At 40.3% G+C, this 60,948-nt stretch overlaps 1 protein-coding gene across 1 annotated transcript; it reads right to left on the bottom strand.

Moving 5' to 3' along the window:
• Positions 1-2,278: 2,278 nt before the first annotated feature.
• LOC108900675 (desmoglein-2) lies at positions 2,279-55,350 on the bottom strand. The gene is given in 15 exon segments (XM_051068457.1): positions 2,279-4,731; positions 6,399-6,710; positions 6,898-7,028; positions 44,575-44,817; positions 45,077-45,298; positions 46,193-46,335; positions 46,441-46,484; positions 46,486-46,770; positions 48,700-48,885; positions 49,344-49,478; positions 49,558-49,718; positions 50,392-50,533; positions 51,012-51,167; positions 51,611-51,739; positions 55,188-55,350. Coding segments are annotated over 15 exon segments (3,420 nt in total). The 5' UTR covers positions 55,239-55,350; the 3' UTR covers positions 2,279-3,651.
• Between the last annotated feature and the right edge of the window lie 5,598 nt (positions 55,351-60,948).

The raw sequence follows: 60,948 nt of genomic DNA, 5'->3' as shown, positions 1-60,948 counted from the left end.
TTTATGCAACACTGCGTTATTAGCCTTAAGACACTGACTTAGATGTAGATCAGATCACATTTTATGACCAATTAATGCAGGTAATTTCAAAGGATTCACTGATTTGTTCTTATGTGTGTACTCCCTGTAATCTTGATAAAATATGGTCCTGTTTACCTACTGTAGTGGGAACTACAATGGAGACAGTTCTGAGTAATTGAAGGCCGGGTTCAAAGATGGGTTTGGTCCAACCATGAGTGCTGAGTGGCCTACTTAATTAATAATATAGTAATAACTACTGAGTACTCTCTGTCAACATGTTGACTGGCCTCATGGCAGGTGTGATCCCATTGCAAGACGGTCTTGGTTTGAGTTTTAGCTTATTTTAGCTTTTAAGTTTGATAAAAGGCTGAGGTTTACCTATCAGCATATTCAATTTTTGCATTAAAAAACAAGTGGAAACAACAGAAACTCAAAAGATGAAGCAATGTAAAAACTGTTTGGTGTTGTTTAATGTGTAAAAGCTGGTGTGTGGATAAAACCAGACTTCATGAATAAATGTTGACGTACGAGGCATGAAGAGAGGAAACAATCAGATCTGTGTAGACCAATGAGGAGGCTGAACTTTCTTCACAGTAACACATGAAACAACAACAACATGATTTTCCATCATCTGAGATTTGGCTGTGGCCCTTTGATTGACCTTATCTTACTGTGTCCTCTTCTTCTGTGGTGGAGAGTCAGTTGATCTCCATCAGCCCGTCAGCTCATGTTCACGCAGCAGGAGAGGAGGGAAACAACAGTTAAATCACATTTCAAAAACTGTGTTTTTTATACTTGGCCCTAAATACCTCAGAAACACATAACCTGCCCAGAGTTACTCTATAGGTGTCACTACCTTGGCCTACAGCTCTAATGGGAGGGAGATTGGAATCACTTTGATCAGGACATGTCCCAGTAACTCTGTGAAAAGTTCCAGTTGATCCAAAACACTGCAGCATTATTACTGACAGGAACTAGTAAAAGAGGTCATATTTCTCCTGTTGTAGCTTCTCTGTGTCTGCATTTTTATCACACTTCTGTATGTCATTAGCTTTTATATTTTGTGCTTCTCCCCTCTGTCCTCTCCCTCCCTTGTCTTCATTATGCCAATAAGTATCTTTTCCCCTCTCTCTCCTCTGTCATTCTCTCTCCCCATTTCTTTCTTCTCATCCCAGCTGGTCAAGGCAGAATTTCTTCCTGTTTTTCAATTCAGTTCAAATTTATTTATATAGCGCTGAGTCACAGCAAAAGTTATCTCAAGGTACTTTTCATATAGAGCAGGTCTAGACCATACGCTTTATATTATGATATTTACAGAGAGACCCAACAAATCCCACCATGAACAAGCACTCTCCACTGTTGCCAAGTGCTGCTCATCTTAAAGCATCATCATGATGTGGTGCTCTACAAATAAAACTGAAGCAAATTTCATTTTCACAATTTTCTGGAAATTCTATATAAATTTGTGGAAGATTGGATGGAAACGTGACTAGTTTGCTTCATCCACATTCTGTGGAATAAATTATGCTCCACTCATTTCTAACTGGGCAACGTCCCTGCAGCTGCAGACCACCAGGTGCAAAAGTTACAAGTCTATGTTTCTTGGTTATTAATGGCGTCTTTTCATCACAAGTGCAACATCAGCTAAGGCTTTTAGGAGTTTGGAGGCAACAGGTTTCTGTGTTTTTAGGGTCTTGTTGAAGCACTGTTCAGCCCACACCAAGCATTAACTTGTCATAACCTGCCCAGGGTCTATGGATGAAAGTTAACATTTTAGCTAATTGTGTCACATTTACAATAAAGTATAAACTGTAGCGTTGAGTAATGTGCACTGTCCCTGGTAAATAAATAATACAAAACACAGTATAGTTACAAAGTTATTACCAAGGAATTAAATGATTGAGAATAAAAGCAAAATTAAAACAAGAAATGGAATCATGAAATAAAGGGAGAATATCCTGCAATTCTAAAGTGGGGAGATAAAACCAGGTGAAACACATTCCACTACTCACAAAGTTTGGATGTTTTGGGAAACTGCCAAATGTTAGCAAAGAAATGTTAATGTGGGACCTAACAAGAGCCAGTCTGAGCGGGCTGAGATAACATGCAAATATTTCTGAACTGAATTGCACTGTGTCCTGATGTGCCTCATTCCTTCAGGGTGTGCTCTCACAGTCAAACACTATAATTATCTGACAGTTAGACTATTCAGTCTGTACTCACGCAGACACATAAAATACCACTCACTGACCTTAAGTTGTCTTACACAAGAGTTTATTAATGGAAGCATATGATAAATTCTCTTCATTAGATTCCCCTGAAATAAACATTCTAACATTATGTCAAATATAAAAACTTCTGTTTCCCCTTTTATGACCATGAACATGTACACACAATGGAAAAAAATGGAAAGTGTATTTCAACACAAGAAAAGATTAAACATTTCAGAAAAAGTTGAAAAATTTTAAAATTTTGACCAAAACACCAAACTCATGACACCATGACGCTGACTGGTAAAAAAAACATTTTGCTCAACATGAGATATTTACAGCAAAACATAATTGCTAACAGACTTAGCTTGGCAGTGTAATTAACAGCACTCCCTATGGAACTGTATAGAACAAAAATGGCAGTGAGTCATGTTTCAGAGAGTCATGTGAAAACAGACTGCAGTGCCTCATTCAGCTGATTGTGCTTGGTCAACTGGTTTTTGGTTTACTGTAGCATGTAGATAATAAGTTACACACCATGGTGTGTTGGATGTTTTCTCCATGGCCATTGGATGAGCATTTAAATTGACACGTGAACTTTAACAGCTGATCAGGTTAATCGTACAAAGTTGTGTTTTCATCAATTGAGGGAGTCTATTTTGCCCTATAGTATTCACAGAACCTGATTACGACCTGTTTCACTGGTCTCTACTGGTCTCTCAGGAGTATTAATAGAACAAGGTGTAAGAAACATGCTATCACTCCTCTGACACATTTAACTATTTCTCATCATATAAAACTTCCCCATAATGTCTTTGTATGTTTCTGTACACAAGATAGACACCAGTCTGCGCAGGATGATTAGTCATTATATTACAGAGACACTGCACCTGGAATAATGTACACAGCTTACACCACCATAAACATATACTATTGATATGGAACAGAATTCAAATACTAGCAACAAAACCACAGCCATCATGTTGACAGTTTTTTTGTAATACCTACATGAATCAAGGCTCACCTTAAGTTGTCATTCAAATGCGTTAGATGTGGATTTACTATATTATAAATAATATGATAAATAAAGAAGATGTCCAGTGGTATTTTTTACTTTGGTCACCATCATAGTTTAGCATGTTGACATGCTAACCTAGCTAGCTACTTAGCAGTAAGGGTATTTGGTTATACTTTACTGTAAATGTATGGCTGCTATGTGTTTAGATCCAAAGACTAGATTTTTCAGCTGAAAACTGTGAATATTATGAATATATGTGCATATGTTGGTGTCAAGCAGAGGCTGTAGCATGAACATGCGGGCACATGTAACTGCATTCCCAGTCAAACTGCTACAGCACACCCTCCACCAATAAACTGACATGCATAAGCAAGTTTGGACTGCATTAACAGATGCCTTTTCTCACATCACACTTCTCTCAATTTCTCTGGTCTCCTGCACTTTGTGGTAGTTGGGGGTTGTGCTCACCATGGTGGTAGAGGAAGCCATCACACTGCTCTGAGGACCAGTAGACATGTTGCCCTTTCTGTAGTGGGCTCTCTGAGCACCAGAGACATCACTATTCTTGGACAGACCTCCTGCCTCCTGCACCAGCTGCCCTCCATTAGTTGTCGACCCTCCAACCACCAGAACTCTCTGAGATCCAGACAACCCTCCTGCCTGTAGAGTACCTGCTTGCACAAGGCAGGTCTGACTTCCTTTCAGAACTTCCATTGACCCTGCAGGAACCTTACCCTCCACAATCATCATGGTCTGGGGGCTAGAAAGGTTTCCAGTGTTGATCAGGTTGGTACCGCCCCCCTGGATCCTGCTCCTCTCCACCAGGACCATGCTGGGGCCCTGGGATTGTCCACTAGACAACACTGTCTGTCCGTGAACAACCATGCCTTGGGCAGGTACAGTCTGGGTGCCATTAACCAGTACCATGCCCTGCAGGTTGGTGGCTGGTGCCTCAGCCAGCAGCATGGTGTTCTGAACCTGTGGCTGGACTACATAGTGCATTGGCTGCATCACAGGGGCAGTGGTGTAGTACACAGGGTGCTGCTGCTGTAGCATGAGCATCTGACCTTGATTTGCCATCTCTCCCCTCACCATGGCCATGCTTTCCTTCACTGTCTGAGAACGCTCAGATTTCTCCCTGACCACAGTAGTCTGCTCCGTTTTGGGGACAGTCGGCTGTGGCTGGGGTGCAAGGGGCAGCTGTGGGCCAGTCATCAAATTTGATTCTGAGATCTGAGTGTTGATGGAGGCACTGGGCAGAGGAGTGAACACTTGTTTGACTTCAGTTGGGATCATCTTGCCGCCACACACCTCAGCCAGGGTCTTAAACTTTGGTCCGAGGTCATCGAGGAACTGCAGGTCATTGTCAGACTCCAGGAGGCTGCAGCAGCCCACTGAGCCAGCAGAGGAACCCTGTCCCTCATAGTCATAAACCAACAGAGCGTCCTTCACTCCAGGGTTCTCATTTCCATTGTTCACCTTCTGTTGAAAAAACATTTTAAAAACAAATCATTACCAAGATTACTTTTTTGTTGAGTGAGTTTTTTGCATTATTGATACAAATTGTATTTTAGTTTGACTTTTAATAAAAGGAATATTGTCCAATTTAAAAAAAAAAAGTAATTAAAAAAAACTGATGCTTAAGGTTGTGTTCATAAGCTGTTGGTATGCCCATTAACACACAATACATTAGTAGGTTTAAAGGGCTCCTTAAAATAGGTTCTTAAAAGTCAAAGTCAAATTTTAAAAACCTCTTGTTTTAAGTCACAGCAGCAGCACTGTCAGGGTGTCAGTTCTGAGCCAGGGCTTTTCTTTTGTAGTTCTGTTATGTTTGTTCTATTTCCTGTTTTATTTTGTAATCACTGACCTCCCTCTTGTTTCAGGTGTCTTGTCTTCCACTTCCTTCTGTCTCCCTCCTCCTGGTGATACCCTGCCCTAATGTGGTTCACCTGTGTCTCATTGTCTGCCCTGCCCCTGTGTATTTAGTGTCTGTGTCTCCCTGCACTCCCTGCCAGTTCGTCTTGTGCCTCTACCAGACCTACCAGCCTTTGTGAAGAAACCTGTTCTCTAGCAGCCATAGATTTTGACCCTCGCCTGTGTTTTTTGACCTTGCCTCAGCTCTAGTCCTTTTTGTACCGTTGCTTTCTCTTTTTGCCCTCCTGTGTACCGACCTCGTTTGATTAAAGGACCTTGATTTTGGTAACTCTGCCTCTGCCACCTGTTTGCGCCTGTGTCCACATTGCTACACCCTGACAAGCACACAGAATGATTTTTTGCAAAGAAATTTGCAGTTGAGCCTTTCCATCTGTACCTCATTTATATAGTTTTGTTTATTTTCCACATTTAAAAGCCATTATGTGCAGGACAACAGAAGCTTACTATGGGTTGCAGAAATATTTACTCCTTTCATGCATGAGTTATGATTAAAAAAATGATCCTTATTGTTCAATGATTGTTTTCATAATTCAGAATTCAGAATTATGCTAGAATTTAAATCAATTTTATTTTCTATTTTACACAATTAAGTTTTATTTGAAAGTTTGTAACTGTCCACACAGGGTAAAAGGCATTAAAAAAAGTCTGATATAAGGTCTATATATAATATAATATAATATAATATATGTATTTCTGTATGATTATTGCTGTTAACATGTTTGTTTATTGTCTGTTTAATAATAATAATTTAAAAATAATCTTATTCATCTTTGAACAAACACAATAGATATAATGGCAGGTTACAAAAGCATAATCTGAGTTGACTGTTGCATGACATCCACATACATGCCCAGTTTTTTTGAGCTTTTTGAGATGGACTACATTTTTACAATTTAGGTTTACAAAACACTAACATGGTCATCAGTTTCCTGTGCATACATTTTTTCTGTTAAACCAGGGTTGACCTCTTTGAATATAAGATTTTCACAGATACAGTATACCTGAAGTATTTTGTGCATGGCTACCACCATCAGTCATCTTGGATTTAGAGTGTTGGCGATCAGATAATTTTTGGAATACAAGGTAGTAACTACTGTTACCATATTACTATGAATCTACTGATACTGCCTCAAGTGGTTTGAAGAACTCTATCATGATGAACTAACCCAGAATGAAGTTAAATTAACTGTCCATGCAAAGCATGAAACAATTACCTGAGTGTAGTACTGTGCCAGGAAGTGGTCTGGTAGAGCCATTACATCATAAATTCCTCCACCACCTCCTGATTCTCTGCCTTCAAACTCAGAGTAGAAGCCACTGCCGCTCAGTTGGTTCATCCCCCATGTGCCTTCTCTGTGGTCACTTACAAAACCTTCTCCATAGGTGGCCCCGTTCATCCCATCCATGGAAGTGACTGATTTCTGGAGACCCAAACCTGCCATGGAGTTCATTGCCAAAGTTTTGCTGGCCATGCCCATATCCACATTCATATCTCCATCCATTTGTGTTGGCAGGAGTGGCACCTCCTATAATAGGCCAAGGATCCAAATATTACAACAGGTTCAACAGCTGATGCATAGTGACCAAAAACTCACTCAAAATCACTTAATGCATCTTTCAAGCAGATGTCATTTGATTAGCAAGAGACCAGTGTATTTGCCAATATTCGTGTCCTCACCAGTGAAGGTCATGTGTTAAATATGTTGGTCTTACCGTGTTCTCTCCCTGGCCCTCGGTGCGGTAGTTAATGAGGTGTGATTTGGTGTCGAAAGGCATCTCAGTAAAGCCCCCTGGCAGACCCCCAGCCCCCCCACACTGGCAGAAGAGCAGCAACAGAGGAATGACTGTAAGAGCAACAACAACAAAGTTTTAGTCTGAATTCATGATATTCATGGCTGCCAAAGAGTGGTGTGGGCACTGCAGTGGCAGAGACAGCCTGAATCCACAGAGAAACTGAGGCAACTTCTCCAAGATGCTGGAACAAACTACCTAAGTACAGGTGTACTGAGGAGAAATACTGATCTGATTTAGGTTTTTTCTGTTGACTGCACTTCACATCAGGTTAATTGATGAATAAAAATTAATCACAGAATTGTTTTTCACAGGAGCCTCACTTTACCTTTTGCACAGTACTGCAGTTGCTTGCAAAGTTGAGTGTTTTTGAAGAGAGTTGAGCTGAGCTCCCATAGGATCCCATTCATTTTTTAATTGAAAAAAAAAAAATGTGCTGCAGCATTCACACTAATTACCACTCCTGGCTGCAGAGGGCGCAGTTGCACAGTTTTACATTGTTTTGCTTTAATGTAGAGTCCTTTATTTACACCACTCTTGTGACATCCTTGGCTTAATCTTAATTTTCTGTCAATTTAAAGTCAGATCTTACGTGGTCATGGCTACAATTTCATGTTATTCCAGATTGTAACCTATATATCTTAAGTTCATCTGATACACCTCTGTAGGATTGTGTGTAGTATGTAGTAGTCTTCAAATCATTTAAAATTATTTAAATAACATCCTTTGTGTTAAAAAAATATGGAAGTATTCTGTCCCATTTGAAAAGACAGGTACACTGTGTATAACCTAGGTCAAGCCTTGATTTTTAATTATTAGTTACCTTTGGCCTAAATTAGACTTAAACTCAACCTAGCATGTCTTCAGATTGTCTTGAGCACAGTGGAGGTGCTGAGTGTTTTATCACACGACCTATCATCAGGATGAGCATCACATCATACTCACGCGCTAATAGCAGCAGGCCCAGGAATAGCAGTCCAATCCCAGCAGGTCCTAACTCCGCTCCTTTTTTGGGCTGACCTTTGCTGCCTCGTTTTCCACACACCACTCCATCCTCACATGTACAGACTTGGACCTTCACTTTCTGTGGTTCTGGACAGGCCTCTCCCTGCTCATCCTTCACCTCAAATTCCACCTCATAGGAACCAGGCCACAGGGTCTCCTCGGCCCTCAGGATAGCTGCAGTGTCTGTTGGCAACAAGACAAACATATGAAATGTGCAGAAACAAGTAAAAGAGAGCACACATCTGACCTCACCCAAACATCCATCAGTGATGCTGGTCATGGTCAGAGGTAGAAACAGACAATTGCTTTACATCCACAAGAAAAGTGCAAACACTGTTCTCTGCTGGTGGAGTTTAAAGTCGTGTAGCGCTGGCTGCTGTTGAAGAGCTGTACAGCGGCATCAGCGATCAACAAACAGCACATCTGTTAAGATCAGTATCAGGTCAGTGTTAATTTAAGGTTTATTTTGCTAAACTCCACAAACATGTCAAGTTTGCAACAAAAGGAGAAAACTGAAGCTGAAGCAGTGCTCACTCTTACCGCCAAGACTGTGTAGTACTGTGTTATGTTTGGTTTTTTGTACTCAGCCTTAATGTCTGTTCTATGTTGCACTGGCTTCCATGAGGAACCACATTTCATTAAATGGTATGCATATATGTGGAAATGACAATGAACTGGAACCTGATTTTTCATTTATGATGATAATAACTATTTCTAATTTATTTAATCATTTAAATTATTACAGTTAATAAACAAAATACAAACACTTGCAATCACATTAAATACTATCAGTACAGCCGTCACCTCAGGGTGTCTCTTTTAAACAGACATTTTTTTTCACTCATCTGTGCTTTCATGCTCTCAAGCTGCTTAATATTTGCTTCATATTTCCCACATGCAGAAGGTAGCAGTATTCTCACCATTGAGATGTTCGACGTGCCACTTGCCCTCAGTGCCTTCTGGGACAATGCTAAAGTGAAAAGGAGGTCCGTTAGGGAATGCATCCTCATCTTTAGCATTCACAATAACAGCATTATCCGTGGTACACATAGTCTGAATGTCGCTGGTCAGTTCGGGGCAGTGGTCATTAAAATCTTCCACCTGGATGGCTATGGTGCCGGTAGAAGTTTTACCAGGCATGTCTGTGTTAGAAAAACACAAATAAGAACAGATCATTCAGCATTCAGCATTCATTTATTTTTCCTTATTTCAGACATAGGTTGAAAGAGCTGAACTGTAATGCCCAGATCTCACATGGCTAGTACTTTTAGGAACTCCAGTTATTTTTTTTTTCTTAATTCCCTCACTTTCTCTTCATTCTCTTCTTGCCTCTGTATGTTCAGGTGGTGAAGTCACAGCCTCAATGTGAGCACAGATCTTAGTTTGATATATCTTTACCTTAGGCAGTACAAACTCAGGTGAAGTCTACTAATACCCCACAGGGGATTATACTTCCCACCTTGGACACTAGTCTTACATGTACAACATCTGGAGCTAGAACAGATATGTACCGTACCTTCTGAAATGCAGAGCACTTTAGCCATGTATGTCCCATTGACCAGGAATGGAGATTCTCTGTCAGGTATCTTGTTGAGTCTGATGTCAGCTGTCTTTGGGTCAATGGTTAGCCAGTTGTCAGGGTCTGAGCCCTTAGCATACCTACAGAAGAAACACACTGTCAGTAACTGAGTGTTGAAAATGAAGCTTACATTGCAGTTTTAACAGTAACGGCTTTCTTGTGTAAGATTCTGTGTATGCACTGACCTGACATTTTCAGCTGGTTTCCCAGTGTCTCCATCTATTGCGGGGTAGTGACCAATAACATCTTTAATGTTGACTGAGTGGTCTCCTTCTGAGATGGGAATAGCTTTGACTTTGGGGTCAAAACGTGGCCCCTCAGGCTGGTTCTTCACATTGATTTTGATCGGATAGGTTTTAAATGTGGTCCCACTTTGCCATGATGATCCTCCAGATGCACCAGTTGCACCAGATGCACCAGTTGATCCACTTGCTCCCCCTGTCCCTCCTGCACCACCTGCTCCACCTGCCCCTCCTGCTCCACTACCTGCACCTGCCCCACCTGCTCCACCACCTGCACCTGCTCCACTTGCTCCACCTGCCCCCGATCCATCCAGTGGTGGAGCCTTGTTTCTCACAGCTAGTCCTAGTTCAAGGTCCTTTACGTCCTCATAATCCACAGCCTTTGTTATAGCACACACAAACAAAAAGAACACACATAATTATTGACAGTTTTGCTGTTTGTGTATATTTGTCAATACAGGCTCACAAAATATTTAGTATACATCCATGTTGAGGTAATGTTGTATGGATGAGTCACTTTTACTTGTTCTGCACATAAAATGTACTGTTGATTAATAGATTAGGCTTAAGTTTTGTCAATAAATAAATCAATTAATTGCCTTGCCTTGACTAAATCCCCAAGCAACACTACCCCCTTAGAGAATCGCCACCTATATGTGGTGGAAAAGTTCATGTACACTGATGTTCCTAAGGAGCTAGTTTGTCAAGGGCAATAGCTCCTGGTAACGTCTCTCAAGGTAAGCCCCAGGTGAGGGACCAAAAGCATTTCCAAAATCCTGATCCTTGACAAAGCTACCTCACCTGAAATATGGTACCAGGCTCAAGCCTCTGGTGGCTGGTGCTCCATCCATTGTGGCTTGATCAGTGTCATTCAAAATTAATGACACAGAGCCACTGCTCTGTGAGCCCACCAGTTTCAAGGCTGGAGGTAAGGGTCAGTACGTACATACCCATTAGACTGAGAGTGAATCACTACCTCAAGTGAATGAGTTGTACCTTGCTTGCTCTGCCTGCTGCTACCCTGACCCCAGATGGATTGATGGATGGATCATATAGAATGACAAGAAGGGAACCTCCTGGGATATCATACAATTATTTGCTCTTAAATATGGCTAGGTGATGACCTCTTTTTTCATGTCATGCTACAATTACTCCTTTCAGATTCATTTCTTTGATTCTTTGCATATGGAGCATGATCACTGCATGTACCACAATTACCACAACACATATAGTCCTCCAAATTAAAAGTGCAGTACCTTGTCAAGCATTAGGATGCCCTCATTGGTTTTGGGGTCTGTTGTAATGCTGAAGTACCCGGCCTCATTGCCTTTGACAATATCAAATACAGCTTCCCAGTTGTCTGTTCCCTCCAGGTCCAGGTCCTCTGCTTTGATTCTCATCACCTCCACACCCTCTGTATTCTCCTCAATACTGCCTTCATACTGCAAGGAAAATACATGATGAGATCAAAGTAACAGGGATCATTTCAGGAGCATGTGTTAGTTACCATTTCTTTGACTTCAATGTGTCATTTGTGAAATTTCCATATGTAGCATGGTTATTATTATCATTATTATTAATGGTTATTTTATAAAAAAAATGTCCTGTATAACCACTGTTGCTGTCACTTCCTCTTTTCTTCATTGGGATCACCTTCCATATAAGGAAGACGTTTTGTACATTTGAACTGGAGCCACTTCCCGACCTATCCTTTACACCTGTGTTTGTATTCTGAGACTAGTCTGGGATGAACTTAGCTCAAGGGGTAACTGGTTGTATCTTACCTCTCCCGTGCGACAGTCACACATATTATTTTCTTTTCCTCATCAAAAGGAAAAAAGTCCTCCAGGAAACCAGTGTGCACAGTATAACATTTTGATATAAGTGTGAAAAGAAAACTACCTCCTCTTTCTCCAGAGTGGGGAGGTTGTCATTCACATCTCGGACATTAATGGTGACAGTGGTGGTTGCACTGTTTCCTCCTGGTTCACCATTTAGGTCTTGACCTTTTACTGTCAGGATGTATTGATCTACTTTCTGAAATTACAAATAAGTAGAAAATGAAACCACCATGATTCTTTAAAATAAAAGACTGTTGCTGAAGTTCCTACTTTACCTCCCTGTCCAGGAAAGGCTTTTTGACGTAGATGGTCCCATCATTGGTCATGTAGAACATGTCATCAGATGGATTCTGATCCACAATGGAGTAGGCGATCTGAGAGTTCTTATTCCCTGGTTCATCAGCATCAGTTGCAGTGATTTTTATAACTGAAGTCCCTGTAAAACCAGAATTAAACCAGTTATTGCACATTAAGTTATGTTTTCATTCAGTGTTACTCACCAACACAAATGATGTGTGTCTTTCAGGCCTAACAAACAAAATGAACTCATTTGTTTTCTTTTAAAACTTTTACAAGCTGATTTTCTTAATATTTTTGAAACTATGTGTTGTCTACATCCGTACTTAATTGCCATCTGTCAGCCTTTGTTGGCTCAGTGATGATGATATGTGATTTATAACCACTGGCTCATTCACGGGTGTTTAGCTAACCACACCCAGTTAAATTAATCCTATGTAGAGTGCAGACATAATGTGCTTATGTGCTGTGTTCCTTGTATTGTTTAGGTATGTTTTTATTAAAGAGGATTAGCTCTCTCTCTAAACAGCAAAGCCTTTTTCGCCAAATTTGCTATAAATGTTCAATTCCTTGATGTGTCTGGGACTGAATAGTGTGAAACCAGTGGCATTGAATTGCACTTCCTGTATACATGCACTTCCCTGTGTGTGTGGGTTCCACACATGAGCATGAAGACAAACAAGTTTGTGGGTGCCACACTACATATTCTTGCTGGTAGTTGCATGGCATCCCACAGATCAACAGGTAGAAGTGATACACAAAGAAACACAGCAATGTTCCAACAAAGGTAGAGAAAAAGAAAACCACAAGCAAGTTATCAGATTTAAATGTGAGAACAGTACACTGAAAAATAAACACTGACCTGCAGGACTGAGCTCATCCACCCTCCCAGGTTTCATGACTCCAAACACTGGAGAGTTGTCATTCTCATCTACAACTCTAAATCTTATGTAAATCTTTCTCTCAGCTTCCCTGCCATCAGAGAATGTAGCAACACCAGACAGCTGAAACAGTACAAGATAAACAGATCAACTCTTCCATATTCTCTGACAGTATGGTATATTCACAAACATAAATAGTCTGTGACACTGATGAGTCGCAAATGGTTGCTAATTATCTCAACGGTAAATATGAAAAGCAGCAATTACTGAATCTAAAATAGGAAATGTGACATCAAAGTCATAAAGTGCAGCAAAGCAGAATATTTGATCACTCACATTGTATGTATCAATGAACTCCCTGTCAAGGACTTTGGTCACACGAATTTGTCCAGTTTTAGGGTCCACTACAAACACATGGAAGGGATACTGGTTGGCACCAACACCTTCCAGGGAGTACTGAATGTTCCCTGTGCCATCATCAAAATCTGAATGAATCTGAAACACAGAGAAGAAATGATTCAGCTAAGCACAGTCTCATTCATTTCAGTGCACCAGAAGGAAAGAAGGAAAGTTTGAAAACAATTTATGCTCCGAAAAGTGAAAGACCAAAAACAAACTGCAAACTATCACTTGTACTTGTACAGTGCTGTCCCTCAAATATTTTACTGTCTGATCCACTTTGAAGGTCTCCACCCTGCAGATCATGCTTATCTGTCCCCTCTTTGTTGCAGAAACTGAAAATGTTCCAGTGGCCCCATCTGGTGGCTGGTAATGGTCATGATTTATTAAAGACTTGAGCTGTTAGTAACATACATGTTGTGCTGTGTTAAGAGGAGAACGTTGTGCTGCACATTTTCTAAAACTCGAAAACAGAATAAATAATCAGAGTCAGAATCCATTATTAATCCTTGCGGGTAATTGTTGATTCGGCGTGGAGTAGTTGCGCTGTAAATGCAGAAAAGAGCAGTCCCACGGCGAAGAAAGGGCTATAACTCCAAACAAGTATATTTAAATAGGAAAATAAAATACAAAAGTAGAAAAATTTTGATAGAAGGTTAAGAAAGTGAAGGGCCGACTGCAAAAGGCTACACGCGACTTGATGCATGCACACTAACTAGATAGTAGTGCTAGTCGTTGGATAACACTGATAACAGTTGGCCAGTGCATGCACATACGAGTATTTTATCTTTTTTTAAATTTATTTTTAAAACAGCTTTTAGGCCTATAAGCTCAACCCAGAACAACAGTGATGTGATCAGTGGGTGAAGATGTGGCATCCTTGAAATTCAAACATGTACTTGAGAGCAAATTTAAGCATGAATATGAGGAGTTTCAATAAAGAGTTTTTAATCGGTTATATATATTGTTCATGAAAATAAAAGCTGAAAATTCCAAAAAACAATAATGTTTGTTAACATAGTAATTGACACAAATAAAAAAACACACTACATTTTTTCTGCACTGAAATAAATATGTCACAAAAAAGGTATGATATATGCTCTAGATGCTTTAACCCATTTTAAACCTTTGAACCTTTTCATTTTTATTGCATATTTGTGTTGAGACTTGATACTTCAGGCATCATTTTGTGTAACCTATCCGATAATAGTTTTGCAAATAAGATGATATACCACAAAGGTGGTACAATTGATAACATTTCTTTGAATGTATGCCTAACCTGAAATATTCTACTTTGACTGACAGTGGAGCACCTGAGGGGAACCACATATTTTCTCCCTGTGAGCTGGAAGGTAATAATAATAATAATAATAATAATAATAATAATAACTATATTAACTTTACAGTGCATCCATAAAGTATTCAGACCTCTTCACTTTTTCACATTTTATATTGCAGCCTTATGCTAAAATATTTTTTTCCTTCATCAATCTGCATTCAGTACCCCATAGCAGCAAAGCCAAAACAGAATGGCAGGATTTTTTGCAAATTTATTTAAAACAGGAAAAACAGAAACATCACACTGACATAAGTTTTCAGACCCTTTACTATGGCACATGAAATGTAGCTCATATTCCTCCTATTTCTCTGCATAATCTTTGAGATGTTTCACCTGTGGCAAGATCAACTAATTGGACATGATTTGGAATGACACACACCTGTCTATATAAGGTCTCACAGCTAACAGTGTATATCAGAACAAAAACCAAGTCATGAGGAAGAAGGAACTGTCTGCAGAAGGTTACAAAATCTGCTGCATTGAAGGTTCCCAAGGGCACAGTGACTTCCATAATTCTTATATAGACTGAGTTTGGGACAACCAGGACTGTTCCTAGGGCTGGCTGTCTGGCCAAATTTAGTAATCCTGGGTGAAGGGCTTGATATAAGAGGGGACCAAGAACCTGATGGTAACTCTGGCTGCGCTCCCAGACATCCTGTGATTTCACTGAGGAGAGGCTTTTGTCTGGACACTGCTGATGGCTCTTAGTCTCTCTCTCTCTCTCTCTCTCTTTCTCTCTCTCTCTCTTTTCAGTGCAGCAGAAAGTTTTGTGTACCCTTTTCCAGATCTGTACCTCGACGCAATCCTGTCTCTGAGCTCTGCAGACAGTTCCTCCTTCTTCATGGCTTGATTTTTCCTACGACATCATTGTCAGCTGTGAGAGCTTAGACAGACAGGTGTATGCCTTTCCAAGTCATGTCAGCTGAATTTACCACAGGTGGACTCCAGTCAAGGTGTAGAAACATCGCAAAAATGATCCAGAGAAATGTGAGGAACCTGAGCTGGATTTCATGTGCCATAGTAAAGGGTCCGAAAACCTATGTCAATATGATATTTGAGTTCTTCCTTTTTAGTAAATTTGCTAAAAAAAAAACAAAAAAACAAAAAATCTTTGTGATTATGTGGCATTAAGTGTAGATTGATGAGGATCGATGATTTTCTAAAAATAAACTTTAGGATAAGGTTGCAACATAAAATGTGCAAAAAATTGAAGGGGTCTGAATACTTTTCAAATGCACTGTATACAGTGCCTTTCCAAAACAAAGTTACAAATTGCTTTACTATAAAAACAGATAGTGCAAGTAAATAAGATCCAAACATAAAATATAACAGGATAGAATAAAACAAGGAGTCTTAAAGGATCAGTGTGTAACATTCTATGATCTATTGGCAGAAACGGAATATAATATACAGTACTATGCAAAAGTGGGGAGGGGGGTGATAGGGAATACTGATACTATTTTGACAGCATCCTCACTTTACCTTTAGTGCCTAAAACTTTTGCACAGTACTGGACATGGCTATGTCTTCGTTAGTGTATAACCTCCTAAAACTAATAGTAGTTGTCTTTTTGTTCACTTAGAATGAGCCATTTATATCCACATAGGGATGTGAAGCAATGTTTCTACAGTAGCCCAGAACAGACAAACTGAATGCTGTATTGGGAATTCTCTTATGATTCATGATAATTGTGATTTATTGATAATCTTCATCACCTGTGTTGTACTTCAATTGTGCCTTTTGAAATATCATATGCTCAGTACTTTTCCAGCCTGTTCTACATGTCAGCAAAAGTGGACAGATAGTGGAGACCCCAGATCTGTGACAAAACAATCAGATCATGGGGGCCTCACTCTAAACTGGCAGGGCTCCTAGGCCCATCAAGGACAGGAGCTGATGCGAGGCTGCATAGCTGTGTAATCTCCTGAGGGTGTTAACTCCTTTCTCTCAGGGCTACACTGTTGTGATGTTTTTCTCTTCATCTCCGCACATAACCTTGTCTGAATTGCATTTAATCTCTAATCTATTGTACTCTGCACTCATTGTGCATCTCATGCTTGAGGAGTGCAGTGGGTCCGTTTGCAAACGTATGAATTAAACTTACAGAGAGACAACCGCTGACTCTGTGCTTTATTCAACAGAAGATTCCCATAACAATGCCTTTCACGTTTTTATGTTGATGTGGTAGCGTTTATGCAGAAGATGCACAAGATGAAGAGGAAGACAGGAGAGAGTACATGTCAGCTCTAACATATAGTTTTACAGACTGGTATATATACTGTCTCAATATAGCTATATAGACGAACCTCTTCACTTGACAGGCTAATTGTTTTGGTAGACAACATTTTTTTTTTACCTGACAGCCAGCCTAGATTCCCCAACTCACTTGGAAAGGGAGGACTGAGGGAACAGGTATTCAGTAGGTTGCAGTCTGCGTTCTCACCACTGTCACTAAATCCACAGCTAAGTTTCATTATTACTATCACTTGTCAGTGCCTGGCTTTACCTGGACATACAGTTGGGCGTCATCTCATAGCAATCGACATCATGACTGCCCATGATTTGCTCCAGGGGTAGCATGTATATCATGAACAACAAGGGACCAAAAATTGATTCCTGGGGAACCCCACAAAAGAGATTATAACATACTAACATTTCTTTTATAGTTATCAGCTGTTGGCTTCTGATTCTGCAGTAAGTCAAGGTTAGTGGAGAGAGCTGGAGACAGAGATCAGTAACTCACCTTGGCAACATTTATTTGAGAGTAGTCTTCATTTTCCGTCAGATTTTTTGGTGGGGGAATCCATGTTCTTCTCTTTCTAACCAGATTGTCTCCAGAGTGGGTCCTCACCACAGTGATAGCCTGGAGCTGGAGTACAACACAGGGAATTACTTCACAGCCAACTTTTACATGTGTGGAGCATTGATTGATCTGTCAAGTAAAGTCAGCCTCTTATTGTTATGCATTGGCATACAAATAAATCCCAGCATTGAATACAGTTACCAAAATGTACCAAAATGGAAGTAAAAAATGTACATCTTGGGAGAAACCTTGGAATATTGTCCAGTGTCTTTAAATATTCATATTCAGTCAGCCTTCCAACTCAGTCACTGTTAAATAGATTCACAGTTTACAAAGCCAGGAAATCCAGTGTCCCCAGTGTTTGGGACTATCCATGTCAGCCCCAAAACCTCTAAATCTGACTGGTCAGCATGAGCAGGTTTGGTGGCCAAACTAGTGCACATCTTTGTACATAAGCCCATGTTGTACAAATGTGCTCCTGGTGACTATGTTGTTATTTTAGTCCATTTCTGTGCTAACAGAGTAATAACAGGAGTAGGAGGTTCATTCATTCATTATCTATTAAGTGTTGCGGGGCGGCTGGATCACCAGTCCATCACAGGGCCAACACATATAGACAAAAAACCATTCACACTCACATTCACACCTATGGGCAATTTAGGGTGACCAATTAACTTGTATGTCTTTGGTTTGTGGGAGGAAGCCAGAGCACCCAGGGAGAACCCACGCAGGTGGAGGGAGAACATGCAAACTCCACACAGAAAAGCCCCAGGGGAACCAAGGCTTGAACAATTGACACCTACATGTTCACAACACAACCTGGATACCATGTATCAAGAATAAAATCACAAAATAGAAAACAAATAATTATTCTCACTGCAATTCAGTTATATTCTCACAGCTGTCTTGCAAGTTAGTATGTGATATTTTTCCTTTTCAAAAGAAAATTCTTAATTTTTATGTTGTTCATCCTTCCCCTGCTCATTCTATTTAAAGAGATATCTGTTTAGATATTAGTGCCCCCATAGCCGAATGGTTGGAGCGTGTACTAGATGGGCTTAAGTGCCCTGAGTAGCTGGTCCCTGGATTCGACTCCTCGTCTGGCCGGATCTTTACTGCGTGTCATTCCCCCACTCTCTCTCTCCCTGTTTCCTTTCTCATCTCCACTGTCCTTTCCAATAAAGGCAAAAAAAGAGATATATGTTTAATTTAATTTTTATTTTAATATCAGTGAATGATTTGCCAATTTTACGAAAACAAGTTCTGCATGCTCACTGCCTCAGATGAAATGAATCATATCAAACACTCTGTCAGAGATGGTGCGTAGCATGACACCAAAAGTCATAGTTATAAAAGTCATAGAACTGTTGTAAAAGAGTTGGTGACATATTAAGAGTTGCTGTGCCACTGTGTTCAGAGATGTCAGTTCAGTTAAAGAGCAGTTTAAGGCCTGTTTGCAGGTTGCAGTAAAGATGTTATCAGCTTAGATGCTGTGAAGCCTGTCAGTCATGTCAGCTATCAGGGACAGTGATTTGTGTGAGATAGCTGCAATGGGCAGAAAGTTAGAGGCTGTTTTCATTTTTCTTGTTAATTCGGGGAATGGTACTTATGCTGCAGTTATGCAATGTCGGCAGAATACGGTGAACAGATTGCAGTCACAGCAAACAAACAACCTAAATTAGCCTCTTTTGTTGTGTTGCATACTTAAAGCATTTTGATATCAAGTGAATCCAGATACAAGAACAGTATAGCTCCCATAAAATGAGATGAATGTACTCTCTCACTTGGCTGTTCGTAAATATGAGGTTGACTAACATACTAAACATTTCATTTGAATGTGACTGCCAGTCATTCTAGCAGGAGTATGCTGACATGTATGTAGCTGTTTTCACCAAGTGAGAGTGACTTTCAGAAATTCCTGATCTCTCCAAGTTTGAATTGCAAGTTGGAAGCTTGGGTAAATGTTTTTTCCCACTCAGCAGCTCATATATTTGACGTGAATGTTACAATGTGACATTAGTCAGTTAGTTTAACACTGTGTCTACATAAAAGCACGTCAGCAGAGCAGCAATGGCAGCTTCAATTAACAGCAGAATTCAGGCATTATATTGATCGTCACCAGCTTCTGGTTCTGTTTACACCTATGTGAATAACGCATAAGCCATAACCCTCTTTACTCTGAACTGTACAACAACGGTTACAGCCTGGGCAACTGCTCTGGGAGCTCACTGATGATACTGAAGAACTGGTTTATCACCTCTATACTCACCGTATCCTCCAGACACTGTTAACAGGTGCTCCAGGAGGCTTTGGAGCTAGCAATGGAAAAGGGAAATACTGTGTCTTTGTCCCCTGGAGGGAGAATATGACAAATCACCACTGGTGACAGCTACAGATGAGACTGAACTGAATGTGGATGAACCTGGCTGGGTGGATTAACTATCCCAGACAGTGCAGACTGCTACTAGTGTGATGCCTCATTTTAGTTTTTGTTTTGTCTGTTTGTTTCGTTTTACTTTTCTCCTTAACCTAACCTGCATATCTTTGGACCGTGAGAGGATGCCAGAGTACACGGAGACAACCAACACAGACACAGGGAGAACATGCAAACGCCACTCCACCCTGGGCAAACTGGGGCTCGAACCCAGAACTTTCTTGCTGTGAGAAGACAGTGCTAACCACTGCACCGCCATGCACTCATACGCATATAGTTATGACAGTACCCTCAACACCTCTGAGGCCTCAGTCACCTGTTCTAGTATTACTTATTTTTGTTTCCAAAGGACCTTATCAAGTTATCTCCCTTAAGTCTCAAGTACGACTCCTGTCTTGCTATTTGTCCTCTCTCACCCATTTCTCCTAGTTAATTTTAGGAGAAAAGTATGAGAAACAAACAGACAAACAATAAAGCAAGGCTGAAGTGAGAATCACACTTTTGTTTCCCAAGCTTGTTCTGTCTGAGCTCAGCTTGAAATGAATAATAAATTCAGTTCAGACAGAGAGAGAGAGCTCTCATAACTCGACCTGAGATCAAGAAAAGGCACAAAAGTTGTGGAACTCTGTTAATCATTTTAGAGTGTGATGAGATCACATTTGAAACTTAAAAGGAGGCAAATTTGAGATGTCTCTCTGCTGTGGAGAAAAAACTGAGAGACAGGAGAAATAAGCCATAGTCTCATTTTGGTTTCACACAGACCCCCAATTGTCTAGGAGAAATAAATGAAACACTTTTGTGAGCTCTTCTTTAATTTTCTTTTCCCCTGGGGCTTTTTCTCAGCAGGGAAGCAGCACAGCTGTGTTGCACTCTGCACAGAATATTAGCTGCAACGATTTGTGATGCTGGTCCTGCCTGGACAGAACACAAGTTCTTCAGTAAACCTGGTGATGCCTGATATTGTATTGTGGGTCAGTGTGGCACATGGTGATCCCGATGGCAGACAGTGCTCCAGTGAACAACTTCTAGGTTATCAAGATACTCTGCTGGGAGTTCAACATAGGTGGGATGTAAAGGACTATTGCTGCTGCTGCTACAAGAGTTTCACTGCATAAAAGGGCCCCACAGACAAATCCCATGCCCTCTTGTTCACCAGTGAGCTCTTGAGTGCAGGAGCCAGGCAGAATGACATATGGAGGAGTTATCCCCTACAAAAATACAACCACAAAAGACATAGTGCCATTCTGATCAGAACTCGGAGAGCTACTTATTAAAGACCCTCATTACCTACAATATCAATAAAACAGCAAATATTCTCAACCCACACAGGTGTTTTGAGTTATTCTGGCTGATTAGAGCTCTGCCCAGTTTGAAGTTGGTGGAGCTGTGCTGAAAATGACTTTCTGCAATAAAGTTCCATGTACACCAAAGAATAAAAACTGTGAGGGTCTAACAAAACAAACATGGGATAGTCAGCGAGATACCAGCTAAAAACAGTTTTTATATGTCCTGACAGTCATGGAAATAAAGACGAGCGGAGATGCATTCACCTCCTGCTGCAAATCTCACCTCGAGCTGCTTGTGCAGGGTGGAGTCTGTGACTTGCCAGTCTGGGAGAGGGTGGGACTGACCTGTTGTTCACTACTGACTGCATCTGTTTCTACATGGTGAAAGAATACAAGAATAACCACACCATGATGGCCAGCAAATACTCTGACAAGAGCTGCTGCTAGAGCCAGCTTGGCGAGTCAGTGATAGCATTCTACATGATTGATCGATTGCGTTGATTGTTTATCTGAGTGTCGTGCACTGTTCTTGTGTCTAGCCTATATGGACTTGCAAGACACTTAATAATAACCTTGATGGCTACATAACAAATCAAAATGGGCACTTCCACAAGTTCAACTGTTACACTGAATACAGAATCATTTGTCTCAGCTGCCAAGCATCTTCTATAAACCTCGCCAAAGCAAGCAAAAGTTTTCACATTAAAAATCCAACTCAACATATCAACATCAGACAACCAAAATAAACCAGGTTTCTACATGTTGGAAAAGGCCCTTTTATCAAACAATGAGCTGTCTTTGTCCTCAGTCCTCATTATTGCCATGTAGCAGCCCTCCTATTCTGCTGTTTGTACTGCTCATAAGCAATCAATTATACAATCAAAGAAGAGGAAAAAGTGGTATCATAGCTGTCTGAAACTCATTCTAACTGTAACTCAGAATGACAGCTCGGTCATGCTGATGTGAATGTTTTTCCCACTGGAATGCTCATATTTAGCATGAATTCAGATACTGTTAGGACCTGTGTATTAAAGTGTGTAGCTGCTTGTGTTCACAAGGGAGAGGCTGCCACACCCTAACTATTCACTCAATACAAGATCATGTCAGGATAACAAAGGAGGTATGAAGAGAAGAAGAGAAAGGAGTGGCCATCTTTTACTGAAAATGAAGAACTGAGTATGACTCACCGTCACATGTATGAAAACCTGCTGAGTACAAATAATGTGCTAAATCAACACTAATGACAGGAACTATTTGTTTTCACGTTTGATGTGGGAAAATATCTTTATCTACCTAGCAGAGGGAAGTAGATAGAAAAAAACCAAAACAAAACAAAAAAAACCTATGTGGTTGTGATTAGTCAGTGAAATTAGAGGTGGTTTAGTTCAGAAAGATGTTTAGGCTGGTCTAAGCCCCACGCAAGTCTTAATGCTTGACATGCACCTTGACAATCCATAAACACTAACCACATAATTATTGCTATGATAGCTGCATTATGTCAAACAGTCCTAAGCAAAGATACAAAGTATAGGGTTAATTCATGTCAGAGTGTACAATATCAGACTGATATTATATGGTATGATCATTCTTTAAAAATCATATTCACTAGTCGGTTATAGACCTTGACTTTTAATAAACTGATTAAAAATTATTCCAAGTCTATCCATAGACAACTAACATGGGACATTATAAAAGTGTGGGTATGATAAATGATTCCATGTCTCTGTCGGAGAGTACAGGTAGACAGGTAGCCAGGTATTTGTCAGGATCAACATAACAAGATAATTAGCCTGTTGCGCAAGGGGTAAACACACATAAACTTAGTGTTTTATCAGGAGAGTATTATCTGGACAGGTTTTTTAATCTGTCTGACATTACTACAGAAGAGAAGTAATGATTTACCAACTGGTGTAAGGCAAAGAGTTTCAGAAAAGTCACAGATTCTTGCCTAATATGGCTGAAAAGCCAGTTCACCTACAGGTAACTGGATAAAAAGTCATTAAATACTTAACCTCTGAGCTAATATGTTCATTTAGAAACATCAACATGATTATAAAACAAAATGACTTGTCTATACTTCACAACCCTCTTCAAACTTAATAGACTAGCAGACAACACAATCTAAACATGACTGTAAAAAGACAGTTCAGACTGTAACAGAGGAAGAACACCGCAGGTAGAGGAGACAGGAAACCACATTAGTACTCACCACAAACAGGACACACACGGGAAAAGAAACCCAAGACATGACCGGAGAAAAATCCTAATAAAAAATACCAAGAGATCCAGTAGAGTCCAGATGAGAGATCCTCACTGATTGTAAGCTGATGGAGGTGAGGAGGAGGCTTATGAAGGAGGAGGAGCACAAGGGGGCCGGGCTATTGCTACAAGTACCAACCCCAACAGCAGTGCTGGTATTGTCTGTGTCGTGTGTGTGTGTTTGTGTTTGTGTGTGTGTGTGTGTGTGTGTGTAATCTTGACAAAATGTGGTCCTGTTCACCTACTGTAGTGGAAACTACCATACAGACGGTTGTGAGTAATTTGGCAGGTGTTTATATGTCTGTCTGTCTGTGAACAGATCATCACCATCATGTTAGATACAGTCAGGAAACTTTCCAGGTATGTAGCTGAGATAAAGGCCGAGTTGGTGTGGTCCAACCATGAATACTCATGGGTCTCAAAATCAACATTTACTGGCATTGCAGCTGGTGTGATCCCATCGCAAGATGGTCTCTAGTTTGACTGTGCAGTACACTGAATAGGTACTGAAAAAATGTCTAATAAAGGAAGACGACGGAAAAGAAAAACAGGTTTAGTTTCCTTTTTTTTGTCTTATACCCAGTTAGATGTGAGGATATTTGCTGGGCTACACCTTTAGTTTTTGACTTATTAAAAGTGTAATGTATAATATGGTGATATTACCATTGTATTTAGGTGTTCCATTAATTTATGTATGTTGTGGTGTATATCTAAGGCCTGGTCCACCTAATTTAGGTGGTTGTCATGGATGAGTTCCACCTGTGTTTAATGAATCCAGATGTTACTGGCCTACTAAGCTCATACAGTATTCATTTATAGAGTGACTACATGTTATTTTTGAGTTTTCTTTTCTTTTTTAAAGTTGATGATCAGTGTGGTTTGGCAAAGTCAAGAAAAAAATATTGTGTCTGTCATTCACTTAATTGTCACCAGTCCCTGTATATGGACTCTCAATAGTGTATTGTAATATGGGCCAAGCCACGGTAGTTTAGCCTGTGCAGATACAGAGAGGATATATGGCCTAGTCAAGCCAAGAGTATCTGTATTCAATGTGTCACATATGACAATGTGAGATTGTCTGCAGAAATAGTGTGCATGCCAGCTTTTCATCTGTTCTCATGAGGGTACTTTTGAGGGCACTGTATGGTGAGTCACACTCCAGACACTAGTGTTCTATATAATGAATAGTTAGTCATTACAGACATAGCCAATGACAGGGAGGATAACTTAAACCTGGAGCCCCCCTATAAATCTAGTCACAAAGTGTTAAGGTAAAGTGATAGACCACGTGTCCCTGTGGTACAGGATCAGAGAGGAGAGCAGGAGATTAGAGCTCCACCCCCTTTGTTGGTGGAGTTATATCCTGAAAATCAAAGGCTGTCATAAAACTCCATCTGCTCAAAAGACTGAAATCTGTCAGGTGTTCCAGACTATAGGTGTGGGACCTCTAGTGTGGTTCATTTGGTCTGGATCAAGGAATAACATTAGCTCTGGTCTGGTTTGTGTTCACACTGAGATTTTGAAAGCATAAATTATATATAAGTACCAACAGGTGTTAACTGTAACCCTGCATCATCAGCAATACATCAACCCAGTGTCTCACTTATGTGTCAACAGACCTACACAGGATACAACATGTAAACACAGTTCTGGATTTGTCACAATACCTAACAGGTCATCTAAGGATTTGGCAAATTTGAACATTTCACATCTTGCCTTGTTCATGTCTCTGCAAGCCTCCATTACATCTGATACTCAGTGAATCTTTTTCCCAACATTGTGAGAGTAGAAAGGGCACTGTGCTGTGGATGTTCAAGTTACACCCAGAGAAGACTATGAGTAATTCTAATTTCAGTCTTCATGAACAATGTTCTGTTTGTGTCACTCCCTCTCCAGTTCCAATTTCTCTGCAGACAACAAGAGTTGCCAAAACAAAGTCATTAGCAGTCAGTATTTTTATAGTTTGGGGTGTGTGTGCTCTGCATCATGTTCTATTCCTCTGGTTTGTGTCACCTGTAGCCCTCTCTAAGTCTGGTCCTGTAGCACAAGGACAGGTGGTCTACCACTCTACACAAACATTTTATGACCAGAGAGTAAATCAGGTACCAGCCATCGTTCAGTGTGACTAGGGATGGGGATCAAGACCTGGCTCTGTACAGGCCCAAATTTCTCAAAACACAAAAATCCATAAGTTTCTGAGCTTGAAACTAACAGGTCCTATGGCATAATGTTTTCAGGGGTGAGAAAGTAATGGAATTTAAATCAAGTAACTGGCGCATAAATAGGCCTTTTGAATTCATTTCTTGCAGCTATCACATCCTCGTTCTCACTTCATTTCTCATTTGGTTGCTCATTGCTTGTCTACAATGGCTGAACATACAAAGCGCTCAAATGTTTGGTATGTAAATATCAGTATGGTAAGTAGTAGTAGTAGTAGTCGCTAGTGGTATTGATAAAGAGCCAAATCAATAGGCAGTCTCTAAAATTGTATCAATATCATTAAAAATTAATGATCCCCATCCCTGATTGTGATGACCATCATTCTGATTAAATTGTACAGTGTATTTGTGTAAATGTCCCAGATGAAAGTCTCATTTCTCCTAACCTGCATGGACTTGTTTTTCTGTGATCATATGTCACATGTATTTTGGTTTGGATTCAGATGGATTTCCATTAAATTTAGATTGAAGCTGTTAAGGGAGAGATAATACATTGCCAGTGGGAACCAATAGAAAAAAAGTTCTGTGGAATGGTGTAATTAAAATATGTTTTTGTTTTCTTTGACCTTGGTAATAAAAGAAGTCAGGCAAAACAGACTGGTAGGGTGTGGTGTTTTCTTACAGTTACCTGTGGGTGTGTTTGTCTCTGAGTCATGAGCTGTCTTGTGGTAAAATTAACATTTTGTGCTCTTTCAGTGAGTGTCTGTTGATGCCTTTAGCAATTTGGCACATGCACACCAAAGAAATTCAGCTGGATGGAACAAGCTAGGCACCTGGGTAGTGCAAAAACAAAAACACCTGAAACTTCTGGCTTGGCCAGGTTCAGATAGTGTTTAGTGTTCGATCAACATGTTTGATTGAAAAATGTTTTTAGATTTCCCAAGAACTTTTGTTCCCATCAAATAAAAAAATAATTTAAAAAAGTAAACTGTCTTTATGCCATATGAACAACAGAACACTTATCAGTGGTTTATCACAAGAGTCTAATGTCTGTACTTATATAGTGCTTTTCTAATCTTTTTCAACCACTCAAAGTGCTTCACACTACAGATCACATTCACCCATATACACACACATTCAGACACCGATGACACATCGGGGGCAAATTGGGGTTCAGTATCTTGCCCAACTTACTTCAGCATGCAGACTGGAGGAGCCGGAAATCGAACCACCAACCTTATGATTGGTAAGGGACTGCTCTACCCTCTAAGCCACAGCTGCCCCATGATACATACAGTCAAACTCTCAGAGTGTGAAGAGCAACAAGAACAAGAGCAACAAGAAAATCAAACAATGATGGATTTATCCAGAGGGAAGTGTTTTATGCACTGCGTATGCACTATATTATCGACGCCTTCTTAAAATAATTGCCTAAGTCATTTTTTCAGATTTTTCAGGAAACACGTGGTAACTGAACCATTTGTTGAATATATGATATTTACTAACAATTTTAATCAAAACAGTTATAACAACAGATGCCTATTGACATACAAACAACAAGGTCAGTCAAACATGGAACATGAAAGAATTAAATGACTTAGGCAAATTAAAACTAAAAAAGTCACACTCTTGACATAGGCAGTTATACTAAAGGGGTAGAATGGCACGATCTGTTTAACTGAGGATGTAGACAATTTTACCAGAGGTGGCCAGCATCATGAGGAGATGATTTAGGCAAAAAAAATCATTTTTGTAAAAAAATGACTTTATTATTTTAAGAGGGTGATGTTATATTAAGCTGCCATGTCACACTCAGTTGTAGAAACTATGAACACAAAAATACTGTACACCACCAAAACTACTTCTCTGCAGTCCAAATGGAAAAAAGCCTTGGTGCTTTCCTCCCTTGTGAACTGTCCAGGGAGCACATTAGTAACCTAAAATAGACACCCAACTATACCTGCACTATGCAGAATTTACTGCAAGCACTTATTTGGGGGGTACAACTTTTCACTTTTAACACTGATAATACTAATGCAGTCTGGTATTTGGATTATGACCACCACTCCACCTGGTTAATTTTTCATTCTTATGGCGCTGACAGCATCAAAAAGTCTGAAACGACAGAAAAAGATCTTTGCACACCTAAATTCATGCAGTTTTTTCACTTTATTTGTGAGCTTTTGGTCTGTCAGAACTTTAGCAGACCATACAAAAACTCTACAATCAGCAGGTGAAGTGGAGTCTGGTTATAGAGGGAGCTGGTGCCTTGGCAGGTGGTAGCGGGTCTTCACAATTCAAGGAGGGTCAGATATTGGTTTGTGAAGCATAAGAGTGGGTCAGAGGCAGTCATGCAGTCCCTGGAAGCAGAGGAGAATCCAATTAATTAAAAGGGTTTACACAAGTTCAAAAACATTTAGCTGGACCAAGACTGACTGAGTTCTTTGAGTCTAGGATCTGGCGGCACAGTGAAGCTGAAGTTCGGAATTTGTAATTTAGTATATTGAGGATGGAGGGCAGCTGCAACCTAGCAACTGCACACCTGAACCCCTTATGTTATCAAGCACGCAGAGAGAAAGAGAGAAAGAGAGAGGGAGGTTCCCTACTAGGCAGCCGATAGAGAGGAACTGACAGAAAATGTGACTTCCTGATTCAAGGGATTCTTGTTCTCGTCTTCCAAAACACACAAGCAATGACTAAAATGACAAATAAAGATTTATTAACTATTATCTATCAACATGAAATAAATGCAACAATTAGTAATAAAAATAAAATAAAATAAATAAATAAATCAGATTAAACTTGGTCTTGTTAAGTTTAAAGTCTGGCCCTACTAACTTTGTGTCTTTGTCTTTAGGCTCACCTGCTGCTGTTCCGCTGTTGTTTGCTGTGTTGTGTTACCTTTGGTTTTGATTGAGTTGGCTAGGGTTAATTCTAGTTTATCTTTCTTAGTTTAATTTGTTTTTAGTATTTTTGTTTGATTGCTTTGTTTGTGTATATGTGGGTCAGGATTATTGATTAATTTGTCCATCAATTGGGTTGTGGATTTTGTGTGGGATTTTGTTGGATGCTGTTGGATTTTGTTAATTCTTTTTTTGTGTTGTAGGAAGTCTCTTATTTTCTTTCAGTGTGGCTGGATAAGGTGCTGCAGTAAGGGGGTGCACCGTGGTGAGGGCCCCACAGCTTTTGCATGCAAGTAGGGGCAGTGGGACACATGATTGTGTGTTTTCTGTGATTTTTGCTGTGCTGCACCCAGGTGAGTGAGACAAGACACATATCATCTAGGCTGCCCCCGCTGGAGGCCCCAGCCCACTGCTGTGGCTTTAGCAATTAAGTGAGTGCTGTATTGGATTTTTAGCCCCCTGTATTTAGGTCTGGGCTTAAGTAGTGAAGTGTTTTTTGTTTTTTTTTGTACAATAAAATAAGTTTGCTTTTCACTACTGTCTCTGCCTATTCAGTCACAAACCTGTGTCCTCGTAGTTTACAGTGAAATAGTTGAATCTTCACTATATCCTGGGGTGCAAGGCCTCAGGTGGCGCTGTTGGTTCCTTAGTTAGTTCCTTATGTCCATCCCTCAATATTTTGCAAACCCAAATTCTACTCCGCTCGCCTACACTGGCATCAACCCCTGGGCAAGTCATGAGCTTTGTTGTTGTTGCTGTAGACTCATAAAACTTATGAAATATCCTCAGGCAGTTCTGATTTTCTTGCTCAATTTGTTGTCTTAGCTCTAAAACAGGAAGTTCGCCCCAAAAAAACGAAATGGCTAAAAGATATGGGGTATATCCCTTGGGAATTGTGTCATATTTGAAGGTGGGTAATGGTAGTCTCTGCCAATAAGGGTTCATTCGTCTTCCTTTTGCCATAAGACTCTGAATTGTTTAATTTGTTCTCACACACAAATCACATGTGCTCCATTATGACCAATTAAATAATTAAGACAGTATATGAAACTTAGTGCAACTATTACTGGCATGAGAGAATGTGAACGTAGACTACGTATCAGCATATCAATCACAAATCTTTAGGATACTAAAAGTAATTAATCAGATGAAAGAAGAAAAAAAATTCTAATACTATTACAAGATGAGAGATGTATAAATATTGAATTAAATCTTATACTGAATATCTCAGCCTCCATATCACTGTGTGTAAGAGTTCAGTCTCTGGTGATGAGTAAGTTCCTTTCATGATACTATTCTTGATAGTAGATAGTAGAGATGAAACACCTCAGCCGTATTTGGATGACAATCTGGTCCACAGGAAGTCAATTGAGGAACATCTGCATGATTTGAGAGAGGTGTTTTGTCACTACCAACCTCATGGAGTAAAGCTGACAGCAAAAAAATGTGAGGTGTTTAAAGTGAAGGATTGTAGTCCAAAGGCTACTACATGGATCCTGCAGAGGTAGCACCGGTGCAAGTACTCAAAGACCGCAAACCTGAGACTGTGGAAGACCTGAGAAAAATGCTAGAGTTCCTATCATACTACTATCCATATATCCCAAACTTCTAACACATTGCCAAGCCACTATACAGTCTGTTATTCACGGAAAAGACTTCAGGTGGTAAGATCCAAGGATCAAATGCAAGTAGGAGCATGGGGAAAAGCAAGAGGTCAGACCAGCTACCCTCAAGCCAGTCAATCACCTGGACAGAACAATGCCGCGAAGTGCTCTGCCACCTGATAGAATACCTGCTGTGTCCACCACCTTCTAGGCTAATAGAACTTTGAAAAGCTGTTTGAGTTGCACTGCAATACCTCTCAGGAGGGACTTGGTTCAGTGCTCTACCAAAGACAACAGGATAAGCTGGTGGTTACTGTTTATGGGTCAAGATCACTAACGGCTGCAGAAAAGAATTACCAAAGTGGGCAATCTGTGAAAGATTTAGGCAGTACCTGTATTATGCAACCTTATTCATGGTATATACTGACAATAAACCTTTAACTTATGTTTTGACCACAGCAAAACTAAATTCCACATTGAACATTTCACATGCTTTCACAAGCATACGCATGCACCAACAAATCAGCAAAAACTGCAGCTGAAAAGATCTTTGGAAACTTTGTGCTCAAATTGCATCCCCTGCCAAGTTGCATCATGAACAAGGTAAGGTGTTTGAGAATAAGCTGTTAAGAGCTTATTAATAGATAATATTAAGAGCTTGTTAATAAGCTGGAAGAGTAGTATGGTATCCAAGGCTTGTGCACATCATCAGCTAGAAATGGCCAGGCTGAGAGATTCAATTGAACCCTCCTGTCCATGCTTAGAAACCTGACAGAGGAAGCCAAGTATGACTGGAAGCACTCCTTAGCCAAAGTCGTACGTGCATATAACTGTACACGCAGTAAGGTGACAGGATATGCCCCTTACTACCTACTCTATGGCTATGTCTCTCTATGTTTGGCCTGACACCAGATGACCAGAGCACTTCAGGCAGTCGAGAGAAAAAGAGGCAAAGAGGCAGTATGACCAGTAACTATGAGGAGAACTGCAGCCAGGATGTAGGTATTGGTGCGGACTCAGGACTGGAGAGGACATGGAGTCAGCTTACTGGAGGAACAAGTCCATGTCAACATTGAGAGGAAACACCCGCATAGTCTACATAGTACGACCCAAGAGAGGTCCAGGAAAGGCCAGAGTCCTACTCAGGAACCTTTTATTGCCCTGTGAATTCCTGCCCATGGAAGAAGAGGAGCAGGAGAGAAAGCAAAAAAGAGAAAGCTAAACACAGACAATAAAAGAAAAAGACAGGCAAAACAGTAGGAGAGAAACTCTGGCAGCAGTTCTGATGACAAAAGTAACTGGACATATTTCATCACACAACCAGCAGAACCATCTGACCAGGTCAGAAGCCAGCAGAGGCTGAAGGCCAAGGAATTCTGACCACAAGCAGCTGGCAAAGGTGGAGCAAGGCGGTGAGGAATAGGAGTATCCAGATGAGAGTGACAAAGACACAATGAAACCATACTTTCTTCCCTAAGAAAGTATCCCACCCAAGATACTCACATACAACACACTAGGTCAACCATCAGTCACACATAGACATAAATTATGTCTACAGTTAAAAATGAAAGTAAAGATACAAGTTCATTGTCACATTATGTTTATTGTTGTGATAGTTTAAAAAAGAGAGAACAGCAAAAATGAGAAATTCATGCAGTAGAGTACTTTGATTAACTTTTATAAAAAGGTAGAGTACCAGAATGCAGACCATAATAGAGAGATGCTGGAATATATGCAAGGCATACAGTAATACATGTGGGTCTGTGTAATGGGTTTTGGGGTAGAAAAGGGGCCACCACTTCTACCTTTCAGTCCGAGATACAGTCTGAGATACATAGCCCACTTAAATAGTTGAGTAGTACTTCAGATATCGCCTGGCCAGTGATGTCTGTGCTTACACATGACATGTTCTCATGACCTGGTCTTTAGTCAGCCCAAAAGAACACATCATTCCACTGGTCATGGCTGCAATCAAATTCAAGTCATGAACGCTGCCTACAGAACAACTTCTGGTTCTGCACCCATCTAGTCAGTCATACAGGCTTATGCTTCTTTTCATGCTGAACTAACACTGACTATGCATGTCTTTACCTGATCTCCTCGCACTATGCCTTATTCAACAGATTTAGTACTTATTACTTAGTTCAAGGTCTCCTACTGCACTGAAGCTTTAGTGTTGTACCTCACTTGTAAGTCACTTTTGATAATACATCAAATGAGTAAATATAAGTACTGTGCAAAAGTTGTAGGCACTATAGGTAGAGTGAGGATGCTGTCAGAAATAATTTCATTATTTTATTCATCAATTAACTTCATGCAAAGTTTCAGTGTCTTCTGTGTCTTCATATAATCTCTGATGTTGAGACTGACTCTGATGTTGAGATCAGGGCTCTGTGGGGGTCAGATCATCTACTGCAAACACCTTGTTCTTCTTGTCCGTGAGGATAGTTCTTTATGATGCTGACTGTGTGTTTGGACTAATTTTCCTGCTGCAGAATTAATCTGGGACTGATCAGACATGTCCCTGAGGGTACTGGTGAAGGATAAGAGTAAAAACATCTGAAATGCCTAAAACTTTTGCACTTTTGTACTGTAAATGAAATCCTTGGGCGTTTCCTTATATGTATAACTGCAAAGTCAGCCCACGTGGGACCAAAATGGCATGTGTGGTTCATTATGCAGGATAATTAGGTCAATCGGCAAATTGTTCCAAATGTAGATCCTTGTGCAGGCAGCCGTAATGGTCACTCCAGTTTGTTCTTCTCTGTGTTTATGTCACAGCAACTGCAATGGACCAGGAGGTGGAGACATAGAGTCATATCACAACCGTTTCCATTACGAAGAGGCACTCAACAAATATACCCATTATTCCCACTTCTGTTTGCACTTTTCATTGAACCTCTGGAAGCTTCTATTAGGCAAAGTAAGCACATCACAGGAATCCAATCAAAGTCACATGAATTATTCAAACTTAACTACACAAGACACTACAAGACACATTGGACATTGGGAGTTGTAGTTTTCAATGTAGTTTTTAGCCTATATCAATATTCTGCATTAATATCCACACCATAAATTTTACTCAGTCTGATATCTAAGATCATGATTTCTTGATTCAGGGATCCGGCTCACCATTGCAAAGGAACACAAAAAACTGCTGGGTCTACATGTGTATTTACAAATTATTGATTACTAAAGTGAATATATAGAATGAAAACGTGAAATAAAATAAAACAGAAATGTAAGGATGATCAAACTAGCATGGTGAACTAACAGCAGGTAAAATGAGAAAATAGTTTTAGTCTGTAACTATAATCTATTTGTACTGAATTAGGGTTAGGGTTAGGGTTAGATGTCTATCGATAGCGAAAATTAAAGTTTACTTATTTTACCAGCAACCCTTGTCATGAGCAGAATGTTAAGACTGGTCTACTGTGAGTTGTGGTAGGTTGCGGTGGTAACCATGAAAACGCAGGATCCAGATGGATTCTCCCGGAGACCGTGTCTCCAGTTATAATGGTGACGGATTCTGCCAGTGTCTCAGCGGTTCAGCATTAGTTGAGTTTACTCGTAGAATTTCTGTCTTGCCAAACTTAGTTTCTTGCAGGTTTCTCTGCAGGTGGTCATGTAATCATCGGGCCTCTCTCCCGGGTTGAGGAAGAATAAACTCTTACATAGTTTAACATAATGTTTTCTGGATAACTGGATAACCGTTGGCTGGTGTTGGCCAGATGACTCTAAAACTGTCAAAAATCTTCAGGATAAAAATGCAGGATTATCAAAAATAAGTTATAATTATTCAGATACTTTTGCTCCTGTGGGATAACCTGACGTTGCTTGGCTTAAGAAATAGAGAAAGTCACTTGAGCGTATAGACAAAAGAAGTTGCTTGCGGAGAATGTGGTGGAAAAACAACAAAGGAACACAGAAAATTAAAGGGCAAGTGGCTATGTACCTTGGAGCTGATTTCAACCAAAGTCACTTATCTTTTGTGCAAGTTTTTATTCTCTTTGAGGATAGTGTCAGGTTTAAAGGCAGTGAGTGAGGTGGTGTTAGCCAATCAGGATTTGATGTGCTCACATGCATTATAGTTGAAACCCATTATTTCCTGTCGGGACACCTTTTGCCTTTTTTGTGCCCTGTTAGGCATGCCAGTCTGGAAAATCAGGTTTTCGCTGCGTTTTGATAGTTATTCAGCTCAGAATAGGCAAATATTGTGTACTATGACGAGGAAAAGAGAAACTGGAGTCCCAGCATTAATAAACTCCAGTATTAATAAACATTCTTTATGGTTGAAACCCATTATTTCCAAGAAGCAAAGTCAGCTGGAGTAAAGCAGCTCCATGAAACACTCCGACAAACTTCACATTTTACCTGATGTCAATCAAACATCATGTTTATGTGAGTTTGTCTTAATGTTAAAGGGGAACTCTGCACGTCCAGTTCCTTTTTTGTTGTTTTTGCTAACCCTCCCCCTCCATGGAGCTAGTGGATAACATTATATATCATATACATGTTACAATGTGTGTATTTGTGTAGTCTTATCTGTGATAAACAAGAGATTACGGATTACGGGATACATTTGTGTTGTGGTGCTGCTGAGATGAGAGTGGAAGAATCAGAGATCATTGTTTTGTACTTTGCTGTAATTTCTATACACATGCTGACAGTTTCGTCTAGATTCCTGGTGTGGGATAGTATCACACAAACAGGGTATTGCAAAAGAGGTATTGTAGCTGACTTACGTGTGTGCTGTACGGCCTGCTTTTTCTCCTCCCTCTCTCTCCTGCCACCATCTCTGTCTCCAGCTAGATGGAACCATCTTTGTCTCTATGTCTCCACCTCCTGGTCCATTGCAGTTGCTGTTAAACGATTGTGACTGTTCCTAAAAATGGAGTAAATTGTTAAGGTTTGCATAGATTACACACAATGGTGACAAATGGCCAGCTGCATGGCATGCTATATCCTGCCCATAGTCCCAGCCATGAACAACAGCCAATACTAAAATTATAGGAGGAAAACTCCGTGCTTCAGACTCCCAGATAAACAACAGTTTTAGCAATTTTTATTACGGTGCAGGCCACTGACGTTGCGACACAGAATTTGTCTTCTTCAGAGCCAACAGAGCATTTTGTGAATGGTGCCTTATATCTTGGCTTCCGGTAGCCCTCACCCCAATAGTCATGAAATGCTTTGAGAGACTCGTCACGACCCACATTAAAGACTCCATCAACGTCACTGTGGACCCGCACCAGTATGCTTATAGGAAAAACCGATCCACAGAGGACGCCATCTCCTCTGTGGTCCACACAGCCCTCACCCACTTTGAGAATAAGGACTCCTATGTTCACCTGCTCTTTGTGGACTTCACCTCAGCTTGTGTGTGCAGGTAGGGAAGTGGGAGGGGGAAGGGAAGAATTTGAAAATGATTGTGGGAGACTACTAAGTATAAAGCATTTGTCACTGGTAAGTTGTTGCACTGAACAAAGCGTTGTAGTTCTTAAGATATACCACACATCAGACTACTTAGCTCTATTACTTTTGTTATCATGGTGTGATGGGCAGGGGAATACATCTGCCATAACTATTGACTAGACACACAGGAAGAAAATAACTGCATCTGAATACAGAAATTAAACTCAGCCCACTACACCAAACTGAGTGATTTTTCTTCATCATCATGTGAACGAAATAAGAGAGTCATTTTTCAGAGAAAAATGTTATACTCAAGCCTCAAAAAGTGGTGCACTGTGTAGTAGGTGTTTACAGCTCCACAGTTTGCACCAGGAGAGTCATCAATATCATATAAATAATGATATTGATAATATTACTATATGTATCTGCAATAATAACATATGAATTGTCAACTATTACAAAACTAATACAAAACTCTAAGTGATGTGGTAGTTAGTAACACCGGAGAAAGTAATCATTCTGAATGTGTCACAGATATAGTACTGTAGTTAAAGCCGGTATTGGCCCTGGGTTTTTTCAGGGCCAATACCGGCTGATGCCGATATGCGTCAAAATGCCGAATATCAGAGCCCGATAATCGGCCCTGGCCGCTAATCGGTCTATCCGTAGTGCCAACCCATAAATCGAGGAGACGACGGACCACACCTAAGCAAACTAAATGCATATAGTCGTGTAGGAAGCCACTGACCATAGGAACAGATGTTTCACAAAATGGTGAAGGTTGTATGTGGTGGTCTTCATCCTCTCATTCCTCTGAACTTTCAGTATGGACAAGAGGGCAGACAAAGCAATCAGTGAAATCCCAAATTGTGTAGCCCAGTCTCTCAAACGACTTGCTAAATCCCTTGTGTCATCAACATCATTTCTCCCATCATCATCACTACTTAATCCACCATCTCCACTGTCTATGTCAAAGTTTGGTGGCAGATCAGTGATTTCTTCCGAGGTTGAAGCAATTGCTTCATCCTGAAAACTGTACTCCTCTTCAGTGTCAACCTCAGCTCATGCTTATCATTTAAAGAGTCAAAGAACTGGTTTACTCTTTTCACAGATTTTTTCCTTAAATTATTTCGAGTGATATTCCACTGTTTGTTTTCCATGATAATATCACTAACCTATTTGAGGTTTAGGCAACTTGTGCAGCTCAGCAGCAGACAGTTATTCTGAAAAAGAAATAGGAGCAAGTACCTCATATAGTGTCAGTACATGTATTTCATCAGAGCAGCTTACATTGATAATGACAGTTCAATAATCTATATTTCCACCAGCAAATTTCTGTACCAACAATAAGTACACTTGAAACTCCCCTAACAGTGCATAAATTTAATCCAAACTGAATAACTGTATAGGGTGGTGTAGGGCTGGAAGATTAATCAAATTTTGATTTTGATTATGATTTTGGGTTCTCACGATCATCAAAAGCCAAGTGCTTTCACACTTTATCCCACTCTTGTCTCAGATTAAAACACTGATTGCAGCAACTTTTCTCTTATCACAGGCAGAGTCGATTCACAGAATGTGAGTGGGATGATGCTGCATTCAATTCAATTCGGAAATACGAGACTAACCCCGTCATCTATTGATTCAAAACGAGAAGCGCAATTTAATCATACTGGACAGTTCCATATTGTAAGGGACATGTGGTAACCCTGCCTTTGACAATCAGCATCGCAATGTGTTGCCATATACTTATGGTAACCTAATAACGTTACTACAAGCTAAATTCTTTCACTTCTGAGCTTCTTCTGAATGACTGACTGAACACAAATGTTACAACATTGAATGAGGTGGATAACCAACCAACTTTGAAATTCAAAACGCAATCAGTAGATTTGCTGTAGCTGAAAACTGTATCCATCTTACTGTTTGGCATTCATGATGACAATAGCCTAGTGGTAGCTGGTGTTAATTGAAAACCCTTCTTTTGCTCAGCTACCAACTTGCAGAGCATCTCTAGCTAGCTAGCTGCGGTCACCGAAAGAGCTGCAGGACCTGCAGTGTTCACAGCAAATAAAACTGAGTGTTAACTAGCTATCATTTTTGCAACACTGGCAAGCTCAAACAGTGACAAAACAATATGTGAAGTAAATTCCAACAATGATAGTTAAATAGTTCCCACAGACAGATTAATTTAGATTAATTTATTGTTCATAGGGACTCACCATGACTTCTATTCTCTCCTCCTGTTAACAGAGTAGACCTCAAAAGAGGGCGCTCTTTGCTCCCTTGCTCCCTTTCTCAATTTGAATATTCTGTGTTCAAAAGACTCAGTAATTTGGAAAACTCCAACTTGAAACGACAAACACCCATCAATAGGAGAAAAAAAAAAGTTTGAATAAAGATCCTTCATGACAAACAGACTTAATAACTCTGACTTCATTGAAAAAAAAAAAACAGTCACTGTGTTGAGACTGATATGTTCAGGTACAAACATTAAAAGGGCTGTGTTAATAGGTCTGTTTTCCTTGATGTTGTTGAATGTTTTATAGGCCCTACACTAGAAGCTGAGAGGCCTGCCAGTTATTTTCGGTGTGATGTCAGTGTCAGTGACAGGTTGGCAGCTGGGAACTGGTTGTGTGTCTGTTGGGAGACCCTGTGTTTCTATTCACAAATGAACCGACAAAGCAGCAGAATGTAGAAAGTACAAGAATCTATGAATCGATAATAAGAATAAGAATAACTTATCATAAGAAATCAAATCAGCTCATCTATTATTGCAAAAGAATAAAAAGCTGATGGCTGTAGTATATAGATCTTCTGTATTTCTCTGTCCTGCATCGAAGAGAGGGAGCCGCCCATTTTTTTGGTCCATTAAGGTGTTATGGAGTGGATGATCAGGGTTATTCATGATGGCCTCTAACATCTTCAATGTGCAGCTCTCCACCACCTCCTCCAATGTGTCCAACCTGGCTCCAATCACAGAGCCAGCTCTTTTAACTAGTTTGTCCAGCCGCTCTGCATCTTTGTGTCTGAATATGTATTTATGAGCTTATTTTTTATGCGCTCATGCATTTAGTGCATATACTCAATGTAGAGAAAACACTGAAATACATTGTTGATCATTATGTTATTGTAAGACTTAACCTTTATTATTTATTTATTTATTTATCCAGGTGAGTCAACAGAGAACTAGTTCTCATTTGCAATGACGATCAGAAAGATTTAACATCTTAGACAAGAAAACATTTTATTGATCCTATATCAGAGAAAATTTCATCAACAAGCAACTATGCACATTTTAATCTTAGATATGAAATATATATTCCACTAAGAGAACAAAAGTTAAACTTGATCGAGGTCTACTGTATGTAATTCCTCCTGGTATTAAAGAGAATCAGACTTTCCAGACTCATCACACTCTTGAACACGGACAGGTTTTTCCGTTAATTTTTAATCCACAACTCACCATCCACTTATATGTATGCTCTTATACATATGTGTGTGCTACCTTGTATGTGGGCCACTTCAGGCTCATGTCCAGATCACCCGGTGTTAACTGTGCCATATTTCAGCCAAAACTGGCCCAAATATGTTAAAACAAAGGTGGGCCAAATGTGCTACCTTAAATGTGGGCCACTTTAGGCTCACATTGAGATTAGTCGATGCTAACTTGCCATATTTCGACCAAAACTGGCCAAAATATGTTTTAACAAAGGTGGGCCATGTGTGCTGAACCATATGTGGACCAGCCTTGGTTCACCTACAGAATGACCATTGCCTACTCTGCCACATAGTTGCCAAAGGTGGGCCATATTTGTTTTGTGATATTTGGGCCAAATGTAGCATTTACTACTTGGGCCACTTTAGGTTCACATCTGTTTTGTCCAGGCCAGAACGATGCCTACGGTGCTGGATTGTTGCCTGAAGTGGCCCACATCCGTATGCTATCTGGGTCTCACCAAGAGAGGAGAAACATCAAAACGCAGCGAAAAGCTCTTTTGTCGCTCACTGGCATTGCTAACAGTACACAAAACAGGCAAAAGGTGTCCAGACAGGAAATGATGGGTTTCAACCATAATGCATGTTTATTAATATTAGAAATTAATAAACTTTCATAACTGTGTGGCTGAGATTTCAATAGTCTTAGTGTTAATGTCAAAGGCTTCCATCAGTTCTAAAAGGTGATGGGGAAGTCCGAGGTATTTAATCTTTAGTGGGGTTGTCATCTAGGAGTTAGTCCTGCAAAGTTATGATTTTGAGTTGTGCAGCAATATTGACAATATTAACTTTTGTACAACATTTAACATAAATTATGACAATGCACAATATCTGATAGGTATTTGTGTGTGTTGGAAAGACAGTGGCATGATGGCCTATTCCGTGGGGCTGCTTTGCTTCAAGTGGCATTGATTAAAGCTAAGGAACTATAACCAAGATGGTGGAATCGAAAGATGGGATGGGGGGAAGGTTAACAGAGGTTTCTTTGTTAAGGCCAATTCAGATAAAACGAAGGTGCCAGATAAAAGGGGAGGTTAGCATGTTGCATGCAAGACAGTTGGTGTATCCTCAGTCCTATATACTGTATGTGAACATGCTAACATTAACCAATATCCCGACAAAATGCAGACTTAGCAACAAAGCTCAGGAAATACATTGAATCAATGACCTGGATGACTGAGAACCTACAGAGACTCAATTACTTCTCAGAGCTCAATTACTTCTTAGTGTCAAGAGATCACTGGTGATGAGCAGATTCCATAGCAAAATGAGTTTTATTAAGATATCACAAGCTGTAATATCAGCAAATCTGGAAGAGCTCCCGAGCAGACAAAGATGGAAAGGAATAGGCAGAGACAGAAAAGACAGACAATGTCAGACTTATTGATCTCTCTCAAACTTATAGGTTTATACAGAAAATTTCACCACCTTCTTTGTTGCTTCAAAGCCTAGTAGTGGTAGTAGCTTCCTTTACAGGTTACATAAGCAGTTAGTGATTTACATATGTTGCATGTAACATGTTTCTTAATGATTAACTTTTATATTTTAAAGTAATCATAGCACACTCTTGTCAACAATACATCTATTTGTTTTTAAGGAGTAATTGGTTCAAAACTCATTTTAAAGTATTGGAGCAACATCTTATCTATGGAAGTGGGTAAACTTATTACAACAGTTTCCTTGGTGGTGCACTTCATTTTGATGGGAGGAAGGAAGTTGTGTGACCTGTTGACAACAGGAAACAACAGTTCTCTCATTTGATGTAGTCCTCCTTCCCACTCCTCCCTGCTAGATTCACCTCAGATTTGGTCAGTTAAATCTTAAGACCTTAATAAAGCTTTTTAGTCAAGCTTGTGAGCTGTTCACTGAATACAAATGCCATGGCCGTGTGATGATTTTTTGATGTTTTGACATGAGAAAAGAAACTGCTGTACCTCAACTCCACATCATCAGATCTTTCCCAAATTTCATGTTTGATAAGACGCCTGAAGGTCAATATTGAATTGTAGTAATAGTGCCACATACTGGCACCAGGAAGTTATATTTTTACACATTAGGCTACTCCTAGCAGGTTAAGTCGATCCAGATCCAGCACTTCCAATGTGCACAATGGTGCGAGGGCCCAATCAACACTGTTTGCAGCTTTAATTGTAGAATTCTCATTTAACTTGTATAAAAGCTGCAAGGTTCCAGATTTACACCATATTCTTTTTTTATTCTCAAAAAACAGACAAGAAACAGATAGCATATAACCATGTAAGCCACGAGACAACAATAATTAAAAAAAAGATTTAAAAAAAAAAGGTAATACATCAAATCAGCATGTAGTCTATGGATGAATACTAGTTATTTCATATAAAACATGATTCTGTGTGTACATTCTGTGTCAGTGCAGACAAATTAAGTTGAAAGGTGAATACAAAAGTATTACAAGATATTTTTCGGAGGGAGTGTTCCACAGTTTACAGCAGTAGAGACATGGAACAGGGTAAAGTCACTAGATATGTCAGGTAGGATTGTCACCACCTCTAATGGGCCAGAAGAACAGTCTTTCATTCAATGAATTTCTCTGGTCTCCTGCACTTTGTGGTAGGTGGGAATTGTGCTCACAATGGTAGTAGAGGAAGCCTCTACACTGCTCTGAAGACCAGTAGATGTGTTGTCCTTTCTGTAGAGGTTTCTCTGAGAACCAGATACATCACTCTTCTTGGACAGACCTCCTGCCTCCAGAACTTTCCGAGATCCTGACAAGCCTCCTGCTGGCAGGGTACCTCCTTGCGCAAGGCAGGTCTGACTTCCTTTCAGAACTTTCATGGTCATGGTCTGGGAGCCAGAGAGGTTTCCTATGTTAATCAGGTTGGTACCGCCCCCCTGGATCCCGCTCCTCTCCACCAGGACCATGCTGGGGCCCTGGGATTGTCCACTAGACATCACTGTCTGTCCCTGAACAACCATGCCTTGGGCAGGTACAGCCTGGGTGCTGTTAACCAGTACCATGCCCTGCAGGTTGGTGGCTGGTGCCTCAGCCAGCAGCATGGTGTTCTGAACCTGTGGCTGGACTACGTAGTGCATTGGCTGCATCACAGGGGCAGTGGTGTAGTACACAGGGTGCTGCTGCTGTAGCATGAGCATCTGACCTTGATTTGCCATCTCTCCCCTCACCATGGCCATGCTTTCCTTCACTGTCTGAGAACGCTCAGATTTCTCCCTGACCACAGTAGTCTGCTCCGTTTTGGGGACAGTTGGCTGTGGCTGGGGTGCAAGGGGCGGCTGTGGGCCAGTCATCAAATTTGATTCTGAGATCTGAGTGTTGATGGAGGCACTGGGCAGAGGAGTGAACACTTGTTTGACTTCAGTTGGGATCATCTTGCCGCCACACACCTCAGCCAGGGTCTTAAACTTTGGTCCGAGGCCATCGAGGAACTGCAGGTCATTGTCAGACTCCAGGAGGCTGCAGCAGCCCACTGAGCCAACAGAGGAACCCTCTCCCTCATAGTCATAAACCAACAGAGCGTCCTTCACTCCAGGGTTCTCATTTCCATTGCTCACCTTCTGTTGAAAAATGAAATCATTACCAAAATTGCTTTTTAGTTGAGTGAGCAGGGTTTTTTTTTTTGCATTATTGATTTGATTGGTTTGAGCCTTTCCATCTATACCTTTGTTCTCACAACATTTAAACACCATCACCATCATTATGTGCAAGAAAACAAAAGCTTACTGTGGGCTATATTGGCAATATATGAATGATTCCTCACCTTAGTATAGTACTGTGCCAGGAAGTGGTCTGGTAGAGCCATGCCATCATAAATTCCTCCACCTCCTCCTGATTCTCTGCCTTCAAACTCAGAGTAGAACCCACTGCTGCCCAGGTGGTTCATTCCCCATGTTCCTTCTCTGTGGTCACTTGCGAAACCTTCTCCACGGGTGACCCTGTTCATCCCATTCATGGAAGTGACAGATTTCTGGAGACCCAAACCTACCATGCCCATATCTATGATCCTATCTCCATCCATTTGTGTTGGCATGTTCAGGAGTGGCACCTCCTATAATAGGCCAAGGATCCAAATGTTACAACAGGTTCAACAGTTTTTCTGCTGCCTAGTTGCCAAAAATCACTTCATGGATCTTCTGTGCAAATGTCATTTGATTAGCAAGAGACCAGTGTGTTTGCCAATATTCCTGTCCTCACTAGTGAAGGTCATGTGTTAAATATGTTGGTCTTACCGTACTCTCTCCCTGACCCTCTGTGCGGTAGTTAATGAGGTGTGATTTGGTATCAAAGGGCATCTCAGTAAAGCCCCCTGGCAGACCCCCAGCCCCCCCACATTGGCAGAAGAGCAGCAACAGAGGAATGACTGTAAGAGCAACAACAACAAAGTTTTAGTCTGACTTAATGGTTCCCAAAGTGTGGTGTGGATACTGCAGTGGTCCTCTGGAGTTCCCCCAGTCACAGCATAATGAGGTTACATCTCTTGTGATAGGCCATTAGTGCTGGTCTTCACAACCGATTCAAAACTGGAAAGAAGGCCTCTTAAATGTGTTGTCAGATTTGAGTTTAGTTGAAAAAGTTGCAAAAACAATATCTAAATCTTTCTGGAAAAAAACTGGGTTAAAAATTGTTATTGGTCCCCTCTAGTTGAACATTTAAATTCTTACCAAGAGTTGATCCATGTGTTCTATATATAAATAGAACAAGGGCTGTATGAATGTGTGTAAATGGGTGAATGTGACTTATGTGAAGTGTTTTGACTGGTTGACATGACTAGAAAAGTGCTATATAAATACAGTCCATTTACCATTTATCCGGTCGAGAAGTTAGTGATTGACTGCCATTTTTGGTTGGGTCTTACGATGTAATGTTGGTCATTTGCTGTAGAGAGGCAGTTTTGTACATTTGACAATTATGGAGCTATAGTGGAGTGACAGAAATGTTCACTGTTGAGCCATTAGTTTAGAGAGGGAGTATAGGGATGGGTCTGGCAGGTAAGAATCTGGAAGGAAAGTAAAGAGGCATTTTGAATGGTGATATTTGTTGTTTGCAGTTTGACTGGAAGACTGTAAAAGGTTTGATTTAACAGTCCCTTTATCAGTTTTAGTCTGAAGTGACTAAAAACTGGGTACTATTTATGCGATGGTGTATGGTCTGTAGTAACTGAACTTCATTTTCTTAAAACACACACACACACACACACACAAACATTTAAAAACATATACAGAATACAGATCTAGAGTACAGGTGATTTATTGTAATTTCTTCCCTCTATAGAAGGAGACCTTCAAAAGAGGAAGGAGACTTTCAATAGAGGGATTAGCAAGATATTCCCGAGCTGCTCAGAATTTCTGGCCATCTGTCATCTGACTCCCTGGCTATCATGGTTTTCAGTGATTTGTGTTACTTACATTGACTGGCCAGTGGATGTAAGTGTATGGAACAACACTCTAGTGTTCAGTGTGGTGGCTGATGTGCAACTTTACCATCAAAACCCATGCATATACAAGAAAACTGCTTTTTAATAGCGGTCCACTGTTGTAACCACCATGTATAAAATGGTTAAACTCAACTCAGCCCATCTTCAGATTGTCTTGAGCACAGTGAAGGTGATGAGTGTTTTATCACACGACCCATCATCAGAATAAGCATCACATCATACTCACGCGCTAATAGCAGCAGACCCAGGAATAGCAGTCCGATCCCAGCAGGTCCTAACTCCACTCCTTTGCTGGGCTGACCATTGCTGCCTCGTTTTCCACACACCACTCCATCCTCACATGTACAAACTTGGACCTTCACTTTCTGTGGTTCTGGACAGGCCTCTCCCTGCTCATCCTTCACCTCAAATTCCACCTCATAGGAACCAGGCCACAGGGTCTCCTCGGCCCTCAGGATAGCTGCAGTGTCTGTTGACAACAAGACAAAATAAATATGCTTTACCCTGAAGGTAACAGGTAACAGTTCTTACACAGTTCTGCACATATCCAGCTTAGTGCCTTTTTTTTGGTCATAACCTGTTAGCTCAAAGCAACTCATGTAGAATTTGAAAACAAACAAAAAACATACTCAAATTTATGTCAGTACAGAGCCATTTCTAACTTAATATCTATTTCTATATTTGTATATCTATCATAACTTTTAAATAATTGTTAGCTGTATTCTCACCATTGAGGCGTTCAATGTGCCACTTGCCCTCAGTGCCTTCTGGGACAATGCTGAAGTGAAAAGGAGGTCCATTAGGGAATGCATCCTCATCTTTAGCATTCACAATAACATTATCATCCATGGTACACATAGTCTGAATGTCACTGGTCAGTTTGGGGCAGTGGTCATTAAAATCTTCCACCTGGATGGCTATGGTACCAGTGGCAGTTTTCCCGGGCATGTCTGTGTTAGAAAAACACAAATAAGAACAGATCATTCAGCATTTTTCTCACTTATTTTTCCTTATCTCAGACACCATTTGATAGTCAATAGGGCTTAGATTGATCCACCCTTACCTCCTATATGGACCAAAATGACTTCTTAGAGAGCAGCCTTCAGTTGTTGCTGACTTGTTATCTGAGGCCTTTGATGTCAACCCTAAAGGTATCTAAAATTTTAGAGTTACCTCATCTAATTTAGGCCTGTATGCTGCATTTCCACTAAATATTTAAACACAAAATAATAATGTGCATGAAAGAGATATTTCTACATTGTGCTTTTGTGCAAATACTGTATGTACGTAAATGAATGATACGGATCAATATGATGATTGATTAATAACGAGAGTCCAAAAGAAACACTGAGTGTGTTTCCACACATTTGTTGGTCTAAATCATTAAGGGACATGTCCTTAAGTCCACAGGTCCTAAGAGAGCCCTATGGAATTTTGTCATTTCAAAGTACCTTTGACTATTTGACCTATAAGAATGTCTATGTTAGAAAAACACAAACAAGAACAGATCATTCAGCATTTTCCTCACTTATTTTTCCTTATCTCAGACACAGTTTGAGAGACAACGCTTCACCCTCCATGCCAGGTAAACATATATGTATAACTGGTTGCCCTGCTAATGATGTGTTTTTTAATTCCCTCAGTTTCTCTCCATTCTCTTCTTGCCTCCGTATGTTCAGGTGGTGAAGTCACAGCCTCAATGTGAGCACAGATCTTCTATCTTTACTCTAGGCAGTACAAACTCAGGTGAAGTCTACTAATACCCCACAGGGGATCATACTTACCACCTTGGACACTAGTCTTACATGTACAACATCTGGAGCTAGAACAGATATGTACTGTACCTTCTGAAATGCAGAGCACTTTAGCCATGTATGTCCCATTGACCAGGAATGGAGATTCTCTGTCAGGTATCTTGTTGAGTCTGATGTCAGCTGTCTTTGGGTCAATGGTTAGCCAGTTGTCAGGGTCTGAGCCCTTAGCATACCTACAGAAGAAACACACTGTCAGTAACTGAGTGTTGAAAATGAAGCTTACATTGCAGTTTTAACAGTAACGGCTTTCTTGTGTAAGATTCTGTGTATGCACTGACCTGACATTTTCAGCTGGTTTCCCAGTGTCTCCATCTATTGCAGGGGTAGTGACCAATAACATCTTTAATGTTGACTGAGTGGTCTCCTTCTGAGATGGGAATAGCTTTGACTTTGGGGTCAAAACGTGGCCCCTCAGGCTGGTTCTTCACATTGATTTTGATCGGATAGGTTTTAAATGTGGTCCCACTTTGCCATGATGATCCTCCAGATGCACCAGTTGCACCAGATGCACCAGACGCACCAGTTGCACCTGATCCATCAAATGGTGGGGCCTTGTTTCTCACAGCTAGTCCTAGTTCAAGGTCCTTCACATCCTCATAATCCACAGCCTGTGAAATGGCACACACAAACAAAAAGAATGCACATTATTATTTACAGTTTTACTGTTTGTGTGTGTTTGTTAATACAAGCTTACAAAATCTAATGAAATGAGGGATGGAATTTAGATTGGGTTTTATGTAGATCCATAATATTTAGGTCATGTGCCCCAGATGAGTCTTTTTCACAAATTCTTCAAATAAAATGAAAGGAATTGCTTAGATGAAAAAAAAAACCCTGCAAAGTTACAATTAGTGTTATGACTATAGTGATAAAACGTCACATCTGAATATTAATAGGGCTTTAATCCATTCACCCTTACCTCCTATATGGACCAAAATGACTATAGAACAAGTGCTGTATGAATGTTTGTGTGAATGGGGTTCAGTGGTCGAAAAGGCTAAAAAGGGCTATATAAGTACAGTCCATTGTATCTAAACTTTCAGATTTACTTCATCTAATTCAGTCCTATATGCTGCATTTTGACAAAATTTTTAAAAACAAAATAATGATGAAAAGCATGAAAGTCCAAAGGAAACACTGAGTGTGTTTCCATACTTTTGTTGGTCTACATCAATAAATGGCATGTCCTTAAGTCCACAGGCCCTAAGAGGGCCCTATGGAGTACCTATGACCATTTGACCTATAAGCAGAATTTTACATTAGCACCTGTATATGGCCATTTTCATGTATGAACTCAAGACATTGTATGGAGAATCAGGTCTGGTCATTCTCTGGTGTTGGCCTCTCATACATTCAGCACACAGTCAGAGAATGTCTGTGTGAGACGCCGTCTCACCTGCTGGAAATGTTTGGTTCACGTGAGGAGTGGAGCCTGCAGGTAGAGCATGCAGGAGATCAGCACTGCAGGAGGGAACACCATCAACACACCTACTCGCTCACTGTGAATTCTCCAGACAGTGATCTACTCTATTCATACATGGGCTCACTTGGACATTACACAGACTTTATACCAGGGATCTGGCAGGACAAAAACTGGTGCAACTGGTGTCTGATGCAAATGATTGAGATGTATGCCTTGACACATACAGCTCTGCTGAGTTATGTCTAGAAAAGTTCAGGTTTGCAGTACACCAGCATAGTGAGTTTGTCAGATATTAGCACTGCACAGAGGAGTGCTTTGACTTTTTTGCCCTTATCTTTTTCTTCAGTGATACAGGGACTTCAGAAAGTATTCTGATCCCTTCAACTTTCTGCACACTTCATTGTGTTGTTGATTTAATATTAAATGAATAGAACTGACATTTTTGCCCATCATTGTCTGAACATAATTAAGTCACACACACACACACCTGTGTATGTAAGGTCCCACAATTTACACTGCATGTTAGGACAAAAAACAAAACATGAAGTTCAAGGAACTCTCTGTTGCCTTCTCTGGTAAAACTGTGGCGAGGCAAAGATGTGGGAGGGAAGGATAACCTCAGCTAAATATAAAGAGGTCCTGGAAGAAAACCTGCTCCAGAATCCACATGACCTGAGACTACAGTGATGGTTCACCTTTCTGCACAACAGTGAAGTGGCAACACAACACAGGAGTGCCTTCAGTGACAAGTGTCAAGTGTCTGACTGTCTATAGTGGCTCAGTCAAAGCCCAGACTCCAGAGAACATCTATGGAGAGGCCTGAAGTTGGCAGTACACAGAGGCTTCCCATCCAATCTGTGATGGAAGACTGAGCCCATCTCCACTGACTTAGCAGTGGAGATGGGCTCAGTCCTTTTCATCCCCAGTCAGCAGAAAGAGGGTGAGTGAGTGGGTGTGTGGCAAACATATAGTGTGCAACAGGTGACGTCATACCCAGAGTAATATTTATTATTTTTCCAAGTTACTACTTCTGTCCTCTTGATGTAATCCATCATCACTGTATTTATCACAATTACCACAACACATATAGTCCTCCAAATTAAAAGTGCAGTACCTTGTCAAGCATTAGGATGCCCTCATTGGTTTTGGGGTCTGTTGTAATGCTGAAGTACCCGGCCTCATTGCCTTTGACAATATCAAATACAGCTTCCCAGTTGTCTGTTCCCTCCAGGTCCAGGTCCTCTGCTTTGATTCTCATCACCTCCACATCCTCTGTATTCTCCTCAATACTGCCTTCATACTGCAAGGAAAATACATGATGAGATCAAAGTAACAGGGATCATTTCAGGAGCATGTGTTAGTTACCATTTCTTTGACTTCAATGTGTCATTTGTGAAATTTCCATATGTAGCACGGTTATTATTATTATTATTATTATTGGTTATTTTATAACAAATGTCCTGTATAACCACTGTTGCTGTCACTTCCTCTTTTCTTCATTGGGGTCACCTTCCATATAAGGAAGACGTTTTGTACATTTGAACTGGAGCCACTTCCCGGCCTATCCTTTACACCTGTGTTTGTATTCTGAGACTAGTCTGGGGTGAACTTAGCTCAAGGGGTAACTGGTTGTATCTTACCTCTCCCGTACGACAGTCACACATATTATTTTCTTTTCCTCATCAAAAGGAAAAAAGTCCTCCAGGAAACCAGTGTGCACAGTATAACATTTTGATATAAGTGTGAAAAGAAAACTACCTCCTCTTTCTCCAGAGTGGGGAGGTTGTCATTCACATCTCGGACATTAATGGTGACAGTGGTGGTTGCACTGTTTCCTCCTGGTTCACCATTTAGGTCTTGACCTTTTACTGTCAGGATGTATTGAGCTACTTTCTGAAATTACAAATACGTAGAAAATGAAACCACCATGATTCTTTAAAATAAAAGACTGTTGCTGAAGTTCCTACTTTACCTCCCTGTCCAGGAAAGGCTTTTTGACGTAGATGGTCCCATCATTGGTCATGTAGAACATGTCATCAGATGGATTCTGATTCACAATGGAGTAGCCGATCTGAGAGTTCTTATTCCCTGGTTCATCAGCATCAGTTGCAGTGATTTTCATAACTGAAGTCCCTGTAAATCCAGAATTAAATCACTTATCAGAGTGTACAATTAATGTGAGTATAGCCTATATATTCCATCTGATGTGCTCTGATAGCAGCCAAATGAATGAATTTAATTTCACCCTAGTTGATGTTGTAGGTCAGAAAGAACAGACAGACTGAGCTCAGAAAACAGTCTGACAAACCTGTTGATACTGTGTTCTAACCTGCCCCATGGTTTAAAACTCAAGTGATTGTAAAATTGTTTAGCAGCCCAGCTAGCTGCCTTTGTCATCAGTTGAAGCACTTCACAAATAAATCTGTTTACACAAAGTATGAACCTTTAGAAGCAGTTTATCATCATGATTTTTTCTAAATTTTGAGCTTGCTTGGTGTCTTCAACGGGAATTCCCACATCCCAAAATTCCAACACTGAGCGCTATACTTATTCTAATACTAATCTGTGATTTGTTTTTTGTTTCAAAACATGATCAAAGAAGAATCAAAGAGTTTTCCTCAAGAAAATAGAACCCCATTTTGACAAGATACAGGCTGGTGTGGATGCATACAGAGCACTGACCGATTCATCATTCGTCCAAAATCTGCACACAACAAATGTTTTGAGCATCTTGCTTGCTTTTAGTGTAAATACTAGTTCAGAGTTTAATACTGCCAACTCCATGCCTGAAAGCAGAAACACTGACCTGCAGGACTGAGCTCATCCACCTCCATGGGCTTTGTGACTCCAAACACTGGAGAGTTGTCATTCTCATCTACAACCTTGATTCGTACATCAATTTTTTTCTCAGCTTCCCTGCCATCAGTGAATGTAGCAACACCAGACAGCTGAAACAGCACAAGAACAACATCCTCTGTCTTTGCAGGTATTGTACTTATTTTATTTCAACTATGCTGCTAAATTTACAGTTTGTATTGTTGTATATTGTATATACCTACGTTACTGCAATCTTTGTGGCATTTTGTTGCATTTAGTTACTTGTTTATTTATTTTATGTTAGCCTTTATTTTATTTTACTTTATAATAGCTTTATTCCTACTCTCTCTTCACACTGTATTACTTTTCCACCTCTGCATTGCAACTGGTGCACAGCAGTTTCCCTCGGGATAAATAAAGCTTCTGGAATCTTGAATTTTGAATCTTGTATATTCACAAACATAAATAGCCTGTGACATTGATGTGTAGCAAATGTTTGATAAATATCTCAACATTAAATAATAAAGCAGCAATTACTGAATCTAAAATAGGAAATGTGACATCAAGTCATAAAGTAAAGCAGAATAAAACCTGTCATGCATCACTCACATTGTATGTATCAATGAACTCCCTGTCAAGGACTTTGGTCACACGAATTAGTCCAGTTTTAGGGTCCACTACAAACACATGGAAGGGATACTGGTTGGCACCAACACCTTCCAGGGAGTACCGAATGTTTCCATTATTTTCAAAATCTGATCGAATCTGAAACACAAAGCAGAACATTGATTGATCTAATCGTTTCATTTCTTGGCAAAAGAAAAACAAACAAACAAACAAAAAAAGTATTGGCCCCATAGCACCCATGCATGTCTGTGCTGCTGTAGTCTCCTCTTTGTGTGCTGCAGTGGCCCCCTCTAGTGGCTGCTGATTGTTATTATTTAGTCATTGTGGTGTTGGTTGTAACACATACTACTGAAGTCTAATGAAACTGATTGTGTTTTTTGTGCACATGGTAACTAATATGTTGTGTGTATGTTGTATGTAATGGCTCCAAATGGCCCTGCGCCCAAAATTAAAGTCTCTGCAGCACAGTGAAGACAGTTTGATTTTCAGTCCTGGGTTGTTGTTCTAGCTGTCAGCTTCCAGCACTTTCTGTTTCAGAGTTAGTGAGTAGAATGAAAGTGAACTGAAGATCAGTGACTCACCTTGGCAATAGATTCCAGGTGGGTGTAGTCTACATTTTCCTTCAGAGGTTTTGGAGGGAGAATCCATTCTCTTCTGTTTCTTACCAGATTGTCTCGAGCGTGGGTCCTCACCACAGCAACAGCCTGGAGCTAGAGTACAATGCACAGAATTACTTCACAGTCAGCCTTTACCTGACAGATCAACCCATGCTCCACACATGTAAAGTGAACTTCTCATTGTTATAGGCTGGCATATGAATACATTTCCTCTCCAGCTCAACCCAGAGAGAACCCACACAGACACAGGGAGAACATATAAACTCCACTGAAAAAGCCTCAGGTGAAATGGGGTTTGAGCAACTGCACCACTGTACTGTCCTTTCATGAAATATGAAATTTTAAATGTTACTGTGCTTTGTTTAGGAAAATATAATGATGTTGCATGTTTTGGATTATGTTTGAGTGTTATCAAGTGTAGACGAAATCTCACAAGTTTCTTAATGGGTCATACTGGTCAATGAAAAAAAAACTATGTTTTTATATAACGTAACAGTAATGTCAGTGGGGGATCACTAGAAATCTATAAAGTTGGATTAATGTTTGAGTCATAAAATCTTTTTTTTTTTTTTTTGGCCAGCACACACCCCTCTCCATCCATCCATCATCTCCATCTACTGCTAGTCACTCTGACAATATTTATCAGATTTATGTTCTGAACTTTTTCTGTTCTATCTAACCTATCATCTTTATGTGTCTTGATTCAGTCTGATAGAGCCTGACAAAGTCACTTAATCCTTACCTTGGTGGTTCCCTGAAATATCAGGGGTGTACAGGTGTTGAATTCCAGCTTACTTATTATTAAGAGCTCACTATCATTTTCACTGTGTTGGATAAGGTCATGAGTTTATATCTGTTTCATCTTCAGCATCTCTCCATTGTGAAATTGTTTTAAGTGCTGCCCTAAATTATGATATTTTGTCTGAACCAATGTCAAAATTACAAACATCATTTAAACTCTACTAAACTGTACACTGTAAATGTGCATTCTGTGTGGATTCAGCGCTATACTATGTACAAATTAAGTACAATAAGAGCTTCCACAGGATGGACAGGCTATGAGAAAGAGCTCTTTGGACTCACTGGAAAACCTTCATTACTTACAATATCAATAACACAGCAAATATTCTCATCCCACACAGGTGTTTTGAGTTATTCTGGCTGATTAGAGCTCTGCAGAGTTTGAAGTTGGTGGAGCTGTGCTGAAAATTACCTTCTGCCATAAAATTCCATGTACACCAAAGAATAAAATCTGTGAGGTTCTAACAAGAACAAAACAAAGATGGGATAGTCAGCGAGATATCAGCTGAAAACAGTCTGCACGTGTCCTGACAGTCCTGAGAAAAAGTTCCACCTTTGGTACCCAATTCATGGAAATAAAGACGAGCGGAGATGCATTCTGCTGCAGATCTCACCTCAAGCTGCTTGTGCAGAGTGGAGTCTGGCTGAAATTTGACCTGCCAGTCCGAGAGAGGGTGGGACTGACCTGTTGTTCACTACTGACTGCGTCTGTTGCTGCTTTACTGCTCCATGATGGTCAGCAAATGCTCTGACAAGATTTGCATGAGCTGCTACAGCCAGCTTGGCTAGTCAGTGATAGCGACTGCTGGAAAAAGCCCTTTTATCAATCAATGAGCTGTCTTTGCCTACAGTCCTCAGTGTTGCAATGTATTCTGCTGTTTGTACTGCTCATAAGTAATCAATTATACAATCAAAGGAGAAGAAACAGAGGTCAATCCTAAGAATGGTAAAACGTAAAACTTTTGTGACCTGTTCAGTCATTAGTACATTATTACTCTCATTGTCTGTCCTGTAGTCAGACCAGAGATGAAGCGTGCTGCAGAGCAGACCAAGTGTGACCGTATGACATGTTTCAGTGGTCTAACAGAATTTTATTTTCACTGAGCTGCTGACTGGGGTGGAGCTGTATCTCTCAGAACACTGAGCAGCTTACACAAAGACACCTTGTTTGTGTCAAGTAATCTCTTATTGACATTCCTGGCATCCTTTTATTTTCCCTGTTATTTCTATTAGCCGTCCTGTGGCTCAGGAGGTAGAGCAGTCGCCCACCAATCAGAAGGTCGGTGGTTCGATTCCCGGCTCCTCCAGTCCGCATGCCGAAGTATCCTTTGGCAAGATACTGAACCATGTGTCATCGGTGTGTGAACGTGTGTGCATGTGTTAAAAAAAAAAAAAAGCACTTATATATAGAACAAGTGCTGTATGAATGCGTGTGAATGGGGTGAATGTGATCTGTAGTGTGAAGCGCTTTGAGTGGTCGAAAAGACTAGAAAAGCGCTATATAAGTACAGTCCATTTACCATATTTCAGGGTATTAAGGCTTTAGTTACTGCTTTGGTTTATGAGGTGTTCCAAATTAAAATAATGTTTTGTAACACACTTTAAAGATCCATTGAAACACACTGACTGTGTCCTTATTACATTATTATTAATAAGAGGCTGATTTAATGGTAAGAGAATGACAGCGGGATACAGTCTCAATAAAAAAAAAAACTAAATAAACAAAAAGCCATAAAAATAACAGACATGTATTATGTAGCTCACACTACAATATTATTACAGATCAGCACAAGATAAAAATACCCAAGTGATGAATATAGTCTACAATCACCCATTGAGTCAGTGCAGCAGAGAACAAGCTTGTGATATGACACCATTATTAACATGATGGTACCATATTTTATATTAGGGACAAAAAATGACATAACTATAAGTAAATAAAGAAAAAAAATGAATGTTGAAATAGCATTTTCCATTACCAAATGTATTTATTTTACTTTTACTTTATTTATATTTATTTATTTTTGTCCCTCATATTTTTAAGCAATGCTTAAATGTAATTATTCAGTTAATACTTTTAAATGGCCTATTCTTAAGAAAATATCTTAACATTTATTAGGTTTTCAAATAACAGAAAATATCTGTAAAATAATGACATTTTGATACATTTAAACTTAAATGAAAAATACAGATATTTGCTGTGGATATTATTTACTGTTTTACCCTGTTTTTAATGACCGGCATGTAAATGAATGAATTTGTTGAAACTTTTTGTAATTTCACAAAACAGAAAAAAAAGGAATTTAAATTTGAAATAAAATTCAGTAATTCAGTTTAAAATATCTTCTTTTTTTTCTTTTTCTTTTTTTACAGTGAAACTCTGAGAAGTCATTGGTGCCACATATCTGTCAGACAGCACAGCCCACATCTTTGTTGTCATGGCAGCCAGGTATTTGTTTTTGAGTGCGGGAGAAACATAATGCTCTATCTGCAGAGTACTGCAGACAGGCAACCTGCTCACTGATCTGACGTCAGCACAGATAAGAGATGCTCCACCCACTGAGTTTTACTGCTGATTTCTCACTGAGAGCTGTTTTCACAACCACAAAATATTAATGTGTTGAGCTGAGAAACCATGAACCATGAACTAAACATGAATGTCAGTAAAACAGACAGTTCAGACTGTAACATAGGAAAAACACAGCAGGTAGAGGAGAAAGGAAACTGCTTTAGTACTCACCACAAACAGGAACAGGACACAAATGGGAAAAGAAACCCGAGACATGACCATAGAAAAAACCTGCTATCCGTAACAAGAGATCCAGTAGAGTCCAGATGAGAGATCCTGACTGACTGTGAGCTGATGGAGGTGAGGAGGAGGCTTATGAAGGAGGAGGAGGAGTGCTTCCACCCTTCCACCCTTCCACCCCAACCCCACCCCACCCCTCCCCCTTTCCCTCCCTCCCTCCTCCCTCCATCCCTCTCTCTCTGGGGTGGGGGTTGAGAGCTCAGTATTAATGAGCAGATACCTGAGAGAAAACACAGAAGCACCTGACTCATTTTTCTTTATATTATTTACAATTCCAATTCCACTATATATTATATACAGTCAGTCTTTGTGACTGCAGCTCAGAATCATTGAAGAGATTGCAGAGTGCAGTGTCCAAACACAACAGAATACATAGGGCTCCCTCTACTTTATTCATTGTTTGAACAGAGTAGAACTATCGCGTTTCATTTCAAGTTAACCTGTCATGTACATGTTCAGCATCATCACAAACACTGAGGTGAAATTAAAACATACTAATACTAACACTAAACTATTTATAGTTTCAATCATGAACATTTGACCTGGTCAGATGACATTTTATTCACCTGCAGTGTTGGAAACAAACGTATCAGTGCTGATGGTAAGGTCTTTAAACTGACCTTTACAAGACACAGCATATGACTGCAGCCTTGGATTAGTTCGAGACTGATAGTGTAACAGTGTCACTGTGAGATAGGACAAGGTATGAGTTACGGACTGAATAGTGCTAATCCAGTGCAGCGTCTGATGGAGTCACACCAGAAAAGATATGGAGTCTGACCAGTGTGTCACAGAGCTCTGAACCAAAAAATAACAACCATGAAATGTTTTGTCTGCTCCCAGTCCAAGTTAGTGCAACTCTGTTGCAAGAAACACAAGCACACACAGAGACAACATATTCTTATTGAAATTAAAAATCAGATATTGTTATAAAGAGTCAGATGTGAGCCGTCTAATGAATGGATCTGTTCCTGTTTTCCTCCAAAGTCTGTGTTTTATTAAGTGTTCTGAAACAGTATATCCTTACTCACTACACTGAGAGCTGCCTCTCAGGTGTTAGGTTAATGAACCCTGTTAAGCCTCCTTTTCAGTCCTCAGTCACAGTGGTAGACCACATATCTCTGTGCTACAGGACCAGAGAGCAGACCATGCAGTGCCTGGTCAGGTACCAGCCATAGTTCAGTCTGTTAGTGAAGAACAATGGCAGCGTGGATCTGTGTGTGGACAGCTGAAGGCCTCCATAACTGTCAGCAAATCTTCAAGAAAAGGACAAGGCTTGTTTCAAATCAACATTTAAAACTGACTCACTGTCTGCTCTGTTTTCAAGGTTAGGGTTGTACCCTGCATTGTCTTACACACCATCATATATGCATGTGTATGAATCACAGTCTACTCACAGTTCTCCTGTGTACTCCCTGCACAGACCCTGCTGCAGCGGCCTCAACAATCACCAGTGAAGACAGGCATGTCTCTGCGGTGTGAAATCATAGTCCTATTTAGCTGTTTCAGTTTCAGGTTACTGGTATTGTTCACACTATCATGATTTAACTACATGAAACCCTCAGAGACCAGACAAACAAACATAAAGGTTGTTTCCATCAACTTGTACAGATGTTTTAGTCTCTGACAGTCTGGAAGGGCCAGAGGCCTTTTAACTGTGTAAATACACCAGACAACACACTGAACCACTGCTGACTAATGTTTTTGCTGCTCCTGTTTCTGTTAGAAAGACCGTAAAGCTGAAAGGGACAAAACAAGAGGAGGAAAGCTCAGAGTCTGGTGAGATCCTCGATGGAGAGGTGTGTAGGACTGTGGACTATAGAGGGACTGGGAGCTGAGTGAACTCCCTCAGCGACACACAGGGCAGAACAGACCTGGTCCACCTTGATCCCATCAGTCGGCGCTGTCAAGTCACTTTCATCATTGTCTGTACACTCAAAAGGTGAGTTGCCACCTTTCCTGGGACACTTGAAAGGGACAGAGCCCATCCTTAATGTTATTAATAACCCAGATGTTTGCTGGGGAAAAGGAGCATTCCAGCCTAAACAGAATGCAGCCATTAATTCAAAGTTATTAAATTTGCTAGCTTTTTTGCTTCACCTGTTTGTATCAGTGAATGCTAGCACAGGGTATTTGGAACCAGATTTGCGAAAGCTTCTATTGTCTGCTGTGTGTTTGTAATAAAACTGCCTGAACAAAGATTGACATGTATTCATTTGTGTCTTAACTGGTGAAAAGTACGTTTTTTCTACAGTTTTCTACAAACTGTAAGGATCAGCTTGGAGTGTTGTATTTGGGTGATCATGTGTCATATTCTGGTTTGGTTTCAAATGGATTTCCATTATATTTCCACTGAAGCCTTGAGATTACACACTGCCAATAAGAACACACAGAGAAAGACATTCAGTGGAAAGGTGTTTTTCTTTGACTTCAGGTTTGGCAACAAAACAAATGATCTGAGGGAGGGCTGTGTGTGTGTGCACATTTTATCAACAGATAGCTTGGGTGTGTCTGTTTTTTCCAGTTGAATGTCAGTGCATCTGTGTGAGTCACATCAGGACTGTTGATCCATTTGAAAAGATAAAATGTGTGGAGCAGAAATAAAAACACTTGAGATAAAACAGCTGGAGATGTGCTTCCAGCTTGGCCAGGTGCTCCCTCAGGTTCTTGGCAGTGACTGATCCATACAGTGGAAAAATGTGTGAAGATTTCCAAAGGCCTTATGATTCACTTCGCAAACATTTCTAATAAAAATAATAAAAACTCAGCAGCAGCTGCACTTCCTGCGTGTGCTCAGGAAAAACAATCTGGACATGAAGCTGCTGCTGGCCTTCTGTCACTCCTCTGTGGAGAGTGTACTGACATACTGTGGGTGTGTGGTACACAGGCTCCACAGCTGAGGACAGGAAGGCTGTGTGGAGGGTCATCAACACCGCCCAGACCCTCCCTGGATGACATATCCAGATCCTGCTGCCTCCAGGAAAACCATGGCCATCACAGGAGACCCCTCACACCCCTCTATCACCTGTTTTACCTGCTGCCCTCTGGACGGCGCTTCAGGTCAGTCAAGACCCACACCACCAGACTCACCAATAGCTTCTTCCCGTGGGCCATACGGACAGCAAACAATCACTAAACATACCCCATCCCGCACCCGTCACCATCACCACAACTCACACACACAGAGCCAAGGACACATTGAACCCACCTGCACCTTAAACTGTCCTGGCTTTATTCCTGCACGTGTGTTGTGTTTTTCCCTGTCTTGCCCTGTAAATGTGACTTTTCTATTTAAAACCAAGTGGTTTTTTTCTGTTTTAATGATTACAATTTTTTACTTACTTTACTTTTTACTTTTTTACTTCCATTTTGTATTATTGTGTAATTTTTTAAAATAATTTTTGTATATATCTGTATTTTTGTGTTTGTTTTTGTACACTACTGTACAATTAAATAAACCCTATTCTATTGTGTTCTATTAAAAACATAAGAAGACCTATATCTGTGAAAGGCAGGTGACCAAGAAAAAGCTAAATGGTGCAAAATTTCCTTTGGAAACTGACAGACTGACAAAAAGATCACAAAGAGAAAAGGGGCAAAAAGAGGAAGATGAAAACAGACACTGAAAATTGCCACCAACAGGAACAAGAAAGGGAATTTCTGCACTGTGACTGCAGCACCGATGAGACACTCTCCTCGTTGCTCTGTACTCAGCTCTGTACAGTGGTTAAATGAAAATGTTAACTTTTAAAATTTCAGTTTATTACAGGGTGAGTACTTATGGTCAGAGTTTATAATCCACAGTTATGAACAGTTAGTTGATAAGCTTCAATGAGACATACAAACACAGTAATGTAGTGTAGTGAGTGTCTGACTGACTGTGTTTTTCATCAGGCAGCCACATTATGACATCTTATCAATAAACCTGGTGAGTTCAACATTAATGATGAGGTCTGGTGACTGTAAAGGCCACAGTTAGTGCTCCTAGCTGTTGGAACACTCAGTGATTGTATCAGAACCTCCTTTTCATTATGTCTTATATGTTATGTTATGTTCTGTTTTTTGTTTGTTTGTTTTGTTTTGTTTTTTATTGGTGAAGCAGGACACACACTACATGCATAAAAAGTGATTTAATATGCTCAAACAATACAAAGCATCATATCATCATATACACACATATAATATATATACATACAAGCAGCTGCACAGACCTGGGGAGATTGAGGGTGTTTTATTTAGCCTTGCCTTGTTTTAGTACAGAGATACAGGGCTGCCATCATAGTGGTCACACTCCAGACCCTCAGGAGGAGGTTGGCCACCAGGTAATGAGAATTTGTTTCCCAACCTGACCTCAGACCCTGGGGAGGGAGCTGGCTCTGTGTTGTTTTTTTTTCTTTCCCTCTCCTTTCCCCCTCTTTCTGTCTTTCTCCTCTCCTTCTCCTCCCTCCTCTTTTCCTCAGTAGTCACGCACCCTGAATGGTGAGCACCTGCCGACCTGCCATCCCAAACATATAAATGAAGAGACGAGAGATGTACCTTGTCACCTTGTCTACACAGCTACGTACACTACTACAGTTTTTAGCTGTGTCATGCAAATCTGTTTTTCTTTAGTGTTTAGTGTTTCATTAGTGTTTACTCTCCTCCAGCATGGCATCTGCTTCTCTCTTGAGCTTTTTGTGCATTTGCACAACTTTGTGCGTCTGCAACATAGATCAGTTTGACCTCTGACCTCTGGGCCAAAATCCAATTAACACCACATTAACATTTATAACTGATGACTGGATGGATTATAGCAAGGTGTGTTTAAATTACCATAAGTAAGTTGATTAGTTACAGCATATGAATCCTTTATAAGCTGTGTCTGACACAGCTTATAAAGGACACAAGGACACAAAAAAGAAAGATACCTATTATGGTAGCTATCTTGTCCTGAGCTACAGTTCAGCTACTGTGGGTGAAGGTGGTGAATATCTGTCACATACATGTCTAATGATCAAATAGATTAAACAAAGAAGCAGCAGTGTTGAGGTGTTTGAATGACTGTACTGCTCTCAGCTCTCTGTACAGCAGCCTCTCTGCTCTTTAATGTGTGTAGTTACAATGACAAACTCAGCTCTGCTGATTACAGGGTGGAATGAGTCTATATAATGTTCCCAGAGTGAAAACCGGTTCTACAGGAAACTGTCACACACACACATAGAGAGTGAACAGCTCTCTGTCCTCTTCTGTTTACTGAATATATCCACCCTGTACAGTGACACACCCTGCATGTCGTTCTAACACTGTCAGTAATTTCTCATAAAAACCCTACCCTCCTGCTAACACATTACTTCAACCCCCATGGAGCATTTATAAACATGCTTAATAACACACTTGTGGAGTTATACACACATTTTGGCTCAAGTGTCTATTGAAATAGTTGTTAGCCATCATCTCAAGGAAATTTAAATCGAACGCAACTGGACTTAGTTGTAGTCTGGGAAGACGTTTCACCTCTCATCCAAGAGGCTTCATCAGTTCCTGTACTCATCTGATCAGGCTGGGACTGGTCCAACTGATCAGATGCGTAACATCTTCCCAGACTACAACTAAGTCCAGTTGCGTTCGATTTAAATTTCCTTGAGATAATTATGACCTGAATGAATGAGAATATCCACAGGCTTGTTAGCCATCATAATCTCCTGTAATCATA

Source organism: Lates calcarifer, unplaced genomic scaffold (assembly GCF_001640805.2).
Source record: "Lates calcarifer isolate ASB-BC8 unplaced genomic scaffold, TLL_Latcal_v3 _unitig_4587_quiver_601, whole genome shotgun sequence".
Taxonomy (NCBI): domain Eukaryota; kingdom Metazoa; phylum Chordata; class Actinopteri; family Centropomidae; genus Lates; species Lates calcarifer.
The sequence above is the reverse complement of the archived record's forward strand: the minus strand, read 5'-3'. Positions and strand labels throughout refer to the sequence as shown.